Genomic DNA, 72,089 nt, shown 5'->3' with positions numbered 1-72,089 from the left:
ACTCATTATCACTGGCCCAATAAGCCTCCCATTTCAAGGGTAAGATCAGTTGGATAGCTGGGAACATAGGGTGCAAGACGGAATTCATTCATACCCATTATAAGGATAGTAGATAGGTTGTTCCCTTTAGTACTGAATCCAGGTCTTGAACAAGGGGCCCCACCCTCTCATTGGCCCGAGAGGGGTTCGGTTTATAGGTTGGACCTTAAACCAATTGTTCATTAGAGGATCAGTGAAACTTAAGGAACAAGATGTAGTCTTGGGGGTAAAACGATTTTTATGACCCAACCGAGATTACGAACAACCTGTGAAGGATTAGCTTACTGATTATAGTTATATCAGATGGATAGAAATATATCTAAAGTGAGGGGAGTGCAACTACGGGACTTTAGTGGAATGACTCGTTAGTTAACAAATGTTGATTAACTAGGTTAAAGAGTTTTACTGGTTAATCTCAAATTGTTGAAGTCCATGATCTGTAGGTTCATTAGGTTCCCCTACTAGCTCATATGGAATAAACTAAGAACAGTATGATAGAATAATTTGAATTGTTCGAATTAGGTGAAGAGAGAGAAACCGACAAGTATATGTGATATAGTGATCGGTTTTTCAGTTTAAAGATACAACTTTAATATTTAAATGTGATTTAAATATCAAAAATATGAATACATTCATATTCGGAAGCTCGAAAATAATGGAGATGGTCAAAGATGTAAAAAGTCAAAGAGTTGACTTTTGACTTTGAAAAGTCAAACTTTGACCGACTTATATTCAATATGATTTGAATTTTGAGAAAATGAATGCAGATTCATGCTCGGGAGGTCAAAATTAGTCAACACGCGAAAAATCATAAAAAGTCAAAATGTTGACTTTTTGGTCAAAGTTTGACTTTGACAAAATGACTATTTTGCCTTTTGACTAAAGTTAGTGGGAAAATCCAAACTTTTGTTGGATAATTCCACTAACAAAATAGTGGGCTAGGTGTTGGCTTATAGTGGAGACATTAAACCCACTTAGATAGTGGATTCTAGGTGTTGGGTTTTTATGAAATTGTTTCATGCAATTTTGCATGACCCTTTTCTATAAATATGGGCTTTTGAATTTGGATTAAAAACTTTTACCATTTTTTGCCAAAATAGTTTTCAAAATTGGGCTGTGAAAAAAAGAAAACCCAAAACAAAAGAAATTCCATTTCTTTTCCATCTCTTTCTCTCTCTCGATTTTCTTCATCCATCGGGTCCCACAACCCGGTTCTGAGTCCAGAGGATAGTAGGTCAACTCTAGTGGTGGTCTGGAAGAGTTGGGGTCAAGATTTAGCGAGGAAAATTGTTTTTCGAGAGCTTCAAAGGTTGTATGCTATCCATTTTAATTTACTGTTTTTTTCCTTCAATTGCATGCTTTTTTCCTTTAAATTAAAAGCAATTAGAGTGTAATTAGATCCTCATTCCATTGCATATATCTTGTATTCCATCAAGTGGTATCAGAGCATGCTTTAATTACGCTCAAATGTTTTTGGTGAGTCTTTTTTTCCTTTCTATTCAAGTGTTAAATGAAATATGGACTAAAGTGGATTTATTATGATTTTGGCATTGTTTTTCTTTACATTTCTTGTGGAAATTTGTAATTGCTCACATGTTTATGAGCATTAATGTATGAAAAAGGGTCTATAAATTTGTTGGAGTCATTAGAGTTGAAATTAGGTTGTAATTACTTGATTCTGGGAGAGAGGACAACAACAAAATTGAAGGAATTTTGGCTCACAGACCCGACCCTCAGCCCGAGATCCGACCCGGTTCAGAGTAGCTCGCGCGCACCAACTGTCGATGAAGTGTCTGGTTTTCTTTTCCATCTCTTTCTCTCTCTCGATTTTCTTCATCCATTGGGTCCCACAACTCGATTCTGAGTCCAGAGGATAGTAGGTCAACTCTAGTGGTGGTCCGGAAGAGTTGGGGTCGAGATTCAGCGAGGAAAAGTGTTTTTCGAGAGCTTCAAAGGTTGTATGCTATCCATTTTAATTTACTGTTTTTTCCTTCAATTGCATGCTTTTTTCCTTCAAATTAAAAGCATTTAGAGTATAATTAGATCCTTATTCCGCTATGTATATCTCGTGTTCCATCAAACTTTTATCCAACAGTTGCCATAAACCGATTAAAACCTCCTACTAAGGTGGTTATTTGGAGAAAATCGAAATTAATTATCTCATAATTATCTCATAATTAATTTATTGTAAATAAATATAATAACTAATTCAATTTATAACTTATAGTTTTAATATTATATCATATGCAACATATAAACCATAGTACTTTTTCTCATTTATGACATTTAATATAAATCATATTTATATTAACTCCTCAAATAAAATAATAATGTATTAAATATATTAAATCAATTATATCACATATAATTGAATCAATTTAATTATATCATATATAATTAAATTCCCTCTTGTTAATTTGAACACTTCAAACTAGCCCAAAAACTAATTCTCAACATGAATCCATTGAGCTACCAAGGGGACCTTATGAACCTGTAGCTTGAAGCTCCAACGGTACGTGAATAACTGACTAAACTCTTTAATCACGATATCCACCATCCGTTAACTGTCGAGCACTCTACTAAAGACCGACAGTTACACTATTCGCACTACAGATAAATTTATGTGTCCATCAGATATAACCAATCAACAGTACGATGACCCTTCACAAATCGCTCGTAAATACAGTTAGGCCAATTTACCATTTTATCCTTGTAGTTACATTTAACTCCTTAAGTACCACTGATCCCTGTAATAAACAATACATCATAGTCCCACTATAAGTAAACCCTTCTCGGGCCAAGAGAAGGTATGGCGCCACATTGTTCAAGCCCCGGAATCAGCCCTTAAGGGAGCAATTTATCTACTTACCCTACTTCGGGGAAGGAGTGAATTCCGTCTTGTGTAGCTGAGTTCCCAGCTCTCAATCAGACGAATCCTAAAAGTGGTAGGTTTGAGTCGGTGATCTGGCTACTAGCACCCATGCGAATCAAAGGACCGCCCTCATAGGCAGGAGTTCACAACTCACTTAGGATTAAGGTCATGTTACCTATGGTCATCCTAGTGAAACGAAAGTATCTTTTCATGAACGACGTTATATAATGAGACTAAACATTTCATGGTCCGGTCTTACACAAACTCCTTTGTATAGAGCATCCTCGCTCGCATGTCTAATACACGACTATCAGGATTAGATCATTTGTAGTACTTTATAACATTTGTAACACCTACAAAGCAGGCCACATTCGTAGTGTCTACAGGATAAGGTTTCCCTCCTTTATGCATATACTACAGACCAGTTAGGATATCACTTAAAGCCCGATCCATTTGTATGTCTCCACATACATGTTTAAGTTACAACGATAACTAGGGATCTTAGATTATTGGTTTGTGGTTAATACAACTAAAATATCTCATATTGCATAGATTAAAGTGAATAAAATATCTCATATTATAAATCACCAAACGTTTGTTCATACAAATATTTACAAACTACAGGACCCTACGAGATTTAAGGCATCAACCCCAATGATCTCCCACTTGTCCTAAAGCTAGTGAGGTGTACAAGAAAATCACATTACAAGTACACAAAATAATAAACTAGGGCATAAAGGCCCAGTACAACATCTCCCACTTGCCCTAGTCCAGCCGCGGTCGGTCAGGTAGACCCATACTCTGCAGGTGACCCTTAAACACTGTAGCCGTGAGAGCCTTCGTAAACGTATCAGCAACGTTGTGCTTCGAAGCTATCTTCATGACAATCACGTCCCCTCGATGCACAATCTCGCGGATGAGATGGTATTTCCGCTCTATATGCTTGTCGTGCTTATGACTCCAAGGCTCTCTAGAATTCGCCACAACACCACTATTATGACTCCAAGCCAAACGACCTCCTTAGCAGCTTCACAAGCCGCCACATACTCGACCTCTATGATGGAGTCAGTGATGCATCCCTACTTGGTGCTTTGCCATACTACAACCCCTCTGTTAAGAGCAAACACTGATCCTGAAATGGATTTTTGAGAATCCTTATCAGTCTGAAAATCAGAGTCTGTGTATTCTGTAAGGATCAAATCCTTAGAACCATACACAAGAATGTAGTCCCTCGTTCTCTGAAGATACTTGAGGATGTTCTTGGTAGTTGTCCAGTGACCCTGTCTTGGATTAGACTGATATCTACTGATTATCCTCACAACGTAGCAGATGTCAGGTCTAGTACATAACATCGCGTACATTAAACTACCAACGGCAGATGCATAGGGGACCCGTCTCATTTCCTCAACCTCTTGAGGTGTCTTAGAACACTGTTCCTTAAACAAAGTAACTCTATGCTGAAAAGCAATAGGCCCCTTTTGAAGTCCTGCATTGAGTACTTGATCAACATCTTGTCAATATACGATGCCTGAGACAGTGGTAGCATTTTATTCTTTTGATCCCGAAAGATCAAATCCCAAGAACAAATTGAGTCTCTCCTAAATCTTTTATTTGGAATTGGATCGCTAGTCAGGTCTTAACTGAAGTCAGTAAACCTACATCATTTCTAATTAGTAGGATATCGTCTACATACAACACTAAGAAGGCTACTGAACTGTTGATGATTTTTTTGTAGACCCAAGACTCATCAACATTTTGGTCAAAGCCATAAGATTTGATTCCAGTATTAAATCTTATGTTCCAAGATTGAGATGCCTGTTTTAGTCCATAAATGGACCGATTCAGCTTGCAAACCTTTTGCTCCTGACCTTGGGCTATGAATCCCTCGGTTGCACCATATAAATGGTCTCCTCAACATTGCCACTTAGAAAAGTAGTCTTGACATCCATTTGTCATATCTTATAGTCATAATATGAGGTAATGGATAGGAGGATTCAGATAGACTTCAACATGGCAATAGGCGAGAAAGTCTCCTTATAGTTAACTCCCTCTACCTGGGTATAACACTTTGCCACAAGTCTAGCCTTCAAGGTTTGCACTTTCCCATCAGCACCATGTTTCCTCTTGTAGATTCATTTGCAACCTATAGGTTTAACCCTATCATGTTGATCTACAAGATCCCAAACTGAGTTGAAGTACATAGACTACATCTCAAGATCCATGGCTTTGACCCATTCATCTCTGTCAATATCCTTCATTACCTTCTTGTAAGACAATAGATCCTCAACCTCGCCATTAGCTACCATAGCTAGGATTTCAGTTAAACTCATATAGAGAATAGGTAGGTTCGCAATCGTCCCACTACATCGAGGTTCCCTCAACTCTTGAGGTGGATTTGACCTACTAGATGAACTTCCATCAACAACTCTTGTTGATGTAGCAGGCTCATTAACAACTCTTGTTGAAGTTTCAATAGTTTCTTTGGAAAGCTCACTCAACACAATTTAACATCTTGGACTGTGCTCCCTTATATGATCCTTCTTAAAAAAGGTAGCATTTGTCGATACAAACACCTTGTTTTCCTTAGGATCATAATAGTAACCCCCTCGTGTCCCTTTGAGGTAGCCTATAAATAGGCACAACCTCGAACTTGGTTTCATTTTCTTAGGATTAGCCTCAAGCACATGTGTTGGGTAACCCTAGAAGCGGAAGTGACGCAAACTAGCTTTACGCCCGTTCCACAACTCCAAAGGTGTTTTGGCAACACTCTTGGAGGGAACACAGTTCAGGATGTATGCTGCAGTCTCTACTACAAAACCCCAAAAAAAGTCCGGTAAGGAAGCGTAACTCATCATCGACTGAACCATGTCCAACAAGGTTTTGTTTCTCCTCTCCGATACACCATTCTGCTGAGGTGTACCAAGTGTTGAGAGTTGGAAAATGATTCCATGTTCTATCAAATAGTTCTGGAACTCATAATCCAAATACTCTTCACCCCGATCAAATCAAAGTGTTATAATCCTTTTACTTAATGCGTTTCCAACTTCAACCTTTAACTCTTTGAATTTTTCAAAGGATTCTGACTTATGTTGCATTAAATAAACATACGCATACCTCGAATAATCATTAGTAAAAGTGATGAAGTACTCGTAGCCTCCCATGGCTCGAACATTCGTTGGACCACAAAGGTCTGAATGCTCTAACTCTAGAGGCTCTTTGGCCCTATAAACTTTTCCAGTAAAAGGTCTTTTAGTCATTTTGCCTTCAAGCCATGACTCGCACACAGGTAAAGAATTTTCTTCTAACTCGTTTAGAAGTCCATTCTTCACCAACCTCTCAATCCTATTGAGATTAATGAGCCCCAAACGAAGGTGCCAAAGTTGGGTATTTTTTTAGGAGAAACTTTAAGTCGTTTGTTTTGAGTTATGGTAGTTTTAAACATCTCTATGTTATGGAGGAAATTTTTTGATAACGGCCTTAGCACATATAAATTGTTTTCCAGTTTAGCTGAACATACTTCAACACCATCTTTCAGAATAAACACTTTATTAACTGAAAAGTTCAAGGTGTATTTACATTCAAGTAACGACTTTAAAGAAATTTAGCTCCGCTTTAACTCGGGAACAACGTATACATCATTCAAAATGATAAACCTATCATGTAAAGTCAACTAGAGGCCTCCCACTGCCATAGTTGAGACGAGTGCCCGGTGCCAACTCGCATCATCATCTCACTAGCCTCAAGCTGTCGCCAGGATATAATCCCCTGAAATGAAGAACAAACATAGTTAGTGGCCCTAGAGTCTATAATCTAGACAGAATCATCATTCTTCACTAAACAAGTCTCCAAAACCAGTAAATCATATTTACCTTATTTGGTCTTCTTCTTCTCCTTTAAATTACGTGGGAAGTTTCGCTTCCAGTGCCCATCTTAGTTGCAATGGAAATACTTTTCTTTGTCAATCGGTGCTGGTCACCCACCCCACGAAGCGGCAGGTTGTGGGTTAGAGTCGTTTTCCCCTTCCTCTTACTCTTCTTTTTCTTGTTCCACTTGTTGGTGTCGAAAGAAGAAGGTGCAGACTTAGTTTCCTAAGTCGAACCTTTATGGAACTTTCTAGATGATGAAGCAACATTTGCCTCACCAACCTTCTTCTCCTTGCTTTTCAGCAAGGATTGGAATGTCTGCAACTCGTTGAGCAGAGTTGTAAGGTTGTAGTCAACCCTGTTCAGAACAGCGTTGCTAACAAAATGTAGGAAGCTTTCTGGCAACGTCTCCAGAATTATGCTAATCTGGCTGGCCTCATCGATGCAAGACCGGTTCATCACCGCCACATTAAAGTGGACCCTCATGTTCAGAACATGTTCACGAACAGAAATACCCTCCTTTATTTTAGAGTTGAAGATGAACTTAAGAATGTCATGCCTGAACTGTGCGCACGGTTGTCCAAACATTCCCCTCAGGGACTCTATGATCTCACGTGCAGTGACCATGGGCTCATGCTTCTTGGCCAAAACGTCATTCAAGCTAGCCAAGATGTACGCTCGGGCCTTCTCGTTCGCCCTGCCCATTTCTCGTATGCCTCTTGAACATTTCGAGCGATGTTTTTTAGGTGGAATAGAAGGACACTCTTCCATAAGGATGAACCTGAGGTCATCGATGATAAGTATCATGTTTATAGTGTTTTTTCAACTAGTGTAGTTTTTGTCAGTCAGTTTCTTAGTGGCTAATAAAGCTAAAATAGCGGTTGCCATAATTAAAAGTTGCTGAAAACAAGAACAAACTTAATGAGTCTACTTGCATTACCACTTTTAGTACCAATTAGGTTTTAGCAAAATAGTTCTATTGTACCATAAGTGACATCTATTTTACAATGATGTCCGAACGAGGCAGGACAAAAGTCACCGTTGGGGTGATCAAGTACCTCTTCACTGGGATGAGACATTCTTAACCATTAGATAGAAACAACTCCTTGTAACTGACTCTAACAATCATCATTGTTTGGTCCGAAATTTGTTAACAATCTTAACAATTCCACGTAAGTGTAACCCCTCATTTTAGGCACTAGAGTCCCGCCCTAATGCGCCCACCATAGGGAAAAAGAAGATTAGGACAAGAGACTAAAGTAACCCTATTCATTCTGGAGAACAGATAAAGAGATGTGCAAATACAGCCATCCTTTAGGGGGACACTCCTAGGGTGCCTCGAGGTGATGTACGAAAAGGTTATCCAACCTAATGAAAGAGACTGTGGGATATGTTGTCATACGTCCCACTCCCACTTACTATGAACATTCTTTCCATTCACCTTGGTATTGACCTACCCAAACACCATCCTATAAGGGGACACTCCTAAGGTGCCTCGAGGCCGAGAATAGATCTCACGGTGTAAACTTATAGGGAGAAACATGTAGAGGTTTAAGTGAAGTATCATATACCCCAAGTACTTACCACTAAATGTTCTACCTAGGGATTCATTAACTTAGTAAATCCGGCTACTGATATTAACTAAGTGTGTGTTTAATTTGCTAAAAAACAACACTTGCTTTTGATAATTAAACAAGTTTGATTCAAGTCTTATTTAACACTTTAACAGTCTATCATCAAATTTGCATGCATGCAACAAATCTATCTAATTCACCTTTCCAGGTAGGTTCCCAGGTAGGGATGTTCTGTTTCCGTCAGCTTAAATACCCTATCCTAGTTAGAACCCACCTTAGAAAAAAAGTCCCTTATAGATAGATTTGGTACCTATTTAATCTTTTATTAGTCAATTTAATCCTATTAAACCGAATTAAAAGATTAAATTTAGGTTTCTAATCTCATTAGAACCGTGATCTTATATCTATCTCAATCAAATTTTAAAACTCTTTTAAAAACATGATTAAAGCCTAAGTTTGCATGCATGTCTTTCTTATTGATTTTAGTTCTAATTTCATTAATTATACCTCTTATAAAAAATGAAACAACTAAAACCAACCACATTACTAAGCTAGACTAGGTATTTATAACTTTTATAAATTAACCTAAGTGTCATGCTTCATGCAATGTTCATTCATTACTAAATATAACTTTTATATTCACAAGTAATGAACTAAGCATACATGCTAATATACACCCTTATACTATAACACTTATAATATAAAGATGATGCATGGATATGCTTAATGCATGTATATATTATAACTCTTATATTATATGATGCATGAGCATGCTTAATGTAATTTAATCATGCAAACTACTATATTATAACTCTTATAATATAAAGATTATGTATGAATAAATGCATAACCTATGGTAGGTTTTAAAACTATATGACATACTTTATGGCATATAATTAAACATACATCACATGTACATTCATTAAAAAATTGACGGATCGGGACAATTAGCCTAAAAAATCAGAAAAGAAAAGTTATCTATTACATAAACCATCGAGTCGACTGGTTCAAATAGGAAAATCGGGTCTTGAACCGCCCGAGCGAAGCCTCGTTCCTTGATCATATAATAGCTCCTTGTGATTGTCAAGTAATGTTGATCGAGTATAAATGATTGTGTAGCATGAATCGAGTGCCTTTGACTATGCGATGAAGCATGAAGGTCATGCGATCGTGCAGTGCACATCATGTAACACATGCTTAAACGATCAAGTAGACGAAAACTATGTGATGAAGCATGATCGTCTAGACGATCGAGGAGCAAGCGTCGAGTATCGCATACCGACTGATCGAGTAGCCAGTGACAATGCGATGAGCATGTTGGCCTACTCGATCGTTTAGTGCGCGCGCCTACCATGCGTCGAGTATTATATACTCAGTGATTGTTTACCCCAAGCGTCCATGCGATCGAGTAGCCAACACAACACGATCGAGTAAACTCTTTACTCGATCGCATTGCATTAGTTATACGATTGTTTAGTAAATACTACACAATCGAGTAGAACTTTTCTACATGATCGCATAGCCAAATCTAAACGATCATTTAGCCTGGGCAACACGATGTGAGCAACCTTTAGTCTTCTTCCTCGAAGTGAACGGCATCTCCATACATTAAAGCTTCAACACGAACGACTCAAACAAACTAAAAACTAAATGTAGACTCGATAGCAAGTTAATTATGCCCAAAAATGCAAGGGCCCTTACAAATTAACTTTGCAAACTTAAAGAAAGCTTAAAAAACAGAGGCAATCATCCTGAAACATCCATTAATTAATATCCACAACCACACTTAACACTTAAATGTATTGTAGAAAACATAAAACCCACCAAAACTGTAAATGAAATTTAGTACATCAATGGAATTTGGAATATCAGAACAACCTGTCTCTGATACCAATTGAAGGAACTCTAAATGTAGAAAACCAGTCAGCAGAAGAAGATCATTCCAAACCCCATTGTAAAAGAACAAGAACATTTACAATCAAACAAAACAGTTATGCATCAAAGATAAATTATAGCATGCTTCAAGATTAAATACAAAAGGATTGAGTAAATGATACCTTTGAAGAACCCTTTCTTATAGTATTTACTCGATCAAAATCGAACATGTTGATCAGCACGAACGCAATGAGCAAATCAGCAAACAACACGAACTAGTGAGCCTCCATCACAATCGAGTAAAACTCGATCCTCGACCGTCGAACGGAACTCGACACTACTACTAGGCTACCTTGGTATTCTCGGTATGAGAATCCAAGAGTTGTAGGCTTTGTATGGATTTGGGTAGAGGGATGGAGGAACTAGACAATCGATTAAGCGATCGAGTAGGCGACAAAAGGAAGAAGTCTATCGTATAGACTTGCGTACTCGATCGTTTAGTAGCGAGTAACTATCTTATAGAAAAACTCGATCAATCATTTACTCTCTTAACAAGTTATTGTATAACTTGATCTCTTTGCGCGTGTCTCGTGGAATGAAAATATTGAAAACTATTTTTAACTTTTATGCAATAGTTGCCATAAACCGATTAAAACCTCCCACTAAGGTGGTTATTTGGAGAAAACCAAAATCAATTGTCTCATAATTAATTTATTATAAATAAATATAATAAGTAATTTATCATATTATATTTATAACCTATAGTTTTAATATTACATCATATGCAACATATAAACCTAGTTCTTTTTCTGCTTTATGGAATTTAATATAAATCATATTTATATTAATTCCTCCAATAAAATAATAATGTATCAAATAAATTAAATCAATTATATCACATATAATTGAATCAATTTAATTATATCATATAAAATCAAATTCCCTCTTGTTAATTTGAACAGTTCAAACTAACCCAAAAATTGATTCTCAACATGAATCTATTGAGCTACCAAGGGGACCTTATGGACCTGTAGCTTAAAGCTCCAACAATACGTGAATAACTGACTAAACTCTTTAATCACGATATCCACCATCCATTAACTGTCGGGCACTCTACTAAAGACCGACAGTTGCACTCTTCACACTACAGATATATTTATGTGTCCATCGGATATAACCAATCAACAGTACGATGACCCTTCACAAATCGCTCGTAAATAAAGCTAGGCCAATTTACCGTTTTTCTTTTGTAGTTACATTTAACTTCTTAAGTACCACTGATCCCTCTAATGAACAATACATCATAGTCCCACTATGAGTAAACCTTTCTCGAGCTAAGAGAAGGTGTGACGCCACATTGTTCAAGCCCCGGAATCAGCCCTTAAGGGAGCAAGTTATCTACTTACCCCTGCTTTGGGGAATGAGTGAATTTCGTCTTGTGTAGCTGAGTTTTCAGCTCCCCAATCAGACGAATTCTGAAAGTGGTAGGTTTGAGTCGGCGATCTGGCCACTAGCACCCATGCAAATCAAAGGACTGCCCTCATAGGCAGTAGTTCACAACTCACTTAGGATTAAGGTCATGTTACCTATGGTCATCCTAGTGAAATGAAAGTCTCTGTCATGAACGACGTTATATAATGAGACTAAACATTTCGTGGTCCGGTCTTATACAAACTCCTTTGTATAGAGCATTCCTACTCGCATGTCTAATACACGAATGATCAGAATTAGATCATTTGTAACACTTTACAACATTTGTAACACCTACAAAGAGGGCCACACTCGTAGTGTCACTAGGATAAGGTTTCCCTCCTTTATCCATATACTACAGACCATTTAGGTTATCACTTAAAGCACGATCTACTTGTATGTCTCCACATACATGCTTAAGTTACAACGATAACCAGGGATTTAAGTTTATTTGTTTGTGGTTAATGCAACTAAAATATCTCATATTTCATAGACTGAAGTGAATAAAATATCTCATATTATAAATCACCAAACGTTTGTTAATACAGATGTTTACAAACTACAGGATCCTACGAGATTTAGGGCATCGACCACTACAATTTACATTAGTGTTGCAACGTTAGTCGCAGTATTGCGACAATTTCTTATAGAAGGGCAAAGTCGTCTAAGAGAAAATGGGCCTTTTTGGAGGAGCCTGGGGAACGTTCGACCTAGGGCAGAAAGGAGATTTCTAGAGAAGAGAGTCACTAGTAGAAATCGTCCGATATTCATTGGTCAAATTCTGTGTTCCTTTACGTTGAATGGAGATTGTAATTTGTTTACGTTGAATGGAGATCGATTATGTGTTCCTTTAATTCTTTCATTCTCTCTTCTTCCATGATGATTTCCTATTGTGTAGGGTTCATTATTATTGGAATCATGTGTAGCTAGACTCTGAATTCTAGGATGTATTTAGATTTTTTATTTTGTTGAATGAATTCTTGACATTGTGAATGATTAATTATTGATTGAATTCTAAGTTATTTGTTCTTAATGCATATTATTGTCTGGCCATTAATCATTTGATCTTGGGCTAATTCTTTTGCTTGAAAAAGAGATTAATTTGTTGGATATGATGGTTTAGATTATTATTCAATAATGCATGATGTTTATTATAGAATAATAAGAGGTGTAATTGAAGGGTGTCTTAATGCTACACTAGTTTAAGCCATAAGAAGGAATTCAAACTTGATAAATAGGGTTAGAACGGATTGAGCTTGAGAAAGGATTTTCCGGCTTTAAACTTCTAGCCTCATTTAATCTCTATTAATCATTTGCATGTCAACAACCATTTGGATTCTCTTAATGAAACAACACCCTTGAATCGAATTCTTCTAAATTGTCTCTTCCATTTTTATTGTTTGAATTTAACTTTTATTCTCAATCAATTTTCAGTCACCTAAATAAAATTGGTAAGAAACTACAATAGCTAAGTCAAGGAAAAATTTATTCATGCTAGCCTTTATGGACAATACCCTAACTGGACAGGGAATTTATTACTTTGATACGTACATTTACGGTGGTATCAAGTTTTTTGCACCGTTGCCAGTGACTGTCAACAAGAATTTTCCTAAGTTTAATATTGCTAAGAACTGAGCTGGCCTTAATTTAGATTTTTTTATGTTATTTTTATTTATTATTTTTTTAATTAAGTTGTTTGAGGATCTTATGTATGTGAAAAAATCGACGATATGACCTGGTTCCTTTTGGTCCAGAAATTGAACGAATCTTGAAGAAAATAAGGAAGAATTTGATAGTTGAATTCAACGCTATAGGAGATCAATTGGGAGCTATTAGGACTATTCAAGACTACTTCCAGCCAGCTGTTCCTACACCTCAGACTGGAATTATAGAGGCTACAATAAATGCAGACAATTTTGAGTTGAAGCTCGATCTGATTTAAATGGCAAAGATATGTATTCAAAGGAACTTCAAATGAAGGCCCACACAATCATATTCGTTCTTTCTTGGAAATATGTGGAACGATAAAAATAAATGGAGTATCTGCTGATGTTATTCGTTTAAGATTATACGCTTTTTCTGTGTAAGTTAAAGCAAAGGATTGGGTTGAGTCTCTTGCAGCTGGAAGCATAACTATATGGGATGAATTTGTACAAGCTTTCCTCAACAAAGTCTTTCCACCATCAAGGACCAATATTGAGGATGAAAATTGAAACATTCAGACAAAGTAAGGATGAGCATGAGAACGCAATAAGAAGCTATTGTGCAAGTGCCCTCAACATGGATATCCTGACTGGCTTCAAATCCAGTTATTTTACAATATATTGACCAGTACGATGAAATCCATACTAGATGTTGCAACAAGTGGATCCATTTTTTTCTAAGAACGCTAATGCTACTCGATCACTGTTGGAGGATATGGCTGCCATAAGTTACAAATGACCATCAAAGCGGTCCACATCTAGAGTGGCAGGGCTCTACAAGCTTGATGAGGTAAGTGCATTAAAGACACAGATGGCTTTTGTAACTAGTGTTATTAATCAATTTTCTACATGATATCAACCATCGATTGCGACGATGGAGGCATGCAATACGAATCCATCATGGGAAAGGTTTGACCCTGAGTAGGCTAGGTGCACAGAGCCAATCCATTCCAAGGATCACACCAGATTTCTCAGTTTATCTCATATCAGACGCATCAACCTACCCATTATCATCCAGGTATGCGTAACCATGAGACCTTTTCATATGCTAACACCAAAAATGTTTTGTAGACCCCTTCAGGTTTTTTTGCTTATCAACCACATGCTGAGAAGTAACCATCTATGGAGGGAACTTATAAAGGAATCAAAAAGCAGGACAAATTTCTTGGAGAGCACAGTGACGAGTCATGGGAAGGCCATCCAGAATATAGAAGTTTAGCCTAGTCAGATGACTACTGAAGGATATCATACTGAGAGTTCCATGAAACTTTAACCCGCCGGTTACCTTAACCTTCGCGGCCCATGATCCCACGTTCAAACGTGAATTAATTGGTTAATTATTAAATAATTAATCAATTAATTTAATTAATAAATACAATCATATTATATTTATATCCTATAGTTTGATATCATATATCTACTATAGTATTTTTCCTCTACTTGATATAAATCATATTTATATCTAATTTTCTCCAAAATAATGTATCTCATACATTTATCCAATTATATCATATATAATTGATCAGTCCAATTATATCATATATAATTGATCAGTCCAATTATATCATATATAATTGAACTTTCTCTTGTCAATTTGAACATTTCAAATTAACCCAAACACTGGTTCTCGACTTTATCCAAGCTACCCAAGTGACCTAATGGACATGTGGCTCGAAGCTCCAACAGTACATGAATAGCTGACTAAACTCTTTAGCCACGAGATTCACCATCCGTTAACTGTCAGTGATTCTACTAAAGACCAACAGCCGAACTCTTCTTACCACAGATATATTTCTATGTCCATTGGATATAACCAATCATGAGTACAATGGCCCTTCACAGATGCTCGTAAGTACAGCTAGGCCAATTTACCGTTTTTCCCCTGTAGTTACATCTCACTTCTTAAGTACCACTGATTCCTCTAATGAACAATACAACATAGTCCCACTATGTGTGAATACCTCTCGGGTCAAGAGAAGGTGTTTGGCGCCACACCGTTCAAGCCTCAGAATTAGCCCTTAAGGGAGCCATCTATCTACTTACCCCTGCCTTGGGGAAGGAGTGAATCCATCTTGTGTAGTTGAGTTCCCAGCTCCCAAATCAGACGTATCCCCAAAATAGTATGTTTGAATCGATGACTTTTAACCTAAAATAAATCTTAAATTAGTTAATGAGTTCTGAATTAAAGGAGAGGTCACACACTAAGGGGATAAAAAGTTGTAGCTTTAGAAACTCTCAATGTTTAGGATGTGTATGAATTTCTCTATGGATAAGTGTTGCATGTACTGAGAAGTTGATGAGGTTAGAGTGAGGGCATGTATATTTGGGATCTTGTTTATTTAGTACCTATGATATTCTTCTTTGTTGCCTTTTCTCTTATTTTTCCTTTGCTCGAAACTAGCAAAGTTTTAAGTTTGGGTGGTGAAAAGTACCTGAAAAGTGCTAGAATTCAAACTTGATAAACTATGGTTAGAACGGATTGAGCTTGAGAAAGGATTTCCCGACTTTAGACTTCTAGCCTCATTTAATCTCTATTAATCATTTGCATGTCAACAACCATTCAGATTCTCTTAATGAAACAACACCCTGAAATTGAACTCTTCTAAATTGTCTCTTCCATTTTTATTGTTCGAATTTAACTTTTATTCCCAATCAATTTTTGGTCACCTAAATAAAATTGGTAAAGAACTACAATAGCTAAGTTGTGCTAGTCTCTACAGACGATACCCTAACTGAATTGAAAATTTATTACTTTGATATGTACACTTGTGGTGGTACCACTCCTTTTAGCTAATTAATTAATTAACTATTATTTAATTTAATATAAAGTTAATAAATTAATTAAGATACAAATATCACATATTTATGTGCATATATCTCTTTATGAATCCAATTCATATAAATCTAATATTTGAACCTCATTCAAATACATCTCTATTATAATATAGTTTGAGTTATTGATCATATCTTTCAGAATTCACTATACTTTATATCAATCATATTAATATAAAATTCTTTTAATTAATTTGAACAATTCAAATGATTCCTTTTTACTATCCTTACCCAGCTGATAAGGGGACCTTATGGACCTACAGATTGGAAGCTTCAATGATATAAGATTAATTTAATTAAACTCTTTTAATTATCAATCAATATTCATTAACTACTGTTCTCTCCACTAAAGATCGATAGTTCCACTCTTCGCATTGTGGATGCATTTCTGTGTCCATAGATATAACCAATCAACGATGAGTCGACTCTTCACAAATTGCTCATAACTGCAGTTGGGTCAAAACACCATTTTACCCCTGTAGTTTCATCTAGCTTCTTAAATACAACTTATTCCTCTAATGAACAAACAGTTTATAGTCTAACTATAAACTAACAGCTCTCGAGCCAGTGAGAGATTGAGATCTCATTGTTCAAGACCCGAAATCAGTTGTTAAATGAGCAATTTATCTACTTTTCTTATGATTGAGAAGGAGTAAATTCCTTCTTGTATAGGTGTGTTCTTAACTCCTTACTCGGACAAATTCCCAAAATGGTAGGATTTTTTAATCGACTAACATTTCCACTCTTATCCATATAGATCAAACGATTTCTCTCATAAATAGAAGTTCACAACTTAATCAAGATTAAGGTCAAGTCATCTATGGTCATCCTAGTGAAATATTGGTTTCTTCAAGTAACGGTGTTATAAAGAGAAACCAATCATTCCGTGGTCCGGTCTTGTATAAACTTTTTATACAGGATACCCTCACTCACATTTCTCCAGATGAACAATATGGCTCATATTGTTTATAATATTTACAACTCATGTAACAATTATAAAGTGAGTCGTGTCCGTAGTGTTGCCAGGATAAGGCACCCAACCTTATCCATTTACTACAGACCTTTTAGGTTATAACTTGAACATGAACCACTTGTATGTCTACCACATATTGTTCAGGTGACATCGCATAACCTAGGATCTTAGTTTGTTGGATTGAATTTATGCAGTCAGAATGTAAAAAAAAAAATACCTCTTATTTTATTAAATAAAAATTTATTCTTTCAAAATACAAACCACAAGATATACGAGATTTAGGACACTAAATCCAACATTTTAGTGGAGTGACCCATAGTTAGTGAACGTTGATTAATTTATTTAAAGAGTTTAATTAATTAATCTTTGAATCATTGGCGGCCATAGAAATGTCTCCCTATGAATGGCGTTTGCATGGATCAATATCAAGGTGAACGGATAAAGTATTTATAGTAAGTGGGAGAGGAACATGTGTCAACACATCCCCGTGGTATCCATCATTGGTTAACAATATGAGATTCATGCTTGGACTTGAGGTGCCTTTGATGTATCTCCCTACAGAAGGTATTTGCATGGGTTGATATCAGGGTTAACTTTTGAAAAAGATAAGACTATATTTTTTTTGTTCTCAATATTGCTATTCCCTACAGTAGACTTGTTGGGGCAAAATTATAAATTCCAAAATGATGGATTACACTTACAAGAATTCATTAAGATGGTTAATGAAATTCTGACAAAAATAATGGTAACTAAATATTATAAGAATAAGAGTTATTCTTGTGTGATATTTGGTTGAGAATGTCTCGATTCAGTGAAGGAGTAATTGATTGTCTTACGATGTCATTTATCCTAAATCACTGGAGTATCATAGCAATAGAAATTTTTAATTAATATGAATAAGATTCATAAACTATTTGGTTCTTTTTAATTTCTATGCTAAAGTAGAATGTATAAAAGAATCTATATAGTCAAATAACATGTTTTATATATTTCAAGGTGATGTCAATTTCTCTCAAGAGTTTTAATTACCAATATAAGTGAAAAGATTTGATAAATAAGTTACTTCAAAAAATATCATCAACACTTAATGGTAGTGTATTTATAAATTTGTCTTTTATTTGGGAAATGTTCTCAAAAGATTATTGTCAATTCATGAAGTGTTCATGAATTATAAATGAAGAGATAGTTTGCTTTTATCCTTTTATCATCCAGTTAACATATGATGTGTCTGGATTAAAAGATAAAGTCGTGACAAAACCATATTATATGTTGGAGTCATGGGAAACTAAATGACTTCAAAAACTAAGTATTATCTTAATCCAAGAAAAATTTTTGTGACTAGAGCCAATAAGGAAAAAATTTTCAAATTAGCTTGGGATTTCACACAATAAGGAATTTTAGAAATACCTCAAAATGAAAGAGAAATAAGAATAAAGTAAATTTGATTTACTAAATTCTTGGTGGAGAATAAAGATTTATACCTTGATAGTTGAATAAGGATTCACTATCATAATTTCTTCTTTACAATTAAATTATCTTTCTTGGCAAATATTTAAATCAGGAGAATAGCTTCTCTAGTTGGCAACAGAAAGCTCATCTCAGTTAAAATAGTGGGAGACATTAAAATGTCGTTTATTTATATTGAATATGGTGCCTTTATCATCAAAAGAGAAATTCAGTTTCTCCAGACTTTATTACTAAATAAATCATAGAGTATGAATGGTTTAAAGTGAAGACATGTTTTTAAAAGTTATTTGAAAATATGCTCAGCTTTAAGTAAATATATTTTTCTATGTGTTAAAAGTTAACACATCTGAATTCTAAACTGAGAGATAGTAAGGATTAATGAATCCAGAAAGAAAGACAAATTATTTTCTCCTAAAAGGATACTAGTCTTTGGCATTTAAATGACAGTTACGAGTAATTCTATAAGAGTTAGAGTTAAATTACTATTACCTATCAAAATTCTTGCTTTTCATGCAAGAGTGTCATTGAATCTTATTAAATAAGGCTATCTGACCAAAGAATCCGTTGGGCTTACGCATTTTGACCCAAGTGGTCTAGTGATTGAAAGAGTAAGTCTACCATTGTAAATATGGCACTATTATGATTGATGAGTATTTATGATAAAAGTATCTTAAACTAATGCAACTTAAGTTTTATTTTCTTTGAAATGTTCGAAAGAAATTAGACTAAAGTATAAGTCATTTAGGCAGCTCTATTATGAAATTATGATTAGATCATAATAATTAGTATAGAAAATTTATTGTACTATACCTAATTGATAAAAATGAGATTAGATCTCAACTTCAAGCATTATGTATAATTTGGTTGAAATTGTGCTACAATAGGAAAAATGTGGCATTTTTAAACTTAGTACATGTTAAATACTTTGTTAAACATAATCATTACACTGATGTCAGACTCCACTAAGGACATGCGATAGAGATTGCAATTTTGAACATTATTTCCCCCAAAAATGTTTGAGAAACCTTTTTTTTATTATGAAAGTATTGTCAAATCGGTTTACGACATTTCAATATTTGGGTAAGTTAAGATACTTATGTCAAAACGAACCTTTAACAAATACGCTTGATAAAAAAAATGTTCAAAAATACACCTAAATGTTGATAGTCCTAGAGGAGTTATAAAAAAGCCTCTGTGCGGTTCAAAATAAAATAATATAGTTGTGTGACAACTATTGGTTTTATTAGGAACAAAATGCTACACACATGTAAGAAGATTAAGTTGTGTTGATGAACTAGTTCCAAATAAAACCACTTAATAGTTAACAAGTATTGTTAACAATTTATTTTCATTTGATAGCCAAATTTTAATTATCAACCAGCTAAGTCTTCATCATAGTGGGAGAGTCATGAGATAACTCAACCTTTACAAAGACTTACTTGAAGTCTACATTATCATATTAGATAACAAGATGGAAATGTATAAACCTCAAAAGTAGTGGAAGAATTATGAGATGACTCAACCTTTACTATAACTCATTGGAAGTCAAAGTTGTCATACTGGATGACAATAATTGAAGGATGTTGACAAAAGACATTATGCCAAAGTCATAAAACTTGAGATAAAGTATGTGTACTTAATCTCAATATATTTTTGTAGATTTTCTTAATGGGGTAAAACTCATAGGAAGATCTACAAAAGGAGACATAAAAGTGTATAATTTGAAGATACCAATCTTCAAAATGAGACTCTTGGCGAACGATGAGAACCAACGCCGCAACTGGTAAAGAAATTAGACATGAGTCCATTTTTTCACTTGTTGTTTTAATAGACTTTTTATGCATTATCTAATTCATTATTGCATATGAGATATGTAAAAATGAATTAATTCTTTTATGAAAAAAAGTTCAATGCATCTACACAAATCAAGAAAATTTTCAAAGATGGAATTGCAAAAAATTTACAAAATTGTGATGATCATTTATGAAATAAATTTCACAATTAGGATCTTTGAGTGTAAGGGTTTGATATAGTATCATAACTCACGACTTTGAACAATAACAATGTTCTTTTATAGACAAGTAAATGAAAAGTGGGTATTTGTTTGTTTTATATTTATATTTACTCATTATGAATGAGGTAAAATCAATATGAAAGTTTAACCATTTAACCAATTTCAAATAGTTGATTTGAAGTGATATTGTATATTTGTCTTATGCATATACAAATAGAGATGTTGAAGACATGGTGTTAAGTTTGTCTTATGCATCTTATATTTACAAAGTTGTCGTTGATTGTTCGATGCAATAGCTTCAGATGGAATGATAGTATATCATTATAAAGTGAAGTTGATATGTCCAAGGAAAAGTTTTCTAAGACATCTGAAGTGTTGAGGAAATGTAATTCTTACATGATACTTGGTTAACATTTAATATACAATTGGTTAGTTATATCGGTCAATGGTATGACCATTGAGTTTAAAAGTTAAAACTTATGAATAATGAGACGTTGGTATATAAAGTTAAGATTTTATCTTTTATGAGATACACTATCTCATAGAGGGTTTAGAGAAATCCATGTTTTATCCTAAGTGGTGTAAATTGGACTACAAGGCAATATTTTTTCTTGTGAAGCAATAATTTACATAGCCATGGTATATCCTTAAATATTTTAAAGTTCTTTCAGATATGAATTAGTCTATCCACTTTATGAGAAAGTGCAGTGCAAAGATTAAGATGGTATTTGTTGACATAACAGTTTGAATTATATAACAAGATTCTCAAGACTAAAGTGTGAGAGGTTCTCTTAGAATGTCCAGGACTACGAGACATGTCTCTAGTGCACCAGGACAAGTGGGAGAGCATGTTGAGTATAGAGTATGCCCTAGGATACATGTTTCATCGGCTTATGTCTCACCTGCTATACTGCAAGTGGGAGATTGTCGGGATGTATGCCCTAAATATGGTTGATTATTTTATATATGCAATTATCTATTAAGGAAAGATCCAAGGTTATTTTATATAACTTGAACAATATGTCGTAGATATATAAGTGAATCATGTTCAAGTAATAACCTAAATGGTCTGTAGTATATGGATAAGGTTGGGTGCCTTATCTTTGTGACATTACAAATACGACCTAATATTACAGGAGTTAAAAGTATTACAAATGATTTGATCCAAATCATTCATGTGGAGACATGCGAGTAACGGTATCCTATGTAAAAAGTTTATATAAGACCAAACTGCAAGATGATTAATCTCTCTTTATAACACCATTGACTGAAGAGATTAACATTTCATAGGATGACCATAGGTAACTCAACCTCAATTCTGAGTGAGTTATGAACTCGTGTTTATGAGGGCAGTCGTTTGATTTCTACGGATGAGAGTGGCCCAATTCATTGACTCAATAGACCTACCATTTTGGGGATTTGTCTGAGTATGGAGCTAGGAAAATGACTACACAAGATAAAATTCACTCATTCCCTTCTTTAGGGTAAGTAGATGAATTTCTCCCTTAAGAGCATGATGGAGTTGACATTCAACACGTGGAAGCTATTAGGATCCTAAGTACTCCAACTACATTAATTTTAGTGGATTAGCATGCATGTTCATGAAAATATCAGAAATAGGGTTTCAAGGATACAACCTTTGATGAATTCACTTGATTACTCCAAATCTCCTTGAATTTCTTCTTCAATCTCTGAAGTAGACCACCACAAGAGTCTTCTCTACTAATATTAGACCTTAGATTGGATTGTGAGATTCAAATTGAGATAGATTTGAGGTGAAAATTAGAGAGTTGAAGAGGAAATTTTTTTCAGATAATTTTGCTCAAAAATTCGTTTTTGCATGCCGTTTTTAGTCGGATTATAACTTTTTATTTATAATACAAATCATACAAGCTGGATTAAACCAAGTGATGACACTTAATTCTCCACTAATAGCTTGGATTAGGTGTTGCAAAAAGTGAAAAATTCTCACTTTTATTTTTAAATCAATTTCAATAAAATTAAATTAAACATTTAAAAAGAAAGTGAATTTTGAATTTGAAATATTTAAATTCAAATTAACTTAAATTAATTTATTTCAAATAATTAATTAAACAAATTTAATAAATAATTTAATATCAAATATTAAATTAATAGAACACTCAATGCGAACATGAACCCTATTCATGTAATTAATATTTAAATCTCATTTAAATATTTCCAACTCCCAAAAATCTTTTAATTCGTTAATTAAATGTTTGATTATATCAAATATAATAATCTGAACCCTAAATTGAATTTGAGCATTTCAAATCCTCTCAACACGCTATTCTAAGGTTTAATCCTTTAACGAGCTAATAGAGAGACCTAATGGACCTACAGTTCATGAGCTCCAACGATTTGAGATTAATTGGTTAAACCCTTTAAACCAAATTAATCAATATTTATTAACTATCGAGACATGCCACTATAGCTCAGTACTTGCACTCCCCTCACTACAAATATTTTTTGTCCACTTGATTTAGCCATAATCAGTAAGTCTATCCTTCATAGGTTATTCGTATTTACAGCTACGTCAAAATTATCGTTTAACCTTTGTAAAACATCTTGCTCCTTAAGTCTCCACTGATTCTCTAATGAATAATTGGTTTATGTTCCTATCAATAAACCGATTCCCTCTCAGTCATAAAGAGGGTGAGGCCCCTTTGTTCAAGATTAGGAGTCAGTACTTAAGGGAACAACCTATCTGCTAACCCTAAAACGGGTAGGAGTGAATTCTGTCTTGCAAGACTATGTCTCCAACTATCTATCTAGTCTTACCCCTAAAATGGGAGGCTTATTGAGTGGCGATGTTGAGCCACTCTCACCCATGCAGATTAAAGGATAATCCCAAATAAACAAGAGTTCATAGTTAACTTAGGATTGAGATCAAGTTACCTTAGGGCATCGAATTGAAATAGTCAGTTTTAGCAGTAAACGGTATTTATAAAGAAAAGTGAATATTTCATGGTTCGGTCTTATGCAAACATCTTTTGCATAGGATACCCGCACTTGCATGTCTCCACATGAACGACTTTGGGATCACATCGTTGATATCAATATACAAAGCGGGCCGCATCTATAGTGTCCCTAAGATAAGGTACCCAACCTTATCCATATATTTATAGACCGTTTTGGCTATATACTAAAACTTGATCCTCTTTTATGTCTCTACATAAAGTTTAAGTATTCATGTTATAGCCATGGGTTCATTAGTTTATTGGATTTAGAAATCCATAAATGCAATTTACATATTCAATAACAATTTTATTGGAAAAAAAAATCAATAACATTTTTGTTGTGAATAGAATAAGTTTAAAGTTTACAAACTGTGAGTTTTAAGACATATAACCCAACAGAGCTTATTCTGGGTCTTGAACAATGAGGCCTTACCCTCTCACTGTCCCAAAAGGGATTTAATTGTTGGACTATAAACTGATTGTTCATTAGATAGATCAGAGGTACTTAAGGAGTAAAAGGTAATTACAATGGTAAAATGGTAATTTGATCCAACTATAGTTACGAGCAATTTATAAAGGGTTGACTTATTGATAATTGGTTATATCCATGGACACAAAAATATTCTATAGTGCAAAGAGTGCAACTGTGGGTCTTTAGTGGAGTGACCCACAGTTAATGAATGTTGATTAATTAAATTAAATTAATTAATTAATCTCGAATCATTGGAGCTTCTAATCTGTAGGTTCATTAGATTCCTCTGATAGCTCATTAAAGGTAAAACAAGGAATATTCAATTTGGAAGAATTTAAATTGTTTAAATTCTAAGGGAACTTATGTTAAACGTATGATACAATTAATATAATGTATATAGATACATTATATTATAAAATTAATTTTGAATGAGATTCAAAATAAACCTATATAATATGAGAGAATAATATTTTTGAATAAGATTCAAATATTAAATCATATGAATAAGATTCATATTATGACTATAGGCTAAATTTAATATGAATGAGATTCATATTAAAACTATACGTTAAATTTAATATGAATGAGGTTCGTATTAAAACTATAAGCTAAGTTTAATATGAATGAGATTCATATTAAAACTACAGTATGTGAGAGAAAAAGACATTTGAATATGATTCAAATGTAACATTGATTAAATATATGATATTTAATTAATTAATATTAATTAATTAGATTAACTAATATTAATTAAATTAAATATGATTTAATTTAATTAAAATTTAAATCCCCTTCAGTTATAGCGGAATTGATTGGGTTATTGTGAGGGAGGGGAGTTATCTCCCTCCTCACTGAAAATGCAAAATGGTTATGCGTTGATGAACAATAGAAGAACATTTCTTTTTGCTGAAGAAAATTCTCTCTCAACACTAAAAAATCTCTCTTCACTAAAAAGTTACAGAAGGTTTCCCTGCATAAACTTTTACTTCCTTTAATCTTCCAAAAAAGGTTCCCATGAACATTTTCCTTATCAAAGAGTAGTAGGGAAGACATAGTGGTGGTGTCCTTTCATGAGATCATTAAGTTGATGAGATCGTGATCACGACATGGAATTGGAGAAGATTACAGAATTATCTTCAAATGTACCTCTCTCCTCCTATAATTTCTTCTGTTTACAACAGGCTTAGTTAAAAATATGTTTAAGACTTTTCTGTTTTTCTATTAATTTGAAACGTAAATTAAAAGCATGAACGTTCATGTGCTTTCGCTATGGAAGTTGATCCCTTCAATGCAAACATCAGGAAGAGCGGATACAAAAGCAAGTGTTTTATATACCACTTTTTCAACAAAATCATTTAGAGAATTCTCATCAGACATATCAGATTAGATTCAATTACACCAACATTTTCTTTTATAGACACACCAGTTTCAAGCAAATTCGACTCGACATTACCAGATACAGAGGCAGAATCCTCATCAACAACTAACTTACTCTCAATAACCTTAGCTTTCTCTTGAACATTAGAATTCGATTCGACATTATCCTTAGGATTTGTAGATAGAGCAATATAATCATGCATGTGACTCGAGGAGTCACTCATAGTAGATTTTTCTTTATCCGAATGAATTTCTACTCAGATCCTACAAGATCAGTCATTGTGAGGGCAAAAGTACTAACCTTTTCCTTCCCATTCATCTCAATAGTAAGTCCAGCATCGAATGGCCTCGTTTTGCTATAGGAGGGGGAATGCCATTTTTTTTATTCGAAACAGGTAACCCTTAAAATTGAACTCCATATTTGTTCATGGTAGACGGAGGAGCATCCTCCTTGACATGTAACTTTCTCTTTGCCTTTTCTTTGATCCTCACCATCTTACCATCTGAGGTATGTGTACCTTATCTGGTGCTCACCATCAGAATAAACTTCACACGATTAGAAATCAAAATAAACTTGAAGAGAAACGGTTGATCAAGCCAAGAACCCACGATTTTTCGAAAGAACCTGTCATAAAGCAACAGATGCTTCCATAACTTTTAACCTAAAATCTTCCACCTCTTTTCTCTTTACTCCTTCTTTCTATAGTGAAATTCCCTTATTTATAACGGTCCCACAACCGTGTTCTTCAACTAGAGAATAGCGGGATTTACCGTTGGTGGTGTCGATCGAGCTCGGGGGAGGAAGATTGTGATGGAGTCTTCAAAGGTTGTATTCTCTATCCCTTTTGCATGTTTATTCTTGTTTTTATTGCAATTAGAATGTTGTCGATTTCATCGCTTCCGCTGTGCATGTGTTCTTTATGTTCCATTAGAAAAGTTCAAAGTCTACAATATGAATACATATTTATTACATCCTTTGTTCATTTTTTTCATCATTATCATGAGTAGCTAAATTACTTTATGGGTTGAGAAGCATATAGCCAGCACGAACTAAGCAACAAAAGAACTGTGTGATCAACTTGTTTTATGTATGCCAACTTGCGTCACTTGAATGAATCGAAAGATTATTTTAAGTAAATTGAATCTAGGTTTGAAAGAACTCATAAAAAAAGAGGAGATGCTCCTTAGAAATAAGTACATCTTTTACATATTGCATTCATCGCATGAATCATAGAGATAGGATAGTGTGGCTAGATACATGGAAAAGTGTTGGTCGTAATATCAAGTGCATTGCTTGAATGCACGATTCATATAGTTACTTTGGAAGTATTGGTGAAAATTCTTCTCAACCCTATCATCGCATATCAGTATCCAACACCCACCACTCACACTATTCCACTTAAAGCATAACCCTCATCGCATAAAGTTTAGGGTTAGAATAATACCAAAAGTCGACCATTTGGGTGAACATTTCATTTGCATTAAGATCAAAGTATTAGTCTCATCGCACACTTGTAAGTAATCCTTGAGATCGACCCTAGACTTACCAGGACCCTGGTTGGACTTACACTTGGGTTCTACCAAGAAAAATAAAGCGTTATAACCTCATAATCATTATTCATCTCATCGCATGGTATGAACGCATCAGTTGGGCTTCAATTTTCTTAACAATCTACCACTTGGACACTAAACAAGTAATATGTCTTCCCTGCAATGGTAGCAACTCCTGTCTTTACTTATTGAGAAGTCCAATTGAAGTTGCACACAACTTCAGTTTATCAACAAGAATGGATTTGGTAAACATATCTGTTAGATTCTTATTTCCTGGAATCTTTTCAAGCACCAACGCTCCGTCTTCCAAAACTAATCGAATAAAATGATATTTCACCTATATGTGTTTCGTTCTCGAATGAAACACTGGATTCTTTACTAAATGAATAGCTCTCTGACTGTCACAATGCAATGACCCCATTCCTAATTTCAAGCCAAATTCTTCTAAAAAAAGACTGAAGTCATATCATCTCCTTACTTGTCACAGTAATTGCAACATACCCAGCTTCTGTAGTAGAAAGAGCTACTATCTTCTACAGTCTTGAAATCCAATTAATTGCAATGTTCCCCAAAGTAAAAACATGCCCGGTAGTACTTTTTTTTTTCATCTTTATCACTTTCCATATTTGTATCAACGTAGCCCTACAATTTAAAATCTAACTTCTTAAAATGCAGAGCATAATCAGTTGTTCCTCTCAGATATCTGATAATCCACTTTACAGCCTCCTAATGTTGCTTGCCCGGATTACTCATGTAACTGCTAACAACTCCCACTGCATGTGCAATGTCCGGTCTTATGCAAACCATGACATAGATCAGGCTACCTATAGCTAAAGCATATGGCACTCTAGCCACGTGATCTTGTTCCTACTAAGTAGTGGGTGAGTGTTCCTTAGATAATTTAAAATGACAAGCTAAAGGAGTACTCACAAGTTTTGCATTTTCCATGTGAAATCGATTCAACAACTTTTTCACATATTCTTCTTGTGACAGTGTCAACGTACCATCTTTTTTCTCGATCTTCATTCTCAAGATTTGTTTGGAAACTCCCAAATCTTTCATATAAAATTCTTTAGATAACTCAATTTTGTCTTCATAATTTCCTTTTTGTATGCACCTACTATCAACATGTCATCAACATATAGCAATAAAATAATGTAAGAGTTACCCTGAGATCTTATGTAGCAACAATGATCTGCCTGACATCTCTGAAATCCACTGTTGCTCATAAAGCCATCAAACTTCTCATACCACTATCTGGAAGTCTGTTTGAGACCATACAAGCTTCTTTGAAGTTTGCAGACCATTTTTTCCTGCCCTTGTATTGTGAATCCCTGTAGTTGTACCATGTAAATTTCTTCCTCTAAATCACCTTGAAAAAATGTTGTCTTTCCATCCATCTGTTCCAGGAACAGATTCTCTTCTACCACTATCAATAATATGGCTCTAATAATAGTTAGTTTAACTACAGGAGAAAATATCTCATTAAGGTCAATACCTTCTTTCTATTGAAAGCCTTTGATTACAAGTCTTGCTTTGTATCTTTTTTTGTCATCGGGTTCTTGCTTCATTCTGTAAACCCTTTTATTATGCTAAGCTTTCTTACCTCTTGGTAACTCAGTCAGTTGCCATGTCTGATTCATCAAAAGAGACTCCATCTCGTCTTTCATGGCTAACTCCCACTTGATACAATTTTCCAGTTGAATTACTTCATCATAACATTTAGGTTTACCTCTATCAATCAATAATATATAATTTAAAGAAGGAAAATATCTCTGTGGTGGTTTGATAATCCTGCTAGACCTCCTAATTGTTATAGGTGGTGTTCTCTGAGCTTCATCAGACTCAACAACTGGTTCAATCAGTACCACAACTAGTTCTTTAGGTTCTAGAATTGGTTCTTTATACTCTTATACTGGTTCTTCAGAAGTAATTGTACTCTGATCTTCACTTTCTGTTGATTTGGTCTCAATCCCAGGAAAACTTATATATTGAGTCCTTTCTTCTTTACTTTTATCTGTATCAGAATCAACTGTTATTCTGTGTTTGTATAAAACTTCCTCATTGAAGATTACATTCCTACTTCTAAATATCTTCCTATTTCGGTCATCCCAAAACTTATATCCCATATTAGCACCACCATATCCAATAAAATAACATTTCTTGGATTTGGCATTTAACTTAATCATGTCTGCAGTATCAATGTGAATGTAAGACATAACCAAAAACCTTTATATGAGAAAGGTTTACCTATTTACCGCTCCAAACTTCTTCAAGAAATTTCAAGTCTAAAGATATGGTCAGGCTCATATTGATCATATAGGTCGTCATATTGATTGCCTCTACCCAGAACATCTTAGGCAATCCTGCATGTAATCACATGCTTCTAGCACGTTCATTCAATATCCTGTTCATTCTTTTAGCCACACCATTCTGCTGTGGTGTCTTTGGAATGGTCTTTACCATCACAATTCCATTTTCTGCACAATACTTTTTGAATTCTCCATCAACATATTCACCACCATTGTCTAATCTCGAGTTCTTAACCTTTAGACTTGTCTCGTTCTCAACCATAGCCTTCCAAGTTTTGAAAACAGAAAAAACTTCAAATTCATATTTGAGAAAATAAGTCCATACCTTCCTGTTTGAGTCATCAATGAAGGTCACATAATATCTAGAACCACCAAGAGAAGATACTTCAGAAGGCGCCCACACATCTGTGTAAATTAACTCCAACTTTTTTGGTTTTCGCGTTGCTCCTGTCTTTGAGAAACTAACACGCTTCTGCTTCCCAAATACACAACTTTCACATAGTTTGTGTTCAACTGCTCTTAGTCCTTGTAACTTCCCTTTAGAGTGAAGAATTTTCATACATTTTTCACTCATATGTCTCCGTCTGTTATGCCACAAATCAGTCTGATTCAAACTATCAACAATGGCCAACATATTCCTGTCACTGTTGTTGACATAAAGAGTTCCTAACTTGCTTCCTTGAGTGGTTACTATAGCACCTTTTGTAACCTTCCAATTTCCTTTATCAAAAAACACGTCGCATCCTTCATTGTTTAATTAACCTATAGAAATCAATTTTTTCATCATGTTTCGAACATGGCGTACCTTGCAAATTTTCCAAACTGAACCATTTGCCAATTTTATATTCACGTCATCGATCCCAATGATGTCCATTCTCCATCAGCAAGATACACCTTTACATGGTTTCCTGTAACATAATTTTCTAGAATGTCACATTGACCAGTAGTATGAAATGATGCACCTGAATCCAACACCCATGTATCATGAGTGTTCTCAACTGCCAAAGTCAGAGCATCCTAAATTTCATTTATAGCAATATTTACATCAACTTCATTCTCCTCGCTCCCCTTTAAATCTTTGCAGTTCTTTTCCAAATGTCCAGTCTTACCACATTTTCAATACTCAAACCTGTTGTTTTTCAATTTGCTCCTATTGTTTTTCGATTTACCTATGTTGCCACGACTTTTGTTGTTACTCCTTCCTCTATCCACATTCAATGTTGAACTAGAAGTAGAAGCAACACATGCGAATCTTTTCTACGAATTCATAATCTCTAACCTGTGAAAACTACAATTTCTCTTTACCACATGAATTAGAAAGTGTGGCTTTCATGGTTTCGCAACTATTAGGCAATGATCTCAACAACAATATTACATTTACTTCATCAGAATATTATAATTCAATAGCAACCAATTTGTTTATCAACAGATCAAATTCATTAAATGAGCAGTGACAGATGTACCTTCCACCATTTTCAAATTAAAGAATTTGGTTGCAAGATACACCTTGTTGTTTACTGAAGGCTTTTCCATGTTAGATAGAGTCGTCAATAGTCCTGTTGTGGTCGTCTCCTTTGCTACACTACTTTTCACATTTTTTGTCAAAGTCAGGCAAACAGTCCCCAACACCTTTCTATCCAATTTCTTCCATTCAGCTTCTCCCATGTCATCAAGTTTTCCTTCCAATGGCAAATCCAATTCTTTAGAATGCAAGTAATCTAATATCTAACACTACTAGAAAGAAAAAATCTGATCCATTAAAAATAACCAATCTTTCATCTTTTTCTGACATCGTTCTGCAATTCAATTAGTTCTGATGCCACTTGATAGGGGTAATAATATATCAATCTAAATTAATCAACTAAATTCAGACAATATATATTATTCAATAATCCCATATCAAATTTGTGTTCCAAATTATGCGAAATAAATAATTCGTAATTTGATAGCTTAAAAGAATAGATAAACCAACATAAGCTTTCAAGCAACAACAATGATAATAAATCAAGTTTAAGGGAAGAAAGATCCCAGTTTATACTAGTTCATCCAATGTAAGCTATGTCCAATTCTCTATTATCAATGTAGGTTTCACTAAAATAATCTGGAAGAGTGGTACAAGAGTTTACAATACTCCAAAATGATCTCTCAAATTTTCTCTCTAGAAAATGGTTCATGAACCACTCTTACAAAGCTCACAAAACTCTCGATAAAAGAAAAAAGGTTCACAGTGAATAACCGAAGAAAAATCACTCTCGTCTTGACGGCAATTTTCTGGTTCGGCCGGATACACAGGACCCACGGCTTTCTCCTTGCAAGAAAAAACTCACAGCTCACCTGTAATTCTTCTTTCTAATTTGTGCGGTATATATAAAGATGTCTGCTACCCATTTTAGCTTATCAATCATTAATCACCTCCCATTCCACCAATCAAATGGGCTTGTTATGGGTTAAGCTTGCTTAAGGTTTAAAAAAAACAAATGGGATTTGGGTTGGGCTCCAATTTTCTTCTAAGCAATATTATATACAAAAAGAATGTGAAATTTTCATCTCATTAAAATATTTTGGAGAGTGGAAAATTGAGAGAAAGATATGCAAGGGAGGAGAAAATGGGGAAATTTCTACATGTTTACAGGAACAGATATTCTAAGCTAGGAAAAAAATGGGAACTTCATTCGCATTCACACTTACAGAGCAAATTTGTAATTCAAGTCGATGGAAAATTTTCCTCGTGGAAGCAGGTTCACATAGACTAATGATTTGAAAATGCAAAATATTACTTGCATTAGGTTAAAGACAATTCCTTTGGAGTCGGTGGCTGGGACCCAACAAATATGAGTAAAATTAGTGACATTTCCACTATCTGCAGCAACCCAGCGTCCAAAATTGCACCAACACTTGGGGAAGATATCATTCAGTCAAATACAAGGACAATACGAGAAAGAGAGGATGATTCGTCAAAGCTTGAATTTCATCAACTGCAAATAGTCAACGGAGTAGGTATTAATCAAATTCACCACCTTCCTAGCATCAGAGTCGGGCAAACCAAATTTTAGGAGCACAAATTGCAGGCAATCCCCACTTTTTCTTCCTGTTGATGGTATCTTTTATATTTCCAGTTCTATTTGTGCAAAGAGTAAAATTTACATGGCTTGTATGATTCCCCATATTCTCCTCTTGCTGCCTTTACTGGTTTATGCTCAAAGTAATAGCATGCTAAACGTTGGTAGCTTTCTTATTGCTGGTGATGCTTCTGCTTCTCCATGGATTTCTCCGGCCGATCACTTTGCATTTGGATTTCGGGAAGTCGACGACGGGCTCTTCTTACTTTGTATTTGGTACAACAAAATAGATGAAAAAACTATAGTTTGGTTTGCTCAACATGATCAAAATCCAGTCCCAAAGGGTTCAAAGATGGAAGTAACTGCTTCAGATGGCTTATTGCTTCAAAGCTCCCAAGGTGGAGAACCATGGAAATCAAGTCCCATTTCAGGTGTGGTAGCCTTTGGTACAATATATGATACAGGAAATCTGGTGCTTCTAGATTCAAATTCTAATCCCTTATGGGAGAGTTTCAAACAACCTGTGGACACTTTGCTTCCTACTCAAAAAATGGAGGTAAATGACTTTCTTTCTTCGCGCAAATCACGAAATACTCACTCATTAGGGAAGTTCCAACTTCGGTTGTTTGAAGGTAATCTTGTGCTCAATATCAGAAGTTTGCCCACCATGTATACTTATGAACCTTACTATGTCATACAAGCCTCTGAGGGTAACCAAATTGTCTTTGACGAAGATGGTTTCTTGTATATAATGCAAAGAAATGGTAGGAGAGTAAATATTAGTGAACCAGAAAGAGGTTACTCAGCTGACACTCATTATTACCAAGTCACTCTCAATTTTGATGGTGTGATCACTGTAAGTCACCAAACAAGGAATCCCTCAGCTTTTAATGCAACATGGATGGACTTTAAGAAGATACCAAATAATATATGTGTTGCTATGAGTGGAAACTTGAGTTCTGGAGTTTGTGGATACAATAGCATCTGCACATTAAACAATGATCAAAGGCCAAGTTGTAAGTGCCCACCTGGTTATTCATTAATCGACCCGAACAATAAGTATGGTGACTGCATGCCAAATATCCCACAAATATGTGAAGGTGCGAAAAATTTAACCAATGATCTATATAGTCTACAAGATCTTCCAAACACTGATTGGCCAATGCATGATTATGAGTTACTCGGGCCTTTTACAGTTGAAGAGTGCAAGAATGCTTGCTTGCTTGATTGCTTCTGTGTAGTAGTTGTATATAGAGATAATAGTTGTTGGAAAAAGAGGCTACCACTCTCTAATGGGAGGGAAGATAGCAGTGAAAAAGCTGTTTCTTATTTAAAACTAAGAAACACTAGTTCTATTGGACAAGACTTTGATCTTCCAATATCTAAAGGAAAGAACCAGAACACATTAGTTATTGTGCTTTCTATATTGCTTGGTAGCTCTCTATTGATCGTTCTCGTTTTGGTTAGTTTGATATCTCGAGGTTTCATCTTCCACCACAGAAAGAAACATGCAGGTGATTTCCTACCGAGAGGAAGTTTTGGAACTAGTATGCAGAAGTTTACATTTAAAGAAGTTAGAGATGCTACAAATGGGTTTAAAGAAGAACTAGGACGAGGATCTTGTGCCATTGTTTACAAAGGGGTGATTGAAGTTGGCCCTATTGCTGTTAAGAAATTCAACGAAGTGTCTGAAGATAGTGAGGAAGAATTCAAAACCGAAGTGAATGTGGTTGGCCAAACACATCACAAAAACATTGTTCGACTATTCGGATGTTGTGATGACAATAAGAATTGCATTTTGATTTATGAGTTTATGAGCAATGGCAACCTAGCAAGCTTTCTTTTCGGTGATACAAAGCTTAGTTGGGATCTCAGAACCAAAATAATCTATGGAATAGCAAGAGGACTCTTGTACTTACACGACGAATGCAACATCCAAATCATCCATTGCGATATAAAACCCCAAAATGTACTTCTTGATGAAGATTACAATCCCAAAATTTCTGATTTTGGATTGGCAAAGCTATTGAAAATGGATCAAAGTAGAAATAGAATTGAAACTAATATCAAAGGAACAACAGGGTATATTGCTCCAGATTGGTTCAAGTCAACCCCAGTGACTACCAAGGTTGATGTGTATAGTTTTGGTGTCCTGCTGCTAGAAATCATATGTTGCAGAAGAAATGGAGATATGGAAGTTTCTGAAGAAGGAAGAGAAATCTTGGTAGATTGGGCCTATGACTGCTTTCAGCAAGGAAGATTAGATGTTCTAGTTGAAGGAGATTTGAAGGCCATTGATGATATGAGAAGGTTAGAAAGGTTTGTGATGGTTGCAATTTGGTGTATTCAAGAGGACCCATCTCAAAGACCCACAATGAAACGGGTCATTCCTATGCTTGAAGGCATAGTTCCTGTTTCTATTCCTCCAAATCCCTGCCCATTCACCTCCTCCTGCTGAGAAGTTTCTTCTGTGCAATTTGTACTATAACTTCCTTAGTTCACTATTCAGCAACATGTTTACAGAACAAGAAGTATAGTATGTTTTGAAGAGAGAGAAATGTCTTTGACTAATTAAAAATAGTTTCAAGTTTTCATGGTGTTGAATTGCATTATTGCTTGAGACAAACGGTTCAAATGCTTTTGTAGGAAGCATTTAGTTAGTGTTTTTCCCAAAAGTTCTAATGGAAAAAGACTCCACCTTAAAACATTAGCCATGAGGTCAAGGAACAATGAGATTCCCCAGCTTAAAAGAATCTCTATCACAAATACGTAGCAGTGGAAAGGGTGCTTAGACAACCCCTAGACCTGCCCCTCTTAAGAGTCTTCACTAATGAAGTAATAACAAAGAGAAATGATGACGGTTCCTAACTTCAAAAATCAATCAGACTTTTCTTCCAAAGCTTCAACTTCTATTGCTAGTATCTTAGCCCCACAATAATATCACTTTTGAGAGGACAACTGGTTGAGTGATAGGCCCCTCTGATCCTTATGCCCTTGTTTTTATCATTTATCCTCTCTCAAAAATCATTGTTGCTTCAATCCTCAATCAGGCAAACTTGTCGTCTTCTCCTTTCTTAGGTTTATGCCATCCTTTGACTGCTAGGGAAACTTCAGATATTTTGTCTCTTTCGTCCTCTCTCTCTCTCTCTCTCTCTCTCTCTCCCCTTTTCACTTTTGTCCAGAGAAGGGGACATCCACCTTTGGAGTCCAAGTTCTTCTAAAGGTTTCTCTTCCATTTTTTTCATTAGAATGTTTGACCAATTCTTCTTTGTGAGTGAAGATAAGAATGTGAAGTTCTTTGAATAATAGGTGTCACATGGAAGAGTTGACAACTTAGATCGAATCTCGGTCAAAGGATCTTTCGAGGTTGGGTCACATTGTTGTATTCTCTGCAGAAGAGCAACAAAAGGCTTGGATTGAATCATATTTTGTGAAATTGTGATTTGGCACGATTTCTTTGAGGTGTTTGATTTCACCTTTGTCAGCACTCAGAATTACAGGTGTCAAGTGTTGAAGGAGCTTATCCTCCATCGCTCTTTCACAATTTATGGCAGATTGGCGTGTGTTCTATTTTGTGGGGGATTGGCGGCGAGAAACAATATAATCTTTAGAAATTGTAGTAGCTCTTTTGATGATGTTTGATCCCTTATTAGATTCTTTGTTTCCCTCTAGGGTCTTGTTAACATGCTCTTTTATAATTATTCGCTTGGCTTATTGACGAGCTTTTTTCTACCATTTGACATTTGGCTCTTGTTTTGTACTCCTTTTTGTGAGTTTTACCTTTTGTGTATGTCCTTGTATTTTTTCTCTCAATAAAAATCAAGTTGTTCCCTCAAAAAATGAAATCACCAAAACTTGTCATCCTAATCCAATCTTGTTTATTTTAAATCACCAATTCACCCAAAAACTTAAATTAATGATGAAGTCGAATTTAATTATATCATCCAACCGTTTAATTTCAAGGTTTCTAAGATACATCAATGCAGAAAAATATGTCCCATGGCTACTACAAAATGCCAAAAATAAATTCTCAGGAGCCAATCTTCTGTAAGATGAACTAATCTTTCTAATCTCTTGTTAATTGAAACTAACAAGATAGAGAAATGGAGCAAAACATGAAATATAAGAAAGAACGAAATCTGTCGAAGTAGATTAAGAGAGTCTGCAATTTACTTGAAGTTTTGCAATCATTTGAACAAAGCCCTACTACTTTTAACAACGTTGCTAAGCTTCATGAGGTTAATTTCTTGCATCAGAAAACAACCGTTTGACTTTGATCAGATAGTTTTAAAAAGTTGAAATTCTTTTACGTACTTGAAACCATCGACCCAAAACACAAGATAAAATAAAATTAAAAAGTCCGTAATTTTCAAAAGAATCTATAAATATATTTCAATAGTCCTTAATCTTTTCAATGGATTATGTTCTAAACCATGAAAATCAGTTTTTTCACTCAATTTGCGAACAAATCCTAGGCGTGTCCAAATACAAATACAAAGGAAAAAAATAAAAAATAAAAAATAAATAAATAAAGAAGCAATTGGATCTTCTCTTTGTCAAGACTCGAGACTATACATATATGGACATTATAGAACTTTATAAGGAAGATCCAATGACTGCCAAAAATGAACACTATTCCAAATTTCCAAGTCTGTCACTGTTTTTTCTCTCAATAATGAAAGTGCAAAAAAAGCATATACATTAACGTAGAAGTGGAAATGATAACTGTCTAAATTTCAGGTCATGCCATAAAGAAAAGTAATAACTGAACATTATTGTTCGAGATCATAACACTGACTTGACAATATTATATACATAGCAAACATTCTATCAGTAAATAATTTCGCTTTTTTTTTTGTGTAAGTAGAGCAAGATATCAACTCATGAAGAACAAGAAAGCATACAAACACCCGGTCGATAAGCCCACGCAGGGGGCAACCGTGCATATTTCTCCATTCCGGGCTGCTCATCAAATGGTCGTTCCATTATCTTCAGCAGCCGACGAACCTCTCCAAAATCACCCTGTTCAGCTGCATCTATGGCAGTCTGGCATAGGTAGTTCCTCAGAACATATTTAGGATTTACTGCATCCATGGAGGCCTTCCGCTCCTCATCTGAAATGCCACTTCCAGCCAGCTGCAAAAGCAATGGAAGAATGGATTAAATAAAGGAAAAAGTAATTTATCTTCATATTCAAAACATTCAACATTTCTCAAATGAAGAATTTATTTTATGAAAATTCTACTAACAGAAAAAGCATCTAGCAGCACTATAGAGTTTTCGGAAATTTGAACTAAGCCCAATATTGGGCATGATTTCTGGACAATGCAACCAGGACCATTAGATGGGCCATTAAGCTGTTTGGTTGGAGCCTGGAGGTTTTATGATTGGATGCCAGATACTGCCTCAAACTAGGATAAAAAGGTTAAGTCTTTAGCAAATGGCAACCATATCAGTTTGACAGTTTTCATTTTCCCCATCCAAATTGAGAACTGGTAAAGAATGTATATACCTTAAAAGGTAGCTTTCCTCGATGGTGACTCCAGATTATTATAGTCTTATAGATATAATAATAACTCAATAGATTCAAAACAGAAGGGAAAAAATGAAATTATAAACTGGTAGAAGATCTATTTTACTATTGATATTCAAAAGAAAATGAGCATTACAAATAGATTTTTTTTTTTTTTTTTATAAGAAACAATTTCATTGATGAATGAAATTACAAAAGGAGGGAACCCTGGAGGACCAATGGAGTTACAAAAGATATCTCAAATTGGTCAATAATGAATCAAAACTATAGGAAAAGAAATGCTTAGACAATTTGCACCAGGAGATAGAAATGTGAATCACATGACCAAAGAAAACGTCTAAGTGCTGGGCATTGCTGTTGAAGTGACAGTTGTTTCGTTCAAGCCAAATCGACCATAAAAGGGCTCTAACAAGCTGCTTCCAGAGGAGGCCCTTTCTACCCTTGAAGAGGGATTCCAAAATAAGGGAAAGAAAATGTGTAACGTCCCCAGGAAAGACCATGGACCAATTGAAGGCATTGAGAATGTGGTTCAAAAAGAAACTGGAGTAGGAGCAGAACATGAAGAGATGATTTTGGGTTTCAGAATCATTCTTACAAAGAGGACACCAATTGGGTGACATAGCCATAGTGGGAAGACGACGCTGCAATTTGTCATAAGTGAGGACAGCCTTATGAGCAAGTTCCCACAGGAAGAACTTGATCTTTTTGGGATAATGGTCAGAGTCTCAGACCAAATAGCGCAAGTAGGTCCCTCATAGGAGAGAACCCTATCAAAACTGTTGTCAATCCAAGACTTTGTAGAGAAGGTCCCAGCTGGCTCAAGCTTCCAAGACCATTTGTCTTCGGTTTGTAAGGGCTGGTGAGAGGCAAGCAAATGAGAGAGGACAGCCCATTCCTCAGTTTCTAACTCATTGAGGTGTCTACGGGGATGGAGGTTCCACCCCATCTCTAACGAGTTCCAATGCTATGAGACCGTGGCTTTCTTGGCAAGGGACAACTCAAATAAGTTGGGAAAAGCACTCCTCGAAGGACCAATGCTGACCCCCGAATCAGACCAAAATGAAATAGAATGTCCGTTTCCCAAAGTAACATGTTGATCCACACAAGATTGAAGGTAGGACAAGTCCTTCCAGGGCCCTTTTGCGGTGGACAATGAACTGGTACCAGCACTGTTGCCACAACTAGAGGTGCCAAATTTTCCGGCAATCGCCATTCTCCAAAGAGCAGATTTTTCCACCCTAAAACGCCAAATCCATTTAGCAAGAAGGCCCTCATTTCGTAGTTTGCGATTGGTGATACCCAAACGACCAAAAGCTTGGGGAGGGGTTAACTTTGTCCCAGCGGACTAGGTGCAAATTTGAGCCATCCTCTTTCCCTTTCCAAGGAAAGTCTTTAAAGAGCTTTTCAATAGATTGTACCACCTTGCTAGGAAGTTTGAAAAGGGAGAGATAGTATGTAGACAGACTACTCAATGATATGCTTGAATGAGAGTTAACCTCCTTCCTTTAGAAATATATGAAGCTCCCCAAGCCTTGATTCTTCGCTCAATCTTCTCAACCACTGGGCCTAAAAAGATAAAGTTCTTGGCTTGCCATGGAGAGGAAGCCCAAGGTAGGACTTAGGCCACGAACCAACCTTGCAACCATATAAATCCGTAATGTACTGTAGCTCTGATAAAGGAAGGTTAATACCCATAATTTCGGATTTTTGGTGGTTTATAGATAAACCCGACCAAGACTCAAAAGCATCAATCACCTCAAATAAGTTCTTGATAAGAGCTTGGTCATAGGTGGAGAAAAGTAAGGTATCGTATGCAAATTGTAGGTGGGTAATACTAATTCTATCCCTGCCCACCCCAAAGCCTTGAATCCTCCCATCCAATTACAAATTGAATTATTCAAGTCCTGGTTGGGAACCATTTCGTTCTTTGTTTTTGGTTTTTGAAAATTAAATTTATTTTCCTCTCAATTTTTTACAATGATCTGCATCTCATTTTAAGTACAAGAGTTGAAGAGTTGAGTTCTTAGACAAATTCAAAAAACAAAAACAGGTTTTAAAAAACAACTCATTAGTTTTCAAAATTTGGCTTGTTTTTTTAAAACATTGGTAAAAAGTAAATAACAAAACAATAAATTTAGAGGTGAAAGGAGTCTTTATATGCTTAACTTCCAAAAACTAAGAATAAAAAATCAAATGGTTACCAATCGCCAATCGGGGCCTTAACTATTGATTTGAGTTAAGTTGAAGCTAATGGCTGCACAACGTTATTCCATTGGAAGCTATGGACTTCCAATTCTCTCCTGCTAAGGTCAATCAATTTCTAGGAAGGAATAACAAAGTTTGCAAGCTACAGTCAAGAAAGCCAACACCACCCGAGCAGAAGTAGAAATATATATAGTAGGCAATGGTCAAAGAAAATTAAATCCCAGATATTTATTTTAAGAAAAGAAAGAAACAAGGTTCAACGATGAATGGAAATAAAAGCCCTCTGAAACGTGGAAACACCACGCGCCGTTGCTCCATCTTGCCGTCCGTCCACGCGTGGGCGCGTGTAGGCGCATGCGCCGTCGTTTTTCATCCGTCTTCTGTGGGTTTCGTCAGTGTTGTTGGCTCTTGTTGGTGGTGTGTTTGTTTGGGATATATAGATATACTCACTGCTTGTATAGACATCTCTTCAGTAAATTAAGGTTTGTTTCTTTGCTGTCCAGTATCTATTTTTTGAGGTAATGGCTGATAAGAAACCAGTAATGTCTGAGATTGTTCCTATGGTGTCAAAAGTAACTGAACACAAGTTGAATGGATCCAACTACTATTCATGGAGATCAAATCCAGGAGGTGTTGTTTGTTATTATTGTCATAAACCTGGCCATACGAAACATGAATGCAAAAGATTGCTGAATAAGGGTCAGAGGATGCCATCACCCTCTACACATGTCGCCTCTACTCCTGATAATCTTGACAAGTCAATTACGATTTCTGCAGAGGAGTTTGCTAAATTTCAGCAGTATCAAGAGTCATTAAGGACATCATCTTCTACTCCCATTACGACCATCGCAGAGACGGGTAACATTTCTAAATGCCTTCTTTCCTCCACATCAAAATGGGTCATTGACTCTGGCGCTCCAGACCATATGACAGGTAACCCCAGTTTATTCTCTACCCTTTATACATCTACCTCTTCACCTAATATCACTATAGCTATGGAACCTCCACTCCCCTTTTAGGATCAAGAACCGTCCATCTCACTGAATCAATTTCTTTGTCATCAATTTTAAATTTACCAAATTTCTCGTTTAATTTGATTTCGGTCAGTAAACTCACTCATGATCTTCATTGTTGTGTCTCCTTTTTTCCTGGTTATTGCTTATTTCAGGATCTTACGACGAAACAGACTATTGGTAAAGGGCGGGAATTTGGAGGTCTTTACATCTTTGAACCACAAACACCTACGGCCATCACATGCTCTAGCATGTCGTCTCCCTTTGAAGAGCATTGTCGTTTGGGTCATCCGTCTATCTCTGTGTTGAAGAGTCTTCGTCCACAACTTCAACATTTGTCTTCTTTCGATTGTGAGTCATGTCAGTTTGCTAAATTTCATCGTTTGAGTTTGTATCCTTGAGTCAATAAACGAGCTAGTGCTCCTTTTGAATTAATCCATTATGATGTTTGGGGTCCATGTCCTGTTGAGTCCAAAGGAGGGTTTAGGTATTTTGTTACATTTGTCGATGACTATTCTCGGGTTACGTGATTATATTTGATGAAAAGTCGTTCTGAGTTACTTTCTCATTTTCGTAACTTCCATGCTGAAATTCAAACTCAGTTTAATGGTATTCTTAAAATCCTACGGAGTGATAATGCTAAGGAATATTTCTCTCATACACTCAAGTTATTTAGATGCCCATGGCATTCTTCATCAATCTTCTTGTGTTGATACTCCATCTCAAAATGGGGTTGCAGAATGAAAGAACCATCATCTCCTTGAGACAGCGAAAACTTTGATGTTTCAGATGCATGTTCCAAAATCCTTTTAGGCTGATGCTATTTCCACAGCTTGTTTCGTAATAAATCGTATGCCTTCTTCCATTCTTAAGGGTGAGATACCTTTTCGTACTTTATGCCCCAAGCAACATTTGTTTCCCATTCCACCCAAAATATTTGGTTGTACCTGCTTTGTTCGGGATGTTCGGCCTCAGCATACCAAGCTGGATCCAAAGTCCTTAAAATGTATTTTCCTTGGTTATTCCTGTGTCCAAAAGGGGTATCGGTGTTATTGTCCTAGTCTAAATAAATATTTAGTCTCTCCTGATATCACGTTTTTTGAACATACCCCATTTTTTTCATCACCGTCTTTCTCTTCGAATAAGAGTCGGAGGGAGCAAAAGGAATTAGAGGATCATTTCCTTGTCTACACAGTTATTTCTCCTTCCGATCCTCTTCCTGATTCATCTCTACCAGTGGCTACCTCTACTCCTCCTCCCATCATTAAAGTCTATACTCGACGACAACCTCCTCCAGTTCCATGCCCGATACCAGAGTCTTCTTCGTCATTGGATCCAGAAACGGGTGATGATCTTCCTATTGCTCTTCGTAAAGGTAAACGTACTTGTGCTCATCCTATTTCCTCTTTTGTTTCATATAACCATTTGTCGCCTTCCACATGTTCATTCATTGCATCCATAGAGTCTGTATCCATCCCGAAAACTGTTCATGAGGCTTTATCTCATCCTGGTTGGTGTGTCACAATGGTGGAGGAGATGACTGCTTTAGATGATAATTGTACTTGGGATTTAGTTTCTCTCCCTGCAGGAAAGAAGGCTATCGGTTGCAAATGGGTGTTTGCAGTTAAAGTCAATCCTGATGGTTTTGTTGCTCGGTTAAAAGTACGCCTCGTAGCGAAAGGCTACGCACAAACTTATGGCATTGACTATGCTGATACTTTTTCTCCTGTAGCAAAAATGGCATCTGTGAGGTGGTTTATTTCATTAGCTTCAATCAATCATTGGCCTTTACATCAGTTTGATATTAAAAATGCATTTCTTCATGGTGATCTTCAAGAAGAGGTGTATATGGAGCAACCACCAGGGTTTGTTGCTCAGGGGGAGAATGGAACGGTGTGTCGCCTTCGTAAATCCTTGTATGGATTAAAGCAGAGCCCACGAGCTTGGTTTGGTAAATTTAGTCAGATGATTGAAAGCTTTGGAATGCGGAAGAGCAGGTCAGATCATTCAATCTTTTTTAAGAGATTTGAGGGTAGTGTCATCTTGTTAGTCGTATATGTAGATGATATTGTGATTACTGGTGATGATGTTTTAGGTATCCAGTCTCTAAAGACCTTTCTTCATAGTCAATTCCATACAAAAGATTTGGGCATGTTGAAATACTTCTTAGGAATTGAGGTAATAAGAAGCAAGAAAGGAATTCTATTATCACAGAGAAAATATGTACTTGACTTGTTGACTGAAACAGGAAAGCTAGGGGCTAAGCCATGTAGTACCCCAATGATGCCCAACCTACAGCTCACAAAAGATGGAGAATTGCTAAAAGATCCTGAAAGATATAGGAGGTTAGTGGGAAAACTTAATTACCTTACAGTGACTCGACCCGACATAGCCTATTCAGTAAGTATTGTGAGTCATTACATGTCATGCCCTACAGTTGATCATTGGGCTGCATTGGAACAGATTCTTTGTTATTTGAAAGCTGCTCCCGGGCGTGGTTTATTATATAAGGATTATGGTCATACTAATATTGAATGTTTCTCAGACGTCGATTGGGCAGGATCTAAAGAAGACAAAAGATCAACCTCAGGGTATTGTGTTTTTATTGGTGGTAATTTGATTTCTTGGAAAAGTAAGAAGCAAAATGTGGTGTCATGTTCAAGTGCAGAATCAGAATATAGAGCAATGGCACAATCTGTGTGTGAATTGATTTGGATATATAAACTTCTTGTTGAGTTGGGACTTGAAATCACCACACCGACAAAATTGTGGTGTGATAATCATGCAGCACTTCATATTGCTTCTAATCCAGTTTTTCATGAAAGTACTAAATATATTGAAGTTGATTACCATTTTGTACGTGAGAAAATTCAACAAGGATTGGTATCTACAGGATATGTGAAGACTGGAGAACAATTAGGAGATATCTTCACAAAAGCATTGGATGGAAGACGTATAGATTATCTATGTAACAAGTTGGGCATGATTAACATATATGCTCCAACTTGAGGGGGAGTGTTATAATTCTATAATTAGGGTTTTCCATTCTTGTAAATATTTTGTGATATTTTCCTTTTTTATGCTTTGTACTCTTGTATATATTTATACCTTTAGTGAATGAATAAAACATTCTGATTCTTTCTCAAACCTAAGAGTTTTACACCTTCCAAATGTTGTTGGAAGGTCTCAGTGCCTTTTATTTGATGGTGCGCTGGGGATTGGAGATCTGAGAAGAAGAGATACAGCCTTACTCTCGAAATGGCTGTGGAGATATACTCAGAAGTCAGAAGGATTCTTCCCTCTGGAAATCGGTTATTGGAAGCAAATTTAGGCAATCAAATGGTATTTGGTTTCCTATTGAGATCAAGGAAAGCTCCAAGTTCAGCCCCTGGAGTTACATTAGCAAAATTCACAATTTCTTTCAAAGAATTACCAGTTATAAGTTGGGAACAGGGGGATAAGATTTGTTTTTCAGAAGATAGTTGGGCCACAAACAGACCGTCTAGTCAGGAGTTTCCCTTAATTTACACTATTGTTAATGCTAAAAGCCTTTCGGTGAGAAATTGTTACTTTTTCAAAGGGGATGCGTGGAATCTGAATAGAATAGGGGTTCTTGATAGAGAGATGAAGAGGGGGATTGCCTTATTTCTACCTCAGAGGACAAAAGACCTTCTGAAGAGGATGACGATGATCAAATTTGTTGTGTTCTCTTTTGATCAATATATGTTGTCTTGTTTCTCATAAAAAAAAATAATTAAAAAATTGTAATAATCTGACTCCAAAGAACCATCAGGTATTTCATATCACTATACCTCCTCAATGTAGGTCTTTACCCAGCTAACCCAAGCTTCCTTACGCTCCTTGCCAATATCTAACAGAACTGCCTTCAGAGGGACCAGCAGTTCCTCCTCTGGAGTGCTGGGATCAGCTTTGATATTGGAAAGTGACCTAAAAAAATTTGTATAATCAACCTTATCAACAGCCATGTTGTTGAGAAGCTTGCTGATTAACTGTTTGTTGTACTTTGGCAGACCAATTTTCTTGGTCATTATGGCTTGATAGTCATCCATAAATTTGTCTCCGTATCTGTAAGAAGAGAGGGGAAATGTCATAATATGAGTGCAACGGAAGACTAACAATTCTAGAAAAGACAAAACTCCGATAAAGTAAAACCACCTTTCCATGGCATAGTTTGCTTCTTTATCATTAATTAATTCAGCAGCTGAAAGAGTTGAGGCAAACTGGGCTATATTCCATAAACCTATATCTGGCTGATTTGCAAAACAGTATCTTCTGCCCGGAAGATCAGTTGTATTAGGCGTAAAACTAGGATCAAAAGCATCCAAAAATCCAAAGGGACCATAATCAATGGTTAGACCCAAGATGCTCATATTGTCAGTGTTGAGTACCCCATGTGTGAATCCAACTCCCTGCCAACTTGCTATTAAGGAAGCAGTTCGCTCAGCAACCTCTACAGTCCACGCTGATACCATCATCCATGTAAAGGCAATGAAAACAGAAGCAAATGTGTAACCTTTTTGGTTAAGAAACAGAAAGTTGAATACAACTAAAAGGAGATCTGCATCAACCATGCAATAAGAATTTTGTATGCAGTTGTACATTCTTTCACTTCTCTTAACAAAAGCTTGGTTTCTTACCAAAAAAATATAAATTAATAGAAATAAAAATAGATCCCATGCGATGGGCTACAAAAGTTAACATACAAGCCAAGAAGTAAGCTGTGAACCAGGATTCATCACATAGGTCATGCTATCCTTGGTTTCCTAACAAATTCCTAGTTGCTGCCAAATGCCGCAAAGGAATAAAAGTTAAATATGAATCTAGACCAATATCTTGAGAGAGAGAAGAACGATTGAAAGCATTGCTTAATGATAGGCACAAAACAGTATCCCAATAAGATTAGTAAGTCTAACCAAGGAAGGAAACAGAGGCATTTTTTGTCAAACTCAAAAACTGTTCATTTAACTTATGAAAGACCCATTCTCATTTTCCCATTCTAAATCCTTACGGGAGTTTGCACCATTGAACAAACTTGCAACTTTTCAATCATCAATAAAAATTTAAAAGTTTGTTTCTGATTTTTTTTTAAGAAAAAGTAAAAAAATTAAAGAACAAAAAAGAACAAAAAAGGCATATGAAAGATACAGTGGGTAAAACAAGCCTAAAGGCGCAAAGCACAAGCCCATGATGCATCAATTACGCTATCTTGCTTGTATCAAGTAGAGTAGTTAAAGTATTTGAAAGAGGCAAACAACACGTGTTTTGCTAAACTTGAGGCAGCTTCTTTAATGCAGTTCAAGAGCAAGATACATGCGGAACATCATAAATTCAGGAAGCACGAGGCAAGTTATTCATCTTCATAAATTTCAAATAAAAATACCATCCTAAGATTTGCACCCATGCCTCTGAAAAATTGAAGCCTTGATTACATTTTGAGTAACATTTTGATCTTAAGACGACAAAAGCAATCTTTATAAAGGAAAAAGAATAGCTCGCTCTGTGCTCACTGCACGTCTCTGTGATGACAAAAGCAATCTTTGATAAACAGTAACAACAGAGAAACAAAACAGTGGCAATAAGAATGTTCAAATTCAGACAATGAAGGATCATAAACTATATAGCCTTAGCACTGCCTCACATCATCTAAATAATAACCTAGCTTTGCTAAGGATGGAATGACCTGGCACCCTAGGAAGCATGGACATTTGACGAACCTGGATACATCCAGACATGCTCCGACCATGTGTCTGACATGCTAAGAAACATGTTTTAATTAAATATTCTTTTATAATTTCAGACGACCTGGACATGGCTCTGGAAAAGAAAAATAATCTAATAATTAGGTTTTCAAATATCATTAATTGACTAAATTTTGTATGTTTTCAGTGAAGTACTTTTTATGTTAAATTTAATTTTTTTTTTTAAAAAAAAAAAAGTATTAATATACCAATATACACATATACATCATTTACAATAGAATATATGTGTATAAATATTTTACACATGTATTCTATTGGAGAAAAATGTGTCTCCCACATGTTTGTGTCCTATCTTTACAAAAATTGACATTTCATTGTATCCGTGTCATGTCGTGTTCATATCTTATGGCTATGCCCATGGTTCTTAGCTAACAACCACATTGGAAAAAAAGTATTCCCCCATCATCCCCTTACAGCCTACCGCAACTCAAGAAAAAGAAAATTGGAGAATTAGTTTACTTTTTTCTTCCACGCACCAATTAATTAAATTTTACGTGAAATAGCAATGCACGCCAGCCTACACACAGTTAAGTTCAAGTAGCCTTTTCACTACCTGTACTTCTTGTCACAAACTATTTTTTACTACGTCATATACATTTTTTTTAACAGAAATGATTACCTGCATACTTGTTTGAAGTGAGATCAACGACTGAACTATCTGTATTGCCTGTGCTAAAAGATAAACTCTGACTGCTGCTCATATTCTCTAGGTGTGGAAAATGGTGACGGATCACGTAGTCTGCTAAAGCCCCAACAATTTTATAATCATCTTTCCCTCTGGAGGCATGAATTTGGTATGATCCAAAACGCAAAAAGGATTGAGCCACTCTGCATACAATTGCACCAGGCTCTTCTTTTGGATTCCCACTATAAATTGAAACAATCGGAACTTATTATTGCATTGTCATAACCAACATGAATTTATGTCTCTTCATATTTTATAGTTAATTTACATGTTCAAAACTACCATAAAAGTACCTACATATAAGTATTCAAGAAAGAAAGATTTCAATTTTTATATATATACACATACATATGTATGTATTAAAAAAATCCCTGACCTAAAATTAGTTAAAACAAGATATTTAGCTAAAGAAATTTATTTGTGTTAAAAAGGGTTTTGCAGATAAAGAAAATTAACCATGTTATGAGATCAAGAATTCTTGAATTTATGAGAAAACCCTATTCAAATGCACAGGAAGATATAGGATCATTGTGTATAACAATAAATTTTCTATAACTTCCATCTTGAACATATTTTTTTGTTTACATACTCATAAAACATATCTCGGGTAACAAATGTTCCTGTGGTCAGAAGACAAAGTGCACGAGTTGTTGGTATTCCAAGACTGTGCATTGCTTCACTACAAAGGAACTCCCTGATGCTACTTCGTAGCACGGCCAAGCCATCAGCAAACCGACTGTATGGAGTCTTCCCAGCACCTTTTAGCTGCAACTCCCACCTTTCAGATCGTGAATTAATTATTTCCCCAAGTGTTATTGCTCGGCCATCACCCAACTGTCCAGCCCACATGCCAAACTGGTGGCCTCCATAACACTGAGCATAAGGCGACCTGTAATACACAATATCAGCAGCTAGGGTATGATGAAAATGACAATGCTCGTGCTGTCAACCAAAGTATTTCACACTTACGCTCCAACTAATGGAGTTGCGCCAGAGAACAAGAGGGGGAAATCTGGCCTTTCAAATCTGCAATAACAAAAGCAAAACCCTTCAGCTCTCTCTTTTCTTTTCTTTTTTTTTTTCATTTTTTTTTTTTATAGAAACAACTGCTTTTATTGAGAGAAAAATGAAAGAATACAGGAACATACAAAAAACCAAGCCCACAGAAATCCCTAGGTAAAAGATTTCCAACTAAGAGAAATATTGTCTAGGGAATAATTACAAAAGGACTTCAAAACCGAAGCCCAAAGAGAAATATGAAACCGCACCAAAGACCAAACCTCACTATGGCCTCCCTCCACACCACGAAACACTCTATTGTTTCTCTATCTCCCAAAGATCCCAGTCAAAACCCTTCAGCTCTTGCAAAAAGAAAATAACTCTAAGGGAGTGGACATACATAGACATCTAATTGACTACAGTAGAATAAGATTGAAATACAAAGAGAAAATTATCATTAGAACACTCGTATGTTGACCAATCATACGAGTCTAAATTATCTTCTTTTAAAAAAAATGAAAATTTGACACACTTTTCCATTGATAAGTGGAAAGTTACAAGATCAAGTCGTCCTGTAGGTGTGTCCACAAGAGAGCTTACAAAAATCCAATTGCTAGACATGCAGCCACTAAAATCGTATCTATAGGGCTCTCAAGGAGACATTAAAGTGTTGGAACTTGTCTGTATTTGGGAACTTGAAGCGTAAGAAAGAGGCAGTGTAGTCGATGAAGGGGTTAGATGATCCGGAGATGGAAGGGAGCCTGTTCTCATATATGAGGTTAGAGAGGGAGAAGGATGGTCTCAGAGTGGAGCTTGAGTCCTTGATTTGAACTGATGGTATTAGCTGACATCAAAAGGCTAAGGTGAAGTGGACCGAGGAAGGGTATGCCAATACCTCTTTCTTTCAAGCATGTGCACGAAGGAGTAGTAAAAATCTTATGGATTTTTTGGATGAGTAAAATGGTGAAGGACAGCGAGATTCAAAAGGTCCTTTCCTTCTTCTCTTTGAAACTCGAGGCCTTGTTTGGAGAAGTTGGATTGGAGCCCTGTCTCTATTAGCACGAAGGCGGTCCCGGAGGCCCCGTTCTCCTTAGAAGAGATCCATAAGGTCGTTTTAGATTTTGATAGGAATAAATCGCCAAGGTGGGATGGTTTCCCTATGGCATTTTATCAAGATAATCAAGAGGATGTAAAGTGGAAGACTTATGGAAAGTCTTTAGTGAGTTTTGCAAGAGAGGGATTATAGCCGTTGCTCTTTTTTTATAAGAAACAAGGAGGATTATAGTTGTTGCTACAAGTGAGTCTTATGTTTGTCTGATTCCAAAAGAAAGAAAAAGCTATCGGTCGAAGACCTTAGGCCTAAGTGCTCCTTAGTACTATTTTGAATGCCCAAGGGTATCATGATTAAGCCATTGAGGATTATAACGTGAGAAAAAAAGAAAAGGGTGATTCTAGAGGTGGATTTTGAGAAAGTTTGTGATCACGTGGGTTGAGGCTTGCTAGATGAAGGTTTGCGCAAAAAAGGTTTTGGGTTTAAGTGTAGAGCTTGGAGTCAGAATTAACTTCAATTAACTAACGTCTCCACAATGGCTCAAGGGGGAAGATCTTTGTGACAAGAGGTCTTAAGCAAGGTGACCCTATTCTCCCTTTCTATTCAATCAGGTGCTGGACTTTCTCAAGAAGTCAGTGTATGATGGTGTAGAGGGGGGTGTGATGAAGGGTTTTCTGGTGGGTTCTAAAGGAGTTCAATTGTCTCCCTTCAATTCATTGATGACGTTCCTTTTTTCTTCTGAAAAGGAGAACTCCTTTAGGAACCTTGTCTTTTTGTGAAGCTATATTAAGTTTAAAAACTAATCGCCAGAAAAACACCATTTTTGGAGTGAATTGTGCCTGCTAAGTTAAGTTATTGGGCATCTTTGAGATGTGAAGTTCACCCGCTTCCCGATGCTTGTCTTGGCCTTCCTTTGGGTGATAACCCAGATTTGTGTGTTTTTGAAACCGGGTGTGGAAAAAATTCAGAAAAGGCTATTGTCATGAAAAAGGGCTTTCTTCCCTAAGAGGGGAAGATTGACTTTGATTTAGTCGTTGTTGAGTAGAATTCTGTTATACTTCCTTTCCCTTTTTAGGGTGCGCATCTCAGTTAGTAAGAACATTGAAAGGTTAATGAGGTTTTCTTGCGGAAAAGGGTTGATGAGGGGGAGGGGCCCACTTAGTTAATTGGGAGAGAGAGTGGAGGCTTAGACATCAGGAATCTACAGTTATGTAATGAGGCTTCTTGGTGAATGGTTATGGCGTTTCTACTTGGTACCTCATTCTTTGTAGCAGAAGATTATTGTAAGTATGGACCTCACCTTTTGAATGGGTCTCGGGTGGTAGGTTCAAAGATTCTTGTAAAAGCCCCTAATCTGCTATTGGCTCAGGTGTTCTTATGTTCTCTTAGTTTGTTAAATGCTCTATCAAGGACCCGTCGAATACTTATTTTTGGGAGGATTTATGGGTGAAGAGAAACCCATGTGTGCTTTGTACTTTTATCTTTATCATCTATAGAGGCTACATTCAGTAGCTTATGTTTTTCCTTCCTCCAATAGCTCTGCCTTTCTCTCTCTAAGTTTTCATCGTCCCGTTATTAACTGTGGGTGAGGTGGTTAGTCACCTCTCCATTATTTCTTTTCAGTTTATTCATCCTGGAGAAGGGGTTTTAGATCTTGGGTTCCAAAGCCCTCCAAAAGCTTTTCCAATAGCTCTTTCTTGCGGTTTCTTTGCACCCTATCTCCTCCTCAGGGAGCCTTGCATTCTCCTCTCTTTGGAAGGTTAAAATGCCTAAGAAAGTGAAACTCTTGCCTGGCAAGTTTTGCATGGGAGAGCGAATACACAAGAACAAGTCCAAAGGCTTTCCTCCATGGTGTTATGGCCTCAATGGTGTGTTCAGTGTTCTTTGTAGGAGACAATAAGAGAATTTGGACCAGTCACTTTGGAATAGCGATTTTATTAGCTCTCTGTGGATTCGGTTTTTTAAGACTTTGGGGGCTGCATCGACTCGTAATAGCCAGTGTTGTTCAATGTTCGAGGAGGTTCTCTTGAACCCTCTTTTTCGTGACAAAGGAAGAGCTTTTTGACCGTTTTATTTTTTGTTATGTTAGAGGGATATTTGGCTTGAGAGGAACTCTATAATTTTTTGTGGTGTGGAAATGTCGGGAGAAGATTTGTGGGATTTGAATTTCATTAGGTTCAATTCCTATTCATGGGCATTTGTTAATAGAACTTTTTGTAATTATTAGCTTGGTCTTATTCTTTTGGAACCCTTTTGTGATTGGGCATGAGGTATTTGCCTTTTTTTTTTTTGGGCTTGTTTTTGTCCTTACATATCTTTCATCATTCACAATGAAAAACTTGGTTTCTTATCCCCAAAAAAAAAAAAATTATCCATAGAACACCCTCGCCCCTCCCCCCCCACCAAAAAAAAAAAAATGCATTGAATTTATGAAACCTCTCTCTCCTACATTTCTTTTTTTTTTTTTTTTTTGAATAAAGAAACGTTTCATTGAAAAATGAAAACAAGGATAAGACCCCTGAGAAAATTTACATCAAGAATTGCCAATTGCTCACTAAAAAGGATAAGCTGAAATGACTAAAAGGGTGCTTATTTTGCACCAAGAAAAGCAGTAAATAAAACCGTATCCATAATACGATGGAAGGAGAAAGATAAGTCATTAAAAAGACGATTATTCCTTTCTCCCCACAACCACTAGAAAAAAGCATGCATAATAGCCAATCAAACCGTCTTCTTGGTACCACCGAATGGATGACCCACCAAAATAGAAGCTAGAGCATTAGAGATTGAATTAGGGCAAATAAAGTACCACCCAAAAGAAGAAGGAATAGTATCCCAAAAATTTGCAGCAAACAAACAATGTTAAAACAGATGAACCGAAGATTCAGCCTGTTGATGACACATGTGGCACCAAGATGGAGAGATACACATATAAGGAAGATGACGTTGCAAACGGTCAACAGTATTGATGGCACCCAAGCTAAGCTCCCAAAGAAAAATTTTGATCCACTTAGGGTAGCAGTCTTTCCAAATCATCCAATAAAAGATCCGAGGAGGCCAAAGTCCCAGTATCCATCAAGTCAACCATAAGGGATTTAACAGAAAAGACCTAAGAAGGATCTAGAGGCCAAATCCAGGAATCAGGGGAAGAGCATAACCTGACAAACGACAAAGTGGTCCATTTTGCAATTTCCATCTCAATAAGATTACGGCGAAGATTGAGATCCCAAGCATGAGAGGATGAGTTCCACAACTAAACCAAGAGTCATGCCAAAAAGAAGTAGAAGAATCTTCACCAAGCCCACGACAAATACGAGAAGCCACCGGACCAATATTTTGGCAAATAAACCTCCAAGGTGCCTTAAAAGAGGCACGAGAAATAGGAGTAGGCCATATACAATTGATAGAATAGTATGGCCATAATAAAAGACCTCCATAATGCATCATGCTCAAAAAGAAATCGTCAAGTCCATTTTGCAAGAAGGACAGAATTTCTATGCTTAAAGTTGCCAATACCAAGGCCTCCCAACAATTGAGGGTGCTGAGATATTTCCCAATTCACATTATGCATGCCAACATCATCATGAGGACCCTCCCAAAAGAAGTCTCGAACCAGCTTATCAAGGCAACTAATAACAGAGGAGGGAGCCCTGAACAAAGATAAGTAATATGTAGAGAGATTAGAAAGGATAGCCTGTATGAGAGTGTGTCTGCCACCCTTCGAAATATAAGCATATTTCCAATTATGAAGCTTGTGTTGAATTCTCTCCATCACCGGTTGCCAAAAAGTCACAAAACTCGGATTACCACCCAAAGGGAGGCCAAGGTAAGTAGAAGGCCAGTAACCCCGCTTGCAACCAAAAGAGTTAATCAACCAATCAAATTCAGAATAAGGAACATGAATACCAAGAAGCTCACCTTAGTCAAATTAATTTTCAGACCAGATGCACATTCAAAAATACGGACAACATCAAACAAGTTCTATAAAGCATGTTGCTCGATAGTGGAGAATAACAATGTATCATCAGCAAATAGTAAATGATTCAGAGGAAAAGACGAATGATGTATCATCAGCAAATTGTAAATGATTCAGAGAAAAGACGAATGACTAATAGGGTGGGCAATAGTGAGACCCATCGAGGAGCTATGAGCAAGGAGATGGCTCAGGCAGTTAGCAACAAGAATAAATAAGCAAGGGGAGAGAGGATCATCGTGTCTGATGCCACGGGTACGTATAAGCTTTCCCTAAGGATGGCCATTAATAATAATGGAATAACTGGCACTAATGATGCAACCTCTGATCCAAGTACGCCAAAGAGTATCAAAACCTTTAATCATAAGGATGTAGTCAAGAAATTCCCAATCAACTGTGTCAAAAGCCTTCTCCAGATCGAGTTTTAGAATCACCCTAGGCTTTTGGTGAAAAAAACAATCATTAATAAACTCATTGACCATCAGACTAACTTATATTTTTAACACTTAAAAATATGCTCTCCCCTCTCTCCTCCTTTCCTCCCTTCCCCCCCACCCCCCCACCCTTTCGACCACCTCACCGGACCTCACCATGCCCTCTTTAAACTTCCCCCCTTCTGACCGCCTCCCTCACCCCTCTCCCTCCAACCTTCCTCCGGCTTCCATCATCCCTCCCTCACTCTGTTTCTGCCCTACTTCCAGCCATGGCTTCGCTCTCTTGCCGTATCCTTGACCACGCCTTTCATTTAGAGCAAGAAGGATCGAACTTCCTTTTAAAAGACATAAAAAAAGGACAGTCCATTCTTCTCTCTCTAACCTCAACTACTTGGCTTCTTGAGAGCTTTCGCAGACTATTGTATGGTTCCACCTTTGAGTTTTTCCTTCTAAAGGAAAGAGTTGATCAAAGTTTCATGAGGCTTGCCAAATTTCGTGCAAAGGAGAGTTGGTTTGTTGAATATGTTTGGCCAATCACAGGAGGAAGAAGGAATATCCACATCCCGTTTGGCAACGAAAAAGCAGGCTGGCAAGACTTCAAGGAGATGATCGATAGCTGCATCCAACAATTCAAAAAATCCCCTGCTCTCCAGGTTAGTTCTTCTTCATCTCTTCCCTCTTCTAAGCTTAGTCCAGCCGGTCGTACCAGCCCTACTCCACCTCCCTATGAGAACTCTGCCCTCCCATCCTCCCCTACTCCACATGTGAAGAAACAGAGCATCCCTGCTGTCTGGTTAAAGAAGAATGATAGTCTGAGAATTTTAGTAACCTCTGGATTATCTCAAGACTAATGGCATCAAATGGGTGGAAGGAGATTGCGGTAGAACTAAGCAAGTGTCTAGGCACCAATGTCATCATCGATCCTCTGTTTGCAGACAAAGCCCTCGTCAAACTAAGCCAAGGAAATCTCAACGAAAAAGTGTCAATTAAGGGTAAATGGACTAAGTTCGGCCCTTTTCACCTTCATCTGGAAAAATGGAATTCAAACAGTCATGGAAGGCCCTCAGTAATGCAAGGTTATGGGGGTTGGATCACAATCAAAAACCTTCCCTTATATTATTGGTGTAGGAAAACTTTTGAAGCAATTGGGACTTATTTTGGTGGATTAATTGCTATTGCTTCAAAAACTCTTAATCTCACCAACTGTTTAGAAGCAAAAATTCAAGTCGAGGAATTTATGTGGATTTATGCCAGCCACCATTGAAGTTAAGGATGATATTGGTGGAAGTTTTTACTTACACTTTGGTGATATTACTTGCTGTCATCAACCTTCAAAACTACCCACTAAAGTCTTGCTTAAAGACTTTTCCAATCCAATAGACCTAGTTCGGGTACATAATGCTCTAAAGGATGAAGATGCCTCATCCCAAGTTGATGTAATCGATTTATCCAATTGATCTTTCCTATTGTCAAATAAATCTAAGCCTAAGTTCTCACGAAGCCCAAGAGCAAAAGCAGAAAAGTTGAATGCAATCCAAAAGCCACAAAATTCATTCTTCAATCTGGGAGTAATAAGGGAAGTTGAAAAATCACAGACCTCAATCATCAATATGGGAGAAATAAGGGAAGTCGAAAAGCCATCTTGCTTTTTTAATGAGGCTGCCGAAGTAAATCACTTAAATATGGAAACTGAAAAGTCCCCACAGCCGTAGTCTTCTGAAAAAGTTTTTCTTAACTCAAAGGAAGCCAAGAAGCCCTTGCAGCCGCAGTCATTTGAAAGTCCATCTGGCATATCAAAGGAAACTGAAAAGTCCCCTGCTTTATTTAATGTTTCAGATAAGGCTCCTCGTGTTCCAAAATAGATATTAATTCATCTATTGCCATTAAGATGAAAGAGAAAGAAGTTGAAAAACCACCAATGCGAAAAAGAAAAAAGAAAGCAAAATTTTGTGTCCCCTGCAATGTAGTACTTCACTCAGTCTCCTCCTCAATCGAACATGTCATAGCCAAGCCCGAAACCAAAGCTCCTCATCAGTTTTCCTCTTCCCCTGCTCTCTATCTCAATTCCTCTCCCCTGCCCTCCCTTGTTTTTCCAGACCAATCGGCCTCCCTGCCTTCTCTACCCTCAAACAGCCGGTCCCTTCCTTACCCTGCTCTCCCCTGTCCTAACAAGGCATCTTCCTCCTCTGTCTTTGCTTTCCCCAAGCCTCCCCTTCCTCCCCTAAATATTAAACCTGCCCTTAAAACTAGCAAAACAAACCAGAAAAGGCTAACCAGAGAGCCCGCCACCCCTCCTGCCTCTTCAAAACCTTTCCCAAACACTTTATCAGAAGAAAGCACCTGAGGGAACATCCCAAAAGCCTCGGACTCACCCTCAGCTCAGCCTCCTCCCAGCCCCAAGAAGCCAAAATCCCCTCTTTTCCAAAGCAGCCTTTTAATTCCAGGTCAGATTTTCCATCTCTTCCCCCTTACAACCCGATTGGACCATCACCAAAAGAAACCCATTTTTTCACCCCTAAACTTCACTCAATCAGTGAGAGAGATTGCCCTCCTGATTCCCCATTTAGTATCAGTTCAGAGGAAAACAAGTGGCTTAGCAATTCAGAAGATCAAAATGAGTCAAATCTGGAAGAAACCATGCTTGCTGACCTAAATACCCTGTTTCAAACAGGGGAGGATCCTACTACCGAGAATAAAATCCCCAAACCTGCCCTTCCAGCCCTTCCTTCAACCCCTTCTGACCTCCCACCACACCTTCTGAGCTTAGTCACTGAATGCAACTTATTATTGGACTAACCTTTGGTTGGCATTGATAATTGTTCTCGAAAAGATGAAGATTGTATCATGGAACACCAAAGGTCTCAAAGACATTAATAAAAGATTGACCTTTAAACGATTTTTAAAGAAAATTAACCCTTCAATTGTGTTAATTCAAGAATCCAAGAAGGAAAATTTTGATGCAAGTTTCATTAAATCTTTATGGAGTTCTAAAGATGTTGATTGGGAATTCATTGGATCTTTTGGTGCTTCGGGTGGGTTGTTAACAATATGGGACACAAGCCTAATTTCAGTAATAGAAACCCTCAAAGGCAGTTACTCTCTCTCAATTAAATGCAACACTAATTGTAAAAAGACTTGTTGGGTTACTAATGTATATGGGCCTACCGATTACAAAGAAAGAAAACTTGTGTAGGAAGAACTTCTGTCCTTGGTAGCTTATTGTGAAGACGCTTGGTGTATGGATGGCGATTTTAATATCACAAGATGGGCACACAAAAGATTTCCCTTGGGTAGAAGCACTAGAGGCATGAGAAAGTTTAATAAGTTCATTGAGCAAACAAAACTCATAGAAATCCAGTTGAGTAATGGGAAGTTTACATGGTCAAGGGAAGGCATCACTGTTTCAAGATCCTTACTAGACCGCTTCTTCATATCAAAAGGTTAGGATGAGTTATTTGAAAATTCTAGAACCAATAGACAAGTCCGGATTTTTTCAGACCACTACCCAATTTTATTAGAAACCGGATCATTTAGTTGGGGTCCTTCGCCATTCAGGTTTTGCAATAGTTGGCTACTCAACAAAGATTGCATCCAAATTATAGAGAAAGCATGGTTTGACAGCAAAGCACATGGTTGGGCTGGTTTTGTATTAAATCAGAAACTGAAAGATGTGAAAACAGCAGTAAAACAGTGGCATCTCAGCAATAAGGAAGAGTTAAAACAGAAAGAGGAGAGGTTGCTAGCAGAAATAGAAAAATGGGGTACACTTGCTGAGAATTCCCCACTGTCCAGCACTGATTATGCAACTTGGTCTTCTTCAAAATCAGAACTAATGGCCTTATATAGGTTAGAAGAAATTAATCTATTGCTGAAAAGTAAATTAAACTGGCTTAAGCAGGGAGATGAGAACACAAGCTTTTTTCACAGATTCTTAGCAGCAAAAAAGAGGAGAAATTTTATAAATGAGTTAGTTGATGAACAAGGGATCCCAACAAAGTCGAGTGCAGAAATTGAAAACCTAATACTCAACTTTTACAGCAACCTTTACCTAAAATCTCCAGGGCAGAGGCACCTCCCTTTAAATCTAGATTGGCCTTGTGTGAACTCGAATCAGAATCTTCTCCTGCAAAATAATTTTTCAGCCACAGAAATCCTCTCAACTATAAAAACCCTTGGCAAAAGCAAAGCCCCAGGCCCCGATGGCTTCACCACTGAATTTTTGCTAAAGTTTTGGCCTATTCTCAAGACAAGCTTCCAAGATACCTTTAATGACTTCTACAAGAATGGCAAGATCAATGTGTGTATAAGAGAGAATTTCATTTGCTTAATTCAAAAGAAGAAAGTAGCCATCAAGGTAAGTGATTATAGACCCATTAGTTTAACCTCATTAATCTACAAAGTCATTGCTAAGGTGTTAGCCGAGAGACTAAAAGGGGTTATGTCCGACATCATTGCTCCATCCCAATGTGCTTTCATAGAAGGAAGACAAATTTTGGATCCCATACTTATAGCCAATGAAGCAGTGGAAGAGTATAGAGCAAAAAAGAAGGGTTGGATACTTAAACTTGATATGGAGAAAGCTTTTGGCCGAGTTGATTGGGATTTTCTAGAAAAAGTGCTTTGGGCCAAGAACTTCAATCAGAAATGGATAGAATGGATCTTGGGATGTGTCAAAAACCCACTTTACTCGGTCTTCATTAACGGGAGACCAAGGGGAAGAGTGGTCGTTTCAAGAGGGCTTAGACAAGGTGATCCTCTCTCCCCTTTTCTTATCTTCTAGTCAGCGAAGTTTTGAGTGCATTAATCTCCAAACTCAACCAATCCGGCATCATTGAAGGGTTTTTAGTAGGCAAAGAGCAAGTCCAAGTCTCCATACTCCAATTTGCGGATGATACCTTATTGTTTTGCAAACATAACAGTACTATGTTGTCAAAACTTAAGCATACAGTGGAGCTATTTGAATGGTGTTCTGGGCAGAAGGTAAATTGGGATAAATCAGCACTCTACGGCATTAATGTGGATGATAGTGAGCTCTATACTACAGCAGCTTCTTTAAATGTTTCGGCTGACCATCTCCCCTTCCATTATCTAGGGTTGCTTCTAGGGGGTTACCCAAAAAGAGCCTCCTTTTGGCAGCCGGTCCTAGATAAAGTACAAGGTAAACTCGACAAATGGAGAAGATTCAATCTATCTAGGAGTGGAAGAGCCACTCTTTGTACCTCAGTCCTTTCAAACCTCCCAACCCACTATTTGGCTATCTTCCTTATACTCGAAGGGGTAACAACTAAAATGGAAAGGTTAATACGAAGTTTCTTCTGGGAAAGTAATAAGGGCAGCAAGCAGAATCACTTGGTCAAATGGGAATTGGTTCAAAAACCTTTAGTAGATGATGGTCTAGGTCTCGGGGGGCTCAAAGCTATGAACATTGCACTCCTTGCTAAATGGGGGTGGAGATTTTTCAATGAGGGACTCTCTTTGGGCAAGGTTGTTAGAAGCATTCATGGTATGGATACTTTTGATTGGCATACGACAGGGAAAGGAGGTAGAAGCCTAAAAAGTCCATGGGTCATCATCTCAAAGACATGGTTGAAGGTAGAATCCTTGGCCACTTTCAAACTTGGTAATGGCAGTCGTATTGCTTTCTGGTTAGACACTTGGGAAGGACATTCCCCCTTCAGCATCCTTTTTCCTAGCTTATTCAGAATCACCATGCTCCCCAATGGCTCAGTTGCCGATCATTGGGACAATAACATAGCTTCGTGGTCCATTACTTTCCGAAGATCGCTTAAAGATGAAGAAGTGTTGGCCTTCCAAGACTTGTTGAGAAAAATTGTAAGTAGAAGCCCTTCTCTCTCTTTTCATAAAAGAGTGGTTCATCTCAACCAATGGCCAATACACCGTTAAATCCCTCAAAAGCCACCTAACACCATTCTCCCCTTTGGAAAAGCCCATCTTCTCGGCTATTTGGAAAACAAAAAGCCCAAGAAGAGTCAACATCCTCATTTGGATTATGCTTTTCGATCAGCTGAAGTCCTTCAAGAAAAGCAACCAGCATCCTCCCTTTCCCCCACCGTTTGCCCACTCTGCCTACATCATAGTGAGGACTCCCTTCACCTTTTCTTTACATGCCCTTACTCAAATTGGTGCTGGAATAAGCTGCTGTGTTTTTTCAATCTTCCATGGACCTTGTGCAATGATTTCAAAAGTAACGTGTTTCAGCTCCTTGCCGGCCCCATCTCCTACAAATCCATCCGTTTGTTATGGTGTAATGCTGTAAAAACCTTATTGGCAGACCTTTGGTTTGAAAGAAATCAAAGAATTTTCCATAACAAAGCCACTAGTTGCCAAGACCGCCTTGAAGCCGCCCGTCGTCAAGCCTCCTCCTGGTGCCTCCTTTTCAACCCTTTTCGTGCCTATAGTCTTTCAGACTTTAACCTCAATTGGGAGGCCTTTATCTCAACCCCTCCTATCGAACAGCACTAAACTTCTCCAGATTTCTAGAATTCAACAACACTTATTGAACTTTTTTTATATATTTCCATTATTTTCAGGCCACATTTTTGGCTTTATCCTTAGTTTTTCACTTTTGTTGTCTCTTTAGGCTTTGTCCTCTTTTTGTAATCTTGTTCTCTTATCTCCCAGTTATGGGTTAGAATTGGAGATGATGAGGGTGCTAAGGGAGTGTCAACCTAGTTGAGACGTCTGGGTGCATCTCCTGATCCTTTTACAAGCACTTGTATTCTCGCTTTGCTCTTTGTACAACTCTCTTGTACTTAGAGCTTTCGTTCCTCTCTATTTATTAATACAATGAATCGTTTCCTTTTCAAAAATAAACTCATTGACCATCAAAGAAGCATCAAGAATTTGCTTGTTTGCCACAAAAGTGAGTTGGTTGGCAGCAACAGTAAAAGGGAGAATCAACTTGAGGTGATTCGAGAGAACACGGGCCACAATCTTATAAGCACAAGGAATGAAACTAATAGGCTGATAATCAAAAACAGATTTAGAATCCACCTTCTTAGGAATCAAGCACAGGTAAGTCTCATTCAGCTTAACATTAATAACCCCAGAGGAATAAAAATCTTGTATCAAAAGAATCAAGTCAGATTTGATGGTGGACCAGAAAAATTTTTAAAATTCAGCAGTGAAACCATTAGGACCAAAGGATTTGCTTGTGCCAAGAGAGGAGACAGCCATATAAACCTCCTCTTTAGTAAAAGGACGCTCCAAGTCTGTGGCTTGAGAGGACCATTGGAAGTTCAAGGGATAAGTATTCAACCGATATTTTCTCTCCAAAAGTTAATGAGCATTCATACAATCCTCTCTCTTGTAATAATGGGATTTGATGGTGGACCAGACAAATTTTTTAAATTCAGCAGTGAAACCATTAGGACCAAAGGATTTGATTGTGCCAAGAGAGGAGACAGCCATATAAACCTCCTCTTCAGTAAAAGGACGCTCCAAGTCTGTGGCTTGAGAGGACCATTGGAAGTTCAACGGATAAGTATTCAACCGATATTTTCTCTCCAAAAGTTAATGAGCATTCATACAATCCTCTCTCTTGTAATAATGGGATTTGATGGTGGACCAGAAAAATTTTTAAAATTCAGCAGTGAAACCATTAGGACCAGAGGATTTGCTTGTGCCAAGAGAGGAGACAGCCATATAAACCTCCTCTTCAGTAAAAGGATGCTCCAAGTCTGTGGCTTGAGAGGACCATTGGAAGTTCAACGGATAAGTATTCAACCGATATTTTCTCTCCAAAAGTTAGTGAGCATTCATACAATCCTCTCTCTTGTAATAATGGGGTTTCTTTGGAAGATCAACTGTCAAGGTTAGATGCTTGTCTCTCTCCTACATTTCGTAATTTGGAAGGTCCATTGGAAGTTCAATGGATAAGTATTCAACCGATATTCTCTCTCCAAAAGTTATTGAGCTCATACGATCCTCTCTCTTGTAACAATGCGGTTTCTTTGGAAGATCAACCGTCAAGGTTAGATGCTTGTCTCTCTCCTCCACACTTAATTAATTCCCAACCAGTTCTTAATGGTAGATTTAATAAGAAGGCTGTCATAAATGAATCCAACCAGAAATTTGAATCCAAAAAGTCATCATTTCAGACTCTTCCTTTACATTACTCTCGGAAAATGGCCATAATTAAGTCAATGGTTAATCATGATACTAGTCCAAATTTCTTAGAAGAAAATTGTGGTAGTATATGATTCCCTCAGTCAATATGTCATAAAAAAGGACCATCCTTCTTCATCGGTTCATCAATCTTCCATCTCCATCCCAGGGTCAAAGGTTACTTTTCTTAAAGGAACTTTTGAACAGTTATTGAGGAAACTTATAATGAAGAGCACTATGGCGAAGCTTGCATTTCATATTTCAACAAGAGACTAATCATCTTTCAGGAGAAATGAAGCGACCTGTTTTTGTTTCTCATTTCATCGACCAATTTGGTGTCAAAAGGATTTGGTTGGGCTTTTGTGGAAGCTTTTGGATTTCAGGAGGTCTTCTTATTATGAGGGATGAATGGAAGTCTGGCATATTAAAGTTGATGTTCTTTCAAGTCAGGAGAATGAGCAAGTCATGTTGTAAAGGTGGTTCCGTGGAATCTATAGAAATAAAGAAACATGAGGATTTGTAAGGTCCTTCTAAGGAATGGATGAGGATCCTGGTTTCTAATCATACAAAATATAATTGTTCTCAGTCAACTTCTTTAGAATTTGTAAGGTTCTTCCAGTTCATGAGCGATTTGTATTCAGTCAACTTCTTTAGATAAGGAGTTTGAATTCTACCCCTTTTGATAGGTGTTCAAAATTAAGAAGGTTTTATGCATTCTTCCAAATTGCATGAGCGATTTGTATTTTGGGACTTTGTAAAGTTTTTGTGAGAAATGGGTACAATTTTGCATCAACAGAAAGAAGACCTTCAAAAGTTCTGTGTCAATATATATAAATATATCCATACTTCATTCAAAAGTAAACAATAAGGATAAAAAGAAAAAATTCTTTACAGTTACACTATTATCTCAAGTGCCTAGTAGAGGGTATAGTGCATCAGATGATGATATTTAAGATGCTACTCAAATTAAATGTCCATGATTCATAACTTATATTACATAATGCAAATACTTCATCTCAATTATCAAAAAGCAAAAGAAATAAGAAAACTCACTCTTGAGGGTCCAAATCTAGTAAATCGGCAACCAATTCTGACCAAGCAACAAGCTGAGGACTTTCTACTTCAACTGAAGGTAATACATTTGAATAACATGCATGTAATACCTAAGATTCATAGCATAGATAAACTAATCAGTCATAATAGTAGAATAACCCATTAAACGAAATCCAGTCATCCAAGCTGATGTTACATAACCCACGGGAAACAGAAGAGCTACTTGGAGATGAAAATGAAGGGGTAGCACAACCCTTTTTTTCAAAATTAGGAAAATCAGCATGGAAGTTAAACGCAACCAATTAACTACATCGAGAATGGATCCCATGCTTACAATAAAATATTAATTAAAACGTATCATGAAAAATTAATTAATTAGATCTACAGAACCGTTAAGTGTTCTCTTATCAAACAAAAAAAATGCAAGAAAAACAACTCATAACAAACAAAACTAAGCTCTATAAAACTAATCTTGGAGACCAAGTAAAAGGTAGAGCTTTCTCTTATGAATGAAAATAAAAACACGGGAATACAAACAATGAATTTATCTTCTTTTTATCATCTTATACACCCAATAGAGAGTACATCAAATTCTTTCTTCTTATCACCGAGAAGTAACTGAAACTTGCAGTAAGGTAAAACCATTAAACTATAGCATATAAAAGAGCTCCTACTCGAGCTTTCAATTGATTACACACATTACTCCCCATGGTCCACATTTCCTGGAAATACAAGTAACATCCATAATTCCAATTTCCAAACAATTGTTCACATTAACAAAAAATTAGAGCTTAAAACAAAGGAATAGTACCTCTCGTGGAATGATATCGTTACGGGGATCACCAGGCAGCTCTCTGACAAATGAATTGTCCCAGTTCAGATCTTCGAGCTTCTTTTTGGCCTCGTGCTTGACGCTACTACCTCCATCGCCAGGATTTTCACTGTTCAAGCTTTGATTCTTTAAACCCTCCGCCACGGAGTCAACCGAAGCCGAAACCTCCGGTGAAGCAGAGTCCATGGAAACTCTCCGGCGGCCGTGGCGAGAGTGGCCGGCGAGTGGTGAAGGTGGAGAGAGGAAAGAGGCAGGAGGGCGGCGGCGAATGAGGAGCGTTGAACGGCGGCGAACTAAGCCGAGGCGGTGGCCGTGGCAGAGGAGAGAAATGTGGGGAAGCACGGAGAGCTTGGGGAAGAGATGTGAAACCAATGACATTCTGTTTTTTTAACTTCTTTTTTCTTTTTTCCTTTTCTTTTATTTTCTTTTTTCTTTTTAAGTTTTTCTTGACTTTGAACTTTGAAGGCTTCCTTATTATTACAAAAACAATAAAATTATTTTCTTTACAAAGAAACAAATTATATGGAAAATTTTTATCGTGCTAATGATTTAGTCTATAGACACGTATGTAAAAATCTTGCTTATATAACTATTTTTTTATACAATCACAGAATTTCAACATTCAATTTTAAAATGATTATTTTACGTATCAAAGTTGAAGTACACTCATTTTGACTAACTAGAATTTTTTGAACATGCGTGTCGAATGAGAAATTTTGGACCAATCACAAGTTGTCACGTCATTTACTAAATCAATGACAAAATTCCAAATCATTAAATTTGGACTTAATTAGAAGTTGATATATGTCCCGAATAGAAGTTGAAGACAAATTTTGACAACGCCATGTGGTTTTATCATAACCATTGAATCAGATAAGATTAATTTGACCCAAAGGCCAAGGCCAAGCCCACTTGTGAACTCTAGAAGCTCTCATCATTTGGAGATGTCAGGAATTCTATACTCTATAAAGCTTATAAGGAATTCTCTACAATCAGAAGACTCCTTGACTCTTGAACTGACCACGCCTGAAAACTGAAGTCTTTCGAAGATACAAGCATTCTAAAGACTGAAGTCCTTTGAAAATGCAAGCATTCTGAAGATTGAAGTCATTCGAAGATACAAGCATTCTGAAGATTGAAGTCCTTTGAAGATGTTGAAGATGCAATCATTCTGAAGACTGAAGCCCTTTGAAGATACAAAAAGACTGAAGTTCTTTGAAGATACAAGCAATTCTACATTCAGAGAGCCTAGAGATAATTTATCAACAAACAGAAGACTCCCAAAACTCCTGAAGCTGCACTCCTAGAAGACAGAAGACCCTTAAAGACATAAACACTCTTCCAAGACTTCTACTTCAAGAACGTTTGGTGTTTTTATTCTTCAAGTCAAGCACATCTACCAAACCGAGAGAGAACCAGAGGATCAGACACTAGAGATCGAATCACATTGCATCAAATTAACATCAACATCAACACCAACTTAAGTTCAACTCCACGAAACAAGTTTCTCTGGAAGCCTCGTGTGAACACTAATCCTCTAAGAAGATCAACAAGCACAAAGGCCGATCGTCCAAGAAGATCATCAAGCCAAAGGTCGATCATCGAAGAGAACAACAAACCCAAAGGCTGATCATCGAAGAAGATCAAAAAGCCTAAAGGCCAATCGTCCAAGAAGATCATCAAGCCCAAAGGTCGATCGTCTAAGAAAATCATCAAGCCCAAAAGCCGATCGTCCAAGAAGATCATCAAACCCAAAGGCCGATCATCGAAGAAGATCAACAAGCCCAATGGCCGATCATCGAAGAATATCAAAAAGCCCAAAGACTGATCGTCGAAGAAAATCAATAAGCCTAAAGGCCGATCGTCCAAGAAGATCATCAAGCTCAAAGGCCGATCATCCAAGAAGATCAACAAGCCCAAAGGTCAAGATCAACCTGCTTAAAGACTATAGTTTATTTTGAAAGCATCAAAATAATATGTATTAGAAATTGTATTCACTTTCCATAAAATTAATATAAATACAAAATTCAAGTTCCACGAAATAATTTTTTCTTAAAATCTCGTGCGAACAGTGTGTTCCACGTGCTTTTTCTTTTTAAAATTTAATTTTAATAACAGTAATATATATTTGTGATGTTCTAGATTTTTCAAGTAATTTTTGCTAAATTATCTTGATACGTTATTTTGATAAATTTGGTCTAAAAATTTAATTTGGGAGGCAAGATAATTAATTTAAACAATATTTTCAAAGAATTGGAATTTTTATTCAATTTAAAGGAAAAATGGATTAATTTATTTGAGTGAAAGTGAGATTTTAAATTGATTAAATATTTGGAATGATGTAAATTATGTCAACTATTGGATTGTTTGTTCCCTTTAATTCTAGTTTTGGAGCCAAAATTAAGTTAATTGGAGAAGTTAATTGATTTTAGATTAATTTGATAAGAGATTTGGAATTTTTGGATTATTTTGGATAAAGATTTGAAAATTTAAATAAAATTAAATTAAAAAATTAAAAAAATAAAAACAAAAGAATTAGGATTTTAAATTAAAAAGAATTTGAAATTTTAAAAGGAAAAGGAGAAATTGTGGTTTTATATTTTATCCTATTTAATTTTGGAGTTTTGATCCAAATTAGATAAGATAATTAATTTAAATTGAGTTGATAAGAGAAATTTAGATTTAAATTAAATTAATTAAGTTATGAAATTTATAATTTAGTTAGATTGTGAAATTTCTAACTCAATTAGAATATAGATTCCCAAATTAACTAGATTGTGGATTTTCATATCAATTAAAATATGGATTTCTTAATTAGAGAAAATGTCTTATTCAAAAAGAAAATGCAATCTATCTACTACTTCAAGTTATGGAATCCTAAATAATTTAGAATTAGGATTATTTTTCCTTATAAATACAACCATCTTGGATATATAGATGCCTTGTATTTATTCTCTCATACTCAATATTGTATAATTGTATCTATTTAAACTCACTAGAGTTTTAGTTCAAGTGGGAGCAGTTTGTAAAAATTAAACATATTCCATTCACAATTATTGAGATTTCTTTCAATAAAGATGTTATTGAAAATGTTATTGAATTGTACTCATTACTAAATCCAATAAATTAACTCATGGCTATAACATGAATACTTAAACTTTATGTAGAGACATAAAAGATGATCAAATTTTAGTATATAGTCAAAAAGGTCTATAAGTATATGGATAAAGTTGGGTATCTTATACTGGAGACATTATGGATGTGGCTCCCTTTGTATATTGATATAAACAATGTGATCTTAAAGTTGTTCATGTGGAGACATATGAGTGGGGGTATCGATGTTTGCATAAGACTAGACCATGAAATAGTCAATTTCTTTATAACAATTGTTTACTGTTAAAACTAACTATTTCAATTCGATGACCTAAGGTAACTCGATCTTAATCTTGAGCTAACTATAAACTCCTATTTATTCGGGATTATCGTTTAATTTGCATAGGTGAGAGTGGTTCAACATAACTGCTCAATAAGCCTCCGATTTTAGGAGTAAGATCGAATAGATAGCTGAGAACATAGTTCTGCAAGACGGAATTCACTCCTACCCATTTTAGGATTAGCAGATAGGTTATTCCCTTAAGTACTAACTCCTGGTCTTGAACAAAAAGGCACCGCCCTCTCGTTGCTGAGAGGGATTTGGTTTACTGGTAGGACCATAAACCAATTGTTCATTAGAGGATCATTAGAGACTTAAGGAGCAAGATGTATTACAGAGGTAAAACGATAATTTTGATATAGCTGTGAATACGAACAACTTGTGAAGGATTGACTTACTGATTATAGTTAAATCAAGTGGACAGAAATATATCTACAGTGAGAATAGTGCAATTACTGAACTGTAGTGGTATGTCTCTCGGTAGTTAACCAATATTGATTAATTCGGTTTAAAGAGTTTAGCCAATTCAAATCGTTGGAGCTCATGATCTGTAGGTTCATTAGGTCCCTCTACTCGCTCATAAAAGAATTAAACCTTAGAATAGCATGTTGAGAGAATTTGAAATGTTCAAACTCGATTTAAGGTTTGAATTATTATATTTGATATAATTGACATTTAATTATCAAATTAAACGTTACGGTTTTGAAGAATTGACAATATTTAAATATAATTTAAATATTTAAGATGTCATATTAATTTAATATTTGATATTAAATAAAACTAATTAATTTAGTTTAATTAGTTTTCCAATTTAGTAATTATTAAAAATTTTGAATTTAGGTAATTCAAAATTATAAAATTGAATTAATTCATTTTTGGATTTATAAAATTTATTTAATTTAAATTTATTTTGAAATTCAATTTTTTTTAAATAAGTTTTATGTTTTTCAAATAATTCAATTTAAAGAAATAAAAAATTGGAAATTAGTGAAAGTGGGATAATCCCACTTATTCCACTTTGAATAACACCTCAAGCCACTAAGGATTAATGGAATATGAAGTGACTTTATCATGTTCAATCTAATTTTCATGGAAAACTTCTATGAAGTTTTTTATCATATTTGAAGATATGAACATTTAAAAAACTGAAGAGAAAAATCATATTTTTCTCACTTCTTCAATTCTAAAAAACCACTTTGAATTCCCCTCAATTTAAAGACCGTACTTCAATCTAAGGCCTAAGATTAGTAGAGAAGACACTCGTGATGGTCTACTACAGAGATAGAAGAAGAATTATGTGGTGAAACCAGTCAATTTGAGAGAATCATCAAAGGTATTCATTTGAAACCCTAATGTACTTAAAACTATGAACATGCATGCTTATTAACTAAAATTGATGTAGTTGGAGTGCTTAGATCCTTAATTGCTTTCGTTTGTTGAATGTTAATTCATTAGATTCTCCCATTTACCCTAGATTTATGAAGCTCGTAGTCTTATTCGTATTAGGTGACCTTCGAACACTTTAGTCGTGAGGGCCTTAGTAAATGGATCAGCTAAATTGTCTTCTGAGGCTATTTGCATGACAATCACGTCTCATTTGTGTACTATCTCCCTAATGAGATGGTACTTACGTTCAATGCTCTTGCCTCATTTATGGACTTTTGATTCTTTTGAGTTGGCAACTATTCCACTGTTATCACAATATAGGGTGATTGACATATGCATATTTGGAACCACTTTCAACTATGTTTAATATTTATTTATACTATAGCTCCTCCATTAAGAGTGAATACTGATCTCAAAGTAGATTTCTTAGAAGCTACATCGGTTTGAAAATCAGAATCAGTGTATCAAATCCTTAGCCTCATACATAAGCATATAGTCCCTCGTTCCAATGACTGTATCCAAGGTTGGACTGGAACCTATTAATTATTCCAACTACAAAGCATATGTCTGGACGTGTGCATAACATAGCGTACGTCAAGCTCCGACTACTGATTCATAAGGAATTCTTTTTATATCTTCAACTTTTTGAGGTGTCTTAGGACACTGTTCCTTAAAAAAAATGAATTTCATGTCTAAAAGGTAATAAACTTCTTTTGGAATTTTGCATTTTATATCTTGACAACATTTTGTTAATATAAGATGCTTGAGATAATGCTAGCATTTTGTTCTTGTGATTTCAAACTATTTGGATTCCAAAACATACTGTGCATCTCCTAAATATTTCATTTGAACTTGCGATGCCAGCAATCTCTTTACGTCAGCAAGGAATCCTACTTCATTCCCAATGGGCATGATCTCATCAACATATAGTACCAGAAATGATACAACCTTGTTGACTATTTTCTTCTAACCACAAAGTTTGTCAACATTCTGTTCAAAGCCATAAGATTTGATCGCAGCATCAAACCTTATATTCCAGGACCGAGATGCTTGTTTTAACCTATAAATGGATCTTTTAAGTTTGCAAACTTTTTGCTCTTGACCCTGTTTGATGAATCCTTCTGATTGAGACATATGAATATTTTCTTTAATATAACCATTCAAAAAGGTTGTCTTCATCCATTTTCCATATTTCATAATCATAAAAGGTAACAATGGATAAAAGTATTATGATAGACTTGATCATGGCAACAAGAGAAAAGGTTTCTTCATAGTCTACCCCCTTTCTTTGGGTAAAACCTTTTGTCACTAGTCTAGCTTTGTAGGTTTGTACCTTACCAGCTTGGTCTTATTTTCTCTTCTAGATCCACTTACAACTAATAGATTTTACCCCATCTGGTTGATCTACAAGTTTCAAGACAAAATTAAAGTAGATAGACTCCATTTCAAGGTCCATGGCTTTTATCTATTAGTCTCTATCTACATTTTCCATTACTTGTTTAAAGGTCAATAAATCCTCTAAGCCATCATCAGGTATGACGACCTGAGTTTCTGTTAAACCCATGTAGTGGTCAAGCTATTGAACAGCTCTCCCATTATGTCGAGGTATTCTCAATTCATGAGAAGAATGTGATGTACTAGTTTCATCAACAACTCTTGTTGAAGGACCAACCCGATCAACAACTTTTGTTGATTTATCTGTACATTCTTTAGATATTTCATTTAATACTAGTTTACTACGAGGTTGATGATTTCTTACGTGGTCTTCCTCTAAGAATGTTGCATTTGTTGATACAAACACTTTGTCTTTTTAAGGATTATAAAATCGACCACCTTTTGTTTCTTTGAGGTAGCCTACAAATAGACATACTTTATAACGTCATTCCAATTTCTTAGGGTTTTGCACCAACATGTGTGTTGGGCATCCCCAGACTCTGAAGTGACGTAAACTACCTTTACATCCTCTCCATAACTTGTACGGTATTTCTGGAATACTTTTTTAGAGAACCATGTTTAAAATATATACTGCAGTCTGTACTGCATATCCCCAAAAGGACTGAGGTAACTGGGCATAACTCATCATTGAACAAACCATGTCTAACAAGGTTTTATTTCTCCTTTCTGCTACACTGTTTTGTTGTAGTGTACCAGGTGCAGTAAGTTGGGATTGAATTCCATGTTCTACTGGATGGTTCTGGAATTGTAAATCCATATACTCACCACCTCGATCTGATTGAAGTGTTTTAATCTTTTTATCTAATAAGTTTTCAACCTTCACCTTATACTCTTTGAACTTTTCAAGAGTTTCGGACTTATGATGCATCATGTAAATATAGCCATATCTTGAATAGTCATCAATAAAACTGATGAAATATTCAAATCCTCCTCGAGCTCTAACATTGGACCACCAAGATATGAAAGTACAAGCTCTTCTTTGGCTCTATGATCTTTTCCTGAAAAAGATCTTTTGGTCATTTTTCCCTTTCCCTCAAGACATGACTCACATAGAGGTGAAGAATTATCTTCTAACTGGTTTAGAAGCCCATTCTTTACTAATCTCTCAATCATGTTGAGATTTATGTGTCCAAGTCTTAAGTGCCAAAGAAAGGCGTTAGCAGAAAATTTTTGTTTTCTATTGTGAGTTTCAACTGTTTTAAACATATCTATATTTAAAATAGCTTTTGTCTCAGTTTGTTTTAACACATATAAGTTATTTTCAAGTTTAGTAAAATATATTTGAACACTTCTTGAACTAATGAACACTTCATTTATATCAAAAGAAACTTTGTACATATGTTCTAATAAACATAAGATAGAAATTAAGTTCCTTTTCATATTAGGTACATAATATAAAATTTTCAATAAAATGTAAGTATCTTCAAAAGATAACTTGAGATATCCTACTACTTGAGCTGAAATAATTTCATCTGTTCCCACTTTAAAAGTTATATCGTTCTCCATTAGTTGCCTTTAGGAATTAGTTTCCTGAATGAAAGTACAAATCTGATTAGCGACACCTGAATCTAATATCCAAGTTAAATAAGAACTTTCTACTAAACATGTTTCAATTACAAGTAAATCAAATTTACCTTGGTTTGCCTTTTCAGCCTTTTATTTCTGCAAGATATTTAGGGTAATTCTGTTTTCCGTTTCC

General features: G+C 36.1%; 2 protein-coding genes across 2 annotated transcripts; one reads left to right on the top strand and one right to left on the bottom strand.

Moving 5' to 3' along the window:
• Positions 1-31,415: 31,415 nt before the first annotated feature.
• LOC120070886 (G-type lectin S-receptor-like serine/threonine-protein kinase LECRK3) lies at positions 31,416-35,032 on the top strand. The gene has a single exon (XM_039022783.2). The coding sequence runs from the start codon at positions 32,517-32,519 to the stop codon at positions 34,887-34,889; it is 2,373 nt and encodes a 790-aa protein (XP_038878711.2). The 5' UTR covers positions 31,416-32,516; the 3' UTR covers positions 34,890-35,032.
• Positions 35,033-37,157: 2,125 nt separating this feature from the next.
• Positions 37,158-64,572, bottom strand: LOC120070980 (selenoprotein O). Its single transcript, XM_039022950.2, has 8 exons — positions 64,096-64,572; positions 63,285-63,394; positions 48,617-48,673; positions 48,237-48,536; positions 47,582-47,829; positions 45,359-45,665; positions 44,995-45,268; positions 37,158-37,567 (listed from the first exon to the last, which is right to left on the bottom strand). Exons 1-8 carry the CDS (start codon positions 64,492-64,494, stop codon positions 37,313-37,315), a joined length of 1,950 nt encoding a protein of 649 aa, XP_038878878.2. The 5' UTR covers positions 64,495-64,572; the 3' UTR covers positions 37,158-37,312.
• Positions 64,573-72,089: the final 7,517 nt, after the last annotated feature.

This window comes from Benincasa hispida, chromosome 2 (assembly GCF_027475165.1).
Source record: "Benincasa hispida cultivar pf3 chromosome 2, pf3_genome.v1.1, whole genome shotgun sequence".
Taxonomy (NCBI): Eukaryota; Viridiplantae; Streptophyta; class Magnoliopsida; order Cucurbitales; family Cucurbitaceae; genus Benincasa; species Benincasa hispida.
Note: the sequence above shows the minus strand (reverse complement) of the source record. Positions and strands in the feature narration are given on the sequence as shown.

Coding starts and splice junctions, on each gene's coding strand:
- LOC120070980 (XM_039022950.2), bottom strand. CDS start 64,494: ATGTCATTGGTTTCACATCTCTTCCCCAAGCTCTCCGTGCTTCCCCAC. Junction 47,830..48,236: donor ACCCGAGATATGTTTTATGA/GTATGTAAACAA, acceptor TTCAATTTATAG/TGGGAATCCAAAAGAAGAGC. Junction 45,269..45,358: donor GCAAACTATGCCATGGAAAG/GTGGTTTTACTT, acceptor CTCTTCTTACAG/ATACGGAGACAAATTTATGG.
- LOC120070886 (XM_039022783.2), top strand. CDS start 32,517: ATGGCTTGTATGATTCCCCATATTCTCCTCTTGCTGCCTTTACTGGTT.